Source organism: Schistocerca nitens, chromosome 9, assembly GCF_023898315.1.
Source record: "Schistocerca nitens isolate TAMUIC-IGC-003100 chromosome 9, iqSchNite1.1, whole genome shotgun sequence".
Lineage (NCBI taxonomy): Eukaryota > Metazoa > Arthropoda > Insecta > Orthoptera > Acrididae > Schistocerca > Schistocerca nitens.
The window spans coordinates 264,776,779-264,848,867 of NC_064622.1; positions in this window are offsets into that span (position 1 = coordinate 264,776,779).

A 72,089-nucleotide genomic window follows, 5' to 3' on the forward strand; every position below is an offset into this window, starting at 1 on the left:
TGTATGCTACCTTGAATGCGAGAATTTACTCTTGCGTTGCCTCTAGAGGGAGGTACGCTGTGTACTGGTGCGACTGTTCAGGCACCCTTCACTGTTTTTGTTTTTGTCTGAAATGTTACCGTATACTTCTACAGCGATGAACCCCCTGTCACATCACTTGTTAATAAAATAACCAAGTCCCTGTGGATATTGCATTCTTCCCTGCAATGAATGTTATTCAATTGTATTTCATTTTTCCGAACATCTAACTTCTGTGGTTTGAATAAACCTTGACTATGTACGTATTATTTGAGAGGAATACCTTTTAAAAATGTTGGTTTCAGTTATCTCCTTCTTTTAACATTTTGCTGTGGTAAAACATAATGTTTCGAGGTTTCGTTCATTTCTTCCTCGGTAAATGTACGTAATGTCTCATTCCCGTTGCAGACCACGCGTAGAGATGCCATTGTAAAATTTACTGGTATTTTTCTTAGAGTTAGTACTGGATTGGTAGATGTATTCTGAAAGTGCAGTTACAATTCCCCTCTTTACCGACAGTGAGTCCAATTATTCACTTCAATTTGTACTCTTATGGCCATTTCCTTTATACTGATTTTTTTATCTACAAACACCGTTTGTGTAAAAGAACTATAAATTCTCAAAAACACAAAAAAGCGGGCCTGACTAAGAACGAGAAAACATACCTCTGTAGGACAGAAAATTACCCAACTGTGGCGCTAATGACGTTGGGGTGTAAACAAAAATTATACAAGAAGAATAAAAAAAATTGAAATCTGCTATACTCTGTGCTGTATCAACAGTGACATTTCACTAGAAAAGCAGTCCACACAATAGTTATAGCAGGAAATAAATACACAAGCCCTAAATGTAAACAAACACTGGACAGTCAGATAAAGCCCCAACAATATTCTCTTTCTGACAAAAGCTCATGAAAAATAAACACTGAACTAAACTAAACACTGTGAACTAACTCAAATTGCTGGTGCTGAAGCTGCTGGACTCTCATCTCGCCTGAGTAGCTCACCCTAATATAAAGTAACAGTTATTATTCAAATGTAATATAAGGGTTGGCGTGGTGTTGAGTCAGAGATTTAAAAAAATATAATTATATAAATTGTGAACCATCTCCAACCTACACATCCTACTCAATAAAGAATAATTCAAAAATCGTAGTAAACCTTATAGCTAGCAAACAAATAACGTTTTCCTAAATTTGCTTTCTAACCTGCATCAAACTCGCCCGCCTTTAGTTTCCAAAATATTTTATCATTTAGACTCAAATGGCCTCATCAAAATTAGATATATGGAGCACGCTCCTTCCCATACCTTACTGAGGTACAATATACAAGCCCACTTTTAAGCCAGATAGGGTGGCCGAGCGGTTCTAGGCGCTACAGTCTGGAACCTCGTGACCGCTACGGTCGCAGGTTCGAATCCTGCCTCGGGCATGGATGTGTGTGATGTCCTTAGGTTAGTTAGGTTTAAGTAGTTCTAAGTTCTAGGGGACTGATGACCTCAGAAGTTAAGTCCCATAGTGCTCAGAGCCATTTGAACCCACTTTTTAATATACAACCTTGCCACCTTACTTCATGTGCAGGCTGAGGATTAAATCTCAGGAAAAATCAGACTTTGCCACTAGAATGTAGACACGAGCAGTGCTTCGATTCTTTGCCATAGTTATGACAATGAGAGCTTTTAATTTTAGCGGGAAGCTTACTTTTTATTTTGTCTTATTTTTTTGTTTGACGTCGAATTTCGCAAGTACTTGTGGTACATATTCTTGCTGTTCTCACTCAATGTCTCTCACATAGCCTCATATCTCTCATGAGCCGAAACGCACATGTCTCAAAACACTATAATCGCATTTAATATACTGCATTGGATGGGTGCCAGGAGGTGCTGTATGAAAACTCGGCGAGAACTTACCAAATGACTTATTGTTTTGAACTACAGTGTCCTCGTTCACCTCGGTGTGCGTCACTGGGCCCCGCAATGCTGAGGAAGCACCCCAGCGGCCTGTGCAACGCAATGCTGTGTCGTGCTGCAATGCTGGCCGGCCCGCTGAGTTCCGACGGTGTCAGCATAGCTGCGCCTGCAGCCGACTCAGCAGCCACCGTCCTCGTTCGCTCCGTGCTGCCCTACTGGGAGCCGTAGGCCGGCCCCGCTGCTGCTTCTTCCTTGCTGGCGTAGCTGAGATCGTGGTGGCAACACGCGCCGATGATCCAGCATCCGAATCTGTGACCGTCGCCTCAAGATGTCTCCGGCGTGTGTTGGGACTGAGACGACTGCCCACGGTAGCGAGCTGAAGAGTGGCCCGTCGCTGGCTGGCTGCGGACCCCGTGTCAGCCTCAGAGGGTCGAACCAATGACCCGCCGTGGATTGGGACGCTGGCGCCCTATCTGTTGCTGCATGTAGCCCGGTTTTATGACATGCCCCGCCATCCAGGAGAGCTGCCACACTTGAATGAATCTCGTTAGAAAACGGCACCTATTTATACTCGGCTGTGCATCTCTGCTGTGCTAACATGCTGCTCCGAGTCACGGGCGCACAACACCTGGGTTGTGTCAGTGGGCTCCTTCTGCCTGTAGCTTGCACCATGCAAACTGCTGTGTGCGCCCTCTCCAGCAGTTGTACGCCCCTGTGGCCTGTATTTGCCTTCGCAACTGCTGGTATGTGTAACCCAATGCAGTCTGGCCCGCACCTGGCTGTGCTCAGAATATCACACAGAGCTAACTTTCCCTATCCCAAACGGTGGTGCCGCTACAGTACCTTAAAATACGCAATTTCGTAATGTACACAATAGCCTTTGGAAAGATAGTCCATTTATGGTCAGGTAGCATCATTCAGCATCTCTCTACAGGATGTTTCATAGTTCATCTTATACAGTTCTAGAGGCTGTAAAGGGGCTTAGTAGATCACGTTTTACATAGTAACTCATGTCCCGAAACGTCATCCAACGACATTATAGAGCTTCATAGCTACAGGTGTCAACGCCTGTAAACGTATGTATGTACAGGGTGATTCCTTGATGATGTTACAAACTTTCAAGGATGATGGAGACGGATGAATGTATCAGTTTGAGGTAAAGACCCCCCAGTCGAAAGTTATTAGTGAAAACCATTCTGGTGTCTCTAACAGTGCGACACATGTACTGGTATTGTTGTTACTAAGAACATACGGTATGCAACTTTCAGAGTTGGTAGTGTGGAACAAAAAAAGAAAAAAATGGGCTCTAAAATGAGTACCTGAGGAACTATGAGCACTTGTTCATCTTCGCTACTGTGAAACACATCTCCTCTATTGAACAAGTGCTCATAGCTCTTGTTTTGATCCATACTACCATCTCTGAAAGTTGCGTACCCTACAATCTTACCAATGTTCCAGTATCAGAAGTTCAGAATGGTTTTCGCTTATAATTTTCGACTCATTCTTTTCTGGTACACGGGCCTTTACTTCAGATCGATATATTTATTTTTCTCCATCATCCCTGAAAGTTTGCAGCATCGTCACAGAATCACTCTGCATATACATCCACTTACAGGCGCCGGTGCCTCTTTACCGTCGCTGGAGGACGTTCCCGGGTATGGTTTCCTATGTAAAACTTTATCTAAAATCTCTAGAGGTGTGTAACATGAATTGTGAAACACCCTGTACACTTAGCCAGCCCGTTTCTTCGACAATGAGTTCGCATATCTTCCAATGATTGCGTCCGCAGTTTCCTGAACATCTCTCTCATACTTTCGCAATAGTTACAAGGACCATTTATAATCCTAGCATCGCGTCTCACTATTTCGTCCACTTCTGCAGTCAGTGAACCTATTACGTAGCAAATAATTTACCGGTAATTTACGAGGGCGTTCAAAAGAAAAGGCACGAAACAACACTTTGGGTATAATTGATGCCTGAGCACAGCTTTCACGAAGGATTCCTTGATGCCAGAATTCCTGTGGCTGTGACAGGAGTCGTCCATGCCCCCTCCGTGAGCATCTCAGGACGTTTGCTCTTGATGGACTTGGGTCACCTACGGACAGTCTCACAGTACACGTCGCTGTTAACGGTTTTCGCGTGCTCGAGGAATTCGATGAGTATTGGACCGCGGACGTCGAAAAAGTCGATCAGCATCATCTTCCTTTCTGAGGGGACATTTTTGAATTTTTTAGGGGGAAATGACGGCATTATGTCCGCATCCCTCAATTTCTCATTACATTATCGGACAGCGGTATATGCAAATTTCAACAGGTTTCGCTGCTACTACGTTTCATACCTTTTCATTTGAACACTCCTTCTATTATTGGTCGCAGTAATTCCCCTGAATCGTCAAGTCTGTCTTTCACGCGCCAACTGTACTGCAGATTGCAGGTCTTCGGTCCATTTCATAGCGCTTTGACATATTTTTATTGTTTTCCTTGAGTCATCAGTCTTCTGACTGGTTTCGTGCGACGCGCTTCTGTCTTGTGCCAACCTCTTTACCTCGCTTACTCTCACATTCCTCAATATTTGTTGCATAAATTCTTTTCTCTGACTTGCCCTATAGTTGTTACCCTCAACGGCACCCTCTAGTACCATGGAAGTTACTCCCTGATGCCTTAACAAGTGCCTTCTTCTTGTTATTGTTTTCCAAACGTTTCTTTCCTTATCGATTCTGTGGAGAACGTCTTCCCTTGTTGGAGTTTTAGAGTGAACAGATTGGTAACCTGGGTGTGATACCTACACTCCTGGAAATGGAAAAAAGAACACATTGACACCGGTGTGTCAGACCCACCATACTTGCTCCGGACACTGCGAGAGGGCTGTACAAGCAATGATCACACGCACGGCACAGCGGACACACCAGGAACCGCGGTGTTGGCCGTCGAATGGCGCTAGCTGCGCAGCATTTGTGCACCGCCGCCGTCAGTGTCAGCCAGTTTGCCGTGGCATACGGAGCTCCATCGCAGTCTTTAACACTGGTAGCATGCCGCGACAGCGTGGACGTGAACCGTATGTGCAGTTGACGGACTTTGAGCGAGGGCGTATAGTGGGCATGCGGGAGGCCGGGTGGACGTACCGCCGAATTGCTCAACACGTGGGGCGTGAGGTCTCCACAGTACATCGATGTTGTCGCCAGTGGTCGGCGGAAGGTGCACGTGCCCGTCGACCTGGGACCGGACCGCAGCGACGCACGGATGCACGCCAAGACCGTAGGATCCTACGCAGTGCCGTAGGGGACCGCACCGCCACTTCCCAGCAAATTAGGGACACTGTTGCTCCTGGGGTATCGGCGAGGACCATTCGCAACCGTCTCCATGAAGCTGGGCTACGGTCCCGCACACCGTTAGGCCGTCTTCCGCTCACGCCCCAACATCGTGCAGCCCGCCTCCAGTGGTGTCGCGACAGGCGTGAATGGAGGGACGAATGGAGACGTGTCGTCTTCAGCGATGAGAGTCGCTTCTGCCTTGGTGCCAATGATGGTCGTATGCGTGTTTGGCGCCGTGCAGGTGAGCGCCACAATCAGGACTGCATACGACCGAGGCACACAGGGCCAACACCCGGCATCATGGTGTGGGGAGCGATCTCCTACACTGGCCGTACACCACTGGTGATCGTCGAGGGGACACTGAATAGTGCACGGTACATCCAAACCGTCATCGAACCCATCGTTCTACCATTCCTAGACCGGCAAGGGAACTTGCTGTTCCAACAGGACAATGCACGTCTGCATGTATCCCGTGCCACCCAACGTGCTCTAGAAGGTGTAAGTCAACTACCCTGGCCAGCAAGATCTCCGGATCTGTCTCCCATTGAGCATGTTTGGGACTGGATGAAGCGTCGTCTCACGCGGTCTGCACGTCCAGCACGAACGCTGGTCCAACTGAGGCGCCAGGTGGAAATGGCATGGCAAGCCGTTCCACAGGACTACATCCAGCATCTGTACGATCGTCTCCATGGGAGAATAGCAGCCTGCATTGCTGCGAAAGGTGGATATACACTGTACTAGTGCCGACATTGTGCATGCTCTGTTGCCTGTGTCTATGTGCCTGTGGTTCTGTCAGTGTGATCATGTGATGTATCTGACCCCAGGAATGTGTCAATAAAGTTTCCCCTTCCTGGGACAATGAATTCACGGTGTTCTTATTTCAATTTCCAGGAGTGTATTTGCTTGCTTCACTGCGTCAACAGAGCACAGATCCTCGCGCTCCACCACCTCTTGAGTCCAAGCCTAGAACGTCAAGCGGTAGCTGCAGACGTTACAGATATTTTTCATCTTTGAGAGCGGAAAAACTGTTTACGCTGTAAAATAATCACTTATGTATTTAAAAATAATAATAGTGGTTTCCATATATTTATACCAACTCTATATTGAACAATGTTACTTCCCGTTTGCTTCCGTATTGGAACACGTATTTCAACTCGCATCCCACCCCAATACCTGGGAAAGACGTCATACGTGTTTGTCGGGTAAGATGGACATTCGTAATACCTTTTTTGTACATTTATTTGTTTGCAGGCGATGCTTATAAATTACGGAGAAACCTCCTGATGAAACCAACTTTTTTGGTGGATCTGGCCACTCAGAACCCAACATGAATCTGTAAGCTCAGAAATTGTCTCTAATGCAAAGTTGAGACTTACATATCTCGGGGAAAATTTAATTATAAGATATATAAGATCACCTGTGGTACACGACTTCCCCATTACGCTCAACGCTGGGTTGCTATTCCAATGCCGGGGAGCCCTGTCAGTAGTGACAATGTAGGGGTAAAGTAAGCTGAAGATATAAATTATAGAGTGCAGCAACCAGTCGTCCTTTTTTAGATTTTATTACGCAAATCCAGATTTCGGCTAGTAGCTAGCCACATAACAGTCGCTGAATGCACCCACTTTCCGAATGGAAGGTAACCTAATGAAGCTTGAAGACATGATTTATGTGTTGGGGAGGGCACTCAACAACCACAGTTCTGCAATAGTGAAATGGTTAGCATTTCTGCCTACTAAGCATCGGTCAGAGGGTTAGCTGCCCTCTATAATAAAAAAAAGCCTGAGTCAACAGCTCAACACTGAACTTGAACGCGTCTCATGGGACATCCGCACCGAACAAATGCAACGGACGATATCGAAAAAAATGAGGTCAAAGACAAAAAAAAGGAAGAAGACCACGGTTCGAGTCCCGACCGAGGCACAAATTTTACTTCATTTCTTCTGCTTCCATCATTATCTAACACAAGTGTTGCAGTCAAATCACGGACCTCCAAAGGAGATTGTACCGATACCAATTTTGGTAACAGCAGAGAAAATGAGCCAACGCCCTTGCCGCAGTGGTAACACCGGTTTCCGTCAGATCACCGATGTTAAGCGCGGTCGGGCTGGGCTACCATTTGGATGGGTGACCATCCGGTCTGCCGAGCGCTGTTGGCAAGCGGGGTGCACTCAGCCATTGTGAGGCAAACTGAGGAGCTACTAGACTGAGAAGTAGCGGCTCTGGTCTCGGAAACTGAGCTACGGCCGAGAGAGCGGTGTGCTGACCACATGTCCCTCCATATCCGCATCCAGTGATGCCTGTGGATGAGGATGACACGGCGGCCGGTCGGCACCGTTGGGCCTTCATGGCCTGTTCGGGACGAGAGAGAGAAAATGAGAGGCATCGGTGTTGACAGACCAGGCAAATTTGAAAGCAGCGCAACATAAGAGTCCTCCAATCACTAAGCGAAGGAGAAAAGTAAAATTCAGTACTGAAGACTGTGTTGTGTGTAAAAGCAACCATTACGAAATCCACGGACCGTCAGTGGACTGGATTCAGTGCATTCAGTGTAAGAAGTGGCTGCATAAATCATGCAGAGATGAAGCAGATATGTATAATGTCTGTGCTGTAAAGCGGTAAATGCCAACGGTGAAACGCTCGGTAATTGTAATATAATTGTGTTCCTTGACAATAAAATGTGTAATAAACCTGGTAATGGTATCAAATTTAAGTTTATCAGGAAAGCCACAAGTCACAATTAGTAAATTTTATTTTTTTCGGTTTCGCTGAAAAATTTTACAAGAGGACCATCAGAATCATTTTAAAATACAATATTTTGCTGATTGCGACTTGTGCCCGTCCTGATGAACCTAATTTCAACAGTCGCTGTTTCCCCTGCAGGCAATGCTCTTGTCGTATCAAATTTATTTTGCTAACTCACCCCAATCTTCATAGAAATCCACCCAGTAGTCAAACCCGTAAAGACAATTATTACGGGACAGAAGTTATGGTTTTGCCATACGCATCTGTTTTCAGTTTGAAGAAACATTGCCAAGTAAGTGTGGTTAATTTTATTTTGAAAATCCCAAGATTGACCGTCATAATTTCATGTACAAGCAAAAAGTATGGCATCTTCTCCTGACGTACTATATATTATCGCACGAACACTTGCATCTCCTTCTGTTTTGATTGTTACTCAAAAAATTTCGTCCTCAAATAAGGCCTTGTTTCAAACTAGAATAATTCTTTTCCTGTCCTAGTCTGCTTCTTATGTCCTTCTTGCTTCGACCTCATGCGTCATTTTGCTTCTAAGATAGCAGAGCTACTTCATTCCTTCACTTTGTAGTCCCCTATTTCGATGTTAAGTTCATCGGTAATCTCGTTTCTTAAACTCCTCCTAACTTCTGCCTCTGTTTGTTTTACTTTTATTTCGTATTCTGTGCTTACATGTGCAAGTCACCCTCCCAGTCTTAGTAGAGGTTGTTCGTTCCCGTGGTGCGTACTGACAAACAAGCCAAAATGCACCAACATTGGACAGCCAGTAAGAAACGATGGAGAGAGATCACGTACAGGCGCGGGCCATTGCTGCAGCGTTGGAAAGAGATGGCTCCAGTTTTCAGCTAACTATGACGTGGACCACATCCTCTCTCTCCTTATTTTGCGCTTCGTTCTGACACCCAAATTACGTCTTCCCATGCTGACGGAGTAACGGCCTCACAGACCGGCTCAGAGGCAACCAAACGTATTCTGTACCAGGGAATATATTAACTTGTTTGATATTAGCTGATTTATTTAAAAAGATATCCCTTGAGTTGTGGGGGTCTATCCTGGCGAGGACGCGCTCTAACTGACACGTGGAATAACGTGCATTCTGTTCTACAGGTCCTGTAATTCTTCCTCAGTTTCACTTGTTACACGACCGTCTTTCCGGAAACAGTCACATAATATACTCAAGTTCATATTGAAAGACCCTTTTGAACAACAGTACTAGTGATTGCCGATGGCTGATTGATGCAGCCATACTCTTCGTTTGCACTTGATTGAGATTTGCATGCCTTGGAGAAGTGAGAGAAAATTGTCACAACTCTAGCGATAGCAATAGCTCATTTACCATCGTCCATGATTTTGTTATCCCAATATGACGTAATTTGCTACAGGAACTATACATGCGTAATGGGGAAATACCTGGCATTGCAAGGCAACTCTCTGTAATCACATGTTCCACAGATGCAAAGGCAGCAATCGGTGTGGCAAATACACAGATATCAGCTACACCAATTACACAGCTGAACACAGATCACAAAGTAGCAACAGAAATCAAGCTACGCAGGGAACACTGGGTAATCTCTCCCATGAATGCTCAATATTCATTCGAACTAGAACAATTCACAAATAAAATAAGGGAGATAAAACAGTTCGACAGATGTAGACTCTTATTGACATACACACCGACATCAATGCACGCTCGACCCTCCGGCATTCCGACAGAACGGAAGCCAGAGAGCAGGTCGTTGTGGATATAATAAACGAACGTAACCTTTTCGTAAAGCAGGACAGCCAACGCCCTTCTGTGGATATGCAGGTGGTACCAGAAACATTGACATTACTCTCGCAAATGAAAAATCAGTTGCATACATTGTAAACTGGCATGGCTTAGATAAAGTCACGCATAATGATCATCAGCCTTCAAAAGACTAAGATCATGGCGCAGAGCACTCCCAACCTTCCATCCATTAGCATTGATGGCAATCCTCACCAGATAGTTGATGACTTTACCTACTTGGGATCCACAATATGTAGCAACTTGTCCATGGACACTGAACTTACTAACAGAATCGCAAAGGCATCATCTGTCATGGCTAGACTGAAAAACAGAGTATGGAACAACGGACTGCTTACCACAAAAACTAAATTAACAGTCTACAACGCTTGTGTTATAAGCACCCTTCTCTATAGCTGTGAGACATGGACAACTCTTTCTAGGCATGAATCTCGACTCAACAGCTTCCATCTCCGCTGTCTCCGGAAGATCCTTCAGATCTCTTGGAGAGATAGAGTACCCAACACCGAAGTCTTTCATCGTGCAAGCACAACCAGCATCTTTGCACTCCTGAGTCATCGACGTCTAAGATGGTTGGGACATGTCAGGCGCATGGATCCTGAGCGGATACCGAAACAGCTGCTGTACGGCGAACTTCAGGAAGGTGTGAGGCCAGTGGGACGACCGCATCTTCGTTTCAAGGATGTCTGCAAGAGAGACCTGACCAAGACCAGAATCAATCCAAGCCGCTGGGAAAGCATTGCAGATGACCGTGTCAAGTGGCGAGTAACTGTGCGCAACGGCGTCAAGCTCTCAGAGGACGAACGCACACAGGAACAAATCAGGAAGAGGACAAAGCGAAGAGACAGAGCGGCTTCAGTTCGAAGTCCCTCAAATTTCACATGTCCAAACTTCAGTAGGGACTGCCACTCTCGAGTGGGACTTTTTAGCCACAGCAGACGCTACAGACTGTGAACCAAGCATGCTACACCATGATCCCTCAAGGATGGACGGATGCCATTATATAATGATCACAACGTACAAGGGTAATCTCAAAAGTAAGGTCTCCTGATTTTTATAAGTACATAGACCTGTTTATTTCCACACTGGTTTACATCAGTTTACAGCTCAAACATTTAGCTATTTTTCGACATAATCACCATTTCTGTCGATGCATTTTTGTAGACGCTGTGGCAGTTTTTGTATGCCCATGACATACCACCTAACCGCCATTCTGTTCAGAGGGTTATGAACCTCTTTTTTTCACCTCGTTGTCGGAGCTGAATCGCTGGCACCACAATTAACGCTAACAGGTACTATGAAACTCTGAAAAAACTCAAACGGGCAGGAAAGGAATGTTGAGCAAGGGCGTACACATTCTCCATGACAACACTCGCCCACACATCGCTCGGCAAACCGTTCCTCTCCTACAACAGTTTCAGTGGAACACATAATCACCCACCCACCCTACAGTCCTGACTTGGCGCCCAGTGACTATCACCTGTTCCCTAGGTTAAAAGAGCATTTGGTCGGAAAGCGATTCAGCTTCGACGACTAGGTGAAACAAGAGGTTCATAACTTTCTGAACAGCATCACGGCGAGCTGGTATGACATGGGCATACAAAAACTGCCACAGTGTCTACAAAAATGCATCGACAGAAATAGTGATTATGTCTAAAAATACCTAAATGTTCAAGCTGTAAACTGATGTAAACCATTGTAGAAATAAGCAGGTCTATGCACTTATATAAAAAAAATAGAAGACCTTACTTTTGGGATTACCATCGTAATAGTAACAAACACAGTGACTACTACTGATATAAACACACATACAATGCAGCACCCACGGCTGCAAATCGGCAAGCTCTGCGAGAGGAGGTCAGTATTTCACGCATCTGTACTACAAACAATAGAACTGATTCCAGAGGTCACACACTGACACATATACTACAAAAAAGCCCAATCAGCTGCAATACCAATAGCAAACGAACAATGCAGACAGGGAATGCCAAGGTCCACGACGTTGACTAGACTCCGGAAAGACACGCGAGACAAAATACGACGCTATTAAAGATCAAAAACGGCACAAGAACGGGAAATTAGTACCCAGATCTATCACGACGCTTACGACAGGCATAAAACTGGTCTTAACAAGAGAGGGCAGGACCATTGGGACAACTTTGTGAGGACTCAGCTAGAAAATAGTACGTGAGGAGAACCATAAATCTGCAGACTGACAAAATCAAATCACTACTTGTCCTGTCCACAATGAGACGTCCAGACTGTTCCACTAAGACAGGCTGGAGAAGTTCTGCAGAATACCTTCCACAAAAGCTTCTTCCGGACGATTACCAAACTCACGACCAACAACATATAATTCTCCGCCAACTAATAGAAATTAACTGTGCTACTGACCATGTACTCATCCCCCTTCGCTCAAGTTTCCCGGGCATTAACGATCTCAGACCGAAATAACCCAGACCCGGACGAAATTCATCCGAAACTATTAGCAATACAGCATCACAGTTCATACCATCTCTGACTGAATTACTGAATGACGCCTTACAACAACACAAGATACCCACAACATGGAAATCTGCAGATGCGGTAATCATCAAGAAGACTGAGGCCAGAGACGCAATGGCTCCAAAGACATACAGATGAATTTGCTTGATAAACACATTGGCTAAGGTTCAGGAGATAGTGCTGTTCGACAAATTTCCCAGGCACACAGACAGGTCTTCGGCCTCAGACCCAACCAGCTCCGGTTCAGACAGCAGAAATCTATATATGACGCCATTAAAGGTGTAATGCAGACAAAACAAACGACACAAGACAAATATGTAGTTGCGGTCCTAACTGATATAACTGGCGCCATTGATAACCGCTGATGGCCTGCACTATTTGCAAGAGTTAGGGAAATGCAGATACCTACATCGTTGTATTGAAGTCTCCTAGACTATTGCAACAGTATTGTAGAATGGCGCACATGCTATCAGACGATCGTCAGAATAACGAAAGGCTGCCCACAGGGGTCTAAATGTGGTCCCGTATTCTAGGACATCACTGTAGAACTTATTTTAAACACTCTTGATGAAGACAACAGGGTGACAAGAGTTACTACGTATGCCGACTCTTAATGAAGACAACAGGGTGACAAGAGGTGTTACGTATGCAGACGACGTAATAGTAATTACATCGGCCATCTTGAGCAAATCTTGAACTAAAGGCAACACAGATACTGGGAAAGGTAAATAACTGGTGCAACAACAACAAAACTTCAAACAGCAGCCAACAAAACTTTGTACCTACTGTTGAAGGGAGCATTACAAAGAGACCCAACAATCAGAGTTGAAAATACCATGACACAACGAAAACTTACGTCAAGATACCTCGGAGTATATGTTAACAGAAAGCTTTCATTCAAAGACTTAGCGAAACTCGCTACTGACAAAGCGACGAAACTGATGCATAAACTAGCCAGAGGCAACAGCGCACAGTTTAGACTACCACTACATATGATACGAACCTACCATCTCACCTGGTTTGACTCCGTCTTGAGCTTTGTAGCCAGCACATGGGTCCATCGTCTCTGCCTCACATCACACAAAATCATAGTAAGACGTGGACAGAAAACTATCATTTTAAGAACGTCAGAAGCGTTTGGGACAACATCTATTGAGATATTATGCTTCGCCCTGGGGTGTATACCCAATAGACATTACTGTACATTTCAGAACTGCAGAATACTGAATGGAAAAGGGACGACAGGACGAAGAACAGGAAATTACAGGCCAACAAACAACTGACAAGAAACAATTTAGAGAATGGCGCAATGACGCCTGGTAGACCGGATGGGACACAACAGACAAAGGACGCATAATTTCATGTAGAAGCATCTTCCCCTGATGTACTATATATTATCGCACGAACGCTTCCATTTCCTTCTGTTTTGATTTTTACTCAAAAAAAAATCGTCCTTAAATAAGGCCTTGTTTGAAACTACACTCCTGGAAATTGAAATAAGAACACCGTGAATTCATTGTCCCAGGAAGGAGAAACTTTATTGACACATTCCTGGGGTCAGATACATCACATGATCACACTGACAGAACCACAGGCACATAGACACAGGCAACAGAGCATGCACAATGTCGGCACTAGTACAGTGTATATCCACCTTTCGCAGCAATGCAGGCTGCTATTCTCCCATGGAGACGATCGTAGAGATGCTGGATGTAGTCCTGTGGAACGGCTTGCCATGCCATTTCCACCTGGCGCCTCAGTTGGACCAGCGTTCGTGCTGGACGTGCAGACTGCGTGAGACGACGCTTCATCCAGTCCCAAACATGCTCAATGGGGGACAGATCCGGAGATCTTGCTGGCCAGGGTAGTTGACTTACACCTTCTAGAGCACGTTGGGTGGCACGGGATACATGCGGACGTGCATTGTCCTGTTGGAACAGCAAGTTCCCTTGCCGGTCTAGGAATGGTAGAACGATGGGTTCGATGACGGTTTGGATGTACCGTGCACTATTCAGTGTCCCCTCGACGATCACCAGTGGTGTACGGCCAGTGTAGGAGATCGCTCCCCACACCATGATGACCATGATGCCGGGTGTTGGCCCTGTGTGCCTCGGTCGTATGCAGTCCTGATTGTGGCGCTCACCTGCACGGCGCCAAACACGCATACGACCATCATTGGCACCAAGGCAGAAGCGACTCTCATCGCTGAAGACGACACGTCTCCATTCGTCCCTCCATTCACGCCTGTCGCGACACCACTGGAGGCGAGCTGCACGATGTTGGGGCGTGAGCGGAAGACGGCCTAACGGTGTGCGGGACCGTAGCCCAGCTTCATGGAGACGGTTGCGAGTGGTCCTCGCCGATACCCCAGGAGCAACAGTGTCCCTAATTTGCTGGGAAGTGGCGGTGCGGTCCCCTACGGCACTGCGTAGGATCCTACGGTCTTGGCGTGCATCCGTGCGTCGCTGCGGTCCGGTCCCAGGTCGACGGGCACGTGCACCTTCCGCCGACCACTGGCGACAACATCGATGTACTGTGGAGACCTCACGCCCCACGTGTTGAGCAATTCGGCGGTACGTCCACCCGGCCTCCCGCATGCCCACTATACGCCCTCGCTCAAAGTCCGTCAACTGCACATACGGTTCACGTCCACGCTGTCGCGGCATGCTACCAGTGTTAAAGACTGCGATGGAGCTCCGTATGCCACGGCAAACTGGCTGACACTGACGGCGGCGGTGCACAAATGCTGCGCAGCTAGCGCCATTCGACGGCCAACACCGCGGTTCCTGGTGTGTCCGCTGTGCCGTGCGTGTGATCATTGCTTGTACAGCCCTCTCGCAGTGTCCGGAGCAAGTATGGTGGGTCTGACACACCGGTGTCAATGTGTTCTTTTTTCCATTTCCAGGAGTGTAGAATAATTCTTTTTCTGTTCTAGTCTGCTTCTTACATCGTTCTTCTTTCGCCCTCATGCGACATTTTGCTTCGAAGATAGCAGAGCTGCTTCATTCCTTCACTTCGTAGTCCCCTTTCCCATGGTGCGTACCGACCAAAAAGCTACAGTGCACCATCATTGGACAGCCAATAAGGACCGATGGAGAAAGATCACGTACAGGTGCGGGCCATTGCTGCAGCGTTGGAATCAGATGGCTCCAGCTTTCAGCTAACTATGACGTGGACCACATCCTCTCTCTCCTTATTTCGCGCTTCGTTCTGACACCCAAATTACGTCTTACGTTGACGGGGAAATGGCCTCACAGACCAGCTCAGATGCAACCAAACGTATTCTGTACCAGGGAATACATTCACTTGTTTGATATTAGCTCATTTATTTAAAAAGATCTCCCTTCAGGTGTGGGTGTCTATCCTGGCGTGAACGCACTATAACTGATACGTGGAATACCCTCATTGTGTTCAACAGGTCCTATAATTCTTCCTCAGTTTCACTTCCCGAACATCAGAGAACAAATGAGGATAAAATACATCCAACACGTGGTATAGGCCACTTTCTTAGAGCGGCTGGACCGTACCCACAACATCTACATCGTGTTAGACTAAGTAACACAAACATAAGCAGATGTGGAGAAATCAGCACAGCGGAACACATCACATTACACTGCAAAATGTTGAGACACATACGACCACAACTGCACTACAGTGATATTCGATAAAGGCTAAGACAGCCGGATGATTGGTTAGAACTAAATACCACCACAGACAAAATTTCACAAGCACTCTACACAGGATTCAGACACGAACGGCTATACATGAGACGGAGAATATATAGAGAATCACCTACTACACAACACAATACATGGAACACAACTGCTAACTCTGATGCCTCAACAAAGTCAGAATAAGACAACGTGGATACAGAGAACAATTTAAAAGTAGTAATACAACAACGAAAAAAAATAAAAGTATATAGAGAACATTAGCCAGCGATAGAACAGTATAAGGATTTTAACTATAGATAAATAACATGTGAATAATAACGAAGTTTAATTTCATAATGGCTTGCGTTACAGAAACACACTGAACTAAAACTTCCCGGGGAGGCAAGACTCGACGACCTCCCGAGGCTCCCCTCCCACAGGAAAAACCACGTCGTTACCAATAATTATAGAAGAACGTCATACTACTGTCAAATGCCATCCAAGCTTTAAATTTACCATTGTAGATCATTTTTATAATGCATTACTAGAAATTACACTATAACAGTAAAATTAATGTGATAAATGTACACTAATTTATTACATATAATGAAAAATTTTGAATAACAGAATTCAGCACAATTTGAACTTATATCTAAGCAAACTGCTGCTCCATATGGGATTGACTTGAAGTTCTTCCGATGCCGTCCCACCTGCATAGGTCATGTAGTGGGAACCTTCGTCTATTAAAACCCACTCCTACGATCTACTAGATGCTTCTTAAATAAACAAATTGTTTCTGTTTTCTTTCCCTCAAATTACGTCTACTTTATACCAGTATTAAATCATTATTGTTACACTCATTCTGTTGCTCAAAATAAGTTATTTTAGAAATATGAAACAATGTACTGTAACATGTAAAATAGGCAGCAGGTTTTTAAAACATACAATAAATGAAACGAGAAGTCCCACGCTGAGACAACCAGTTTCGTTCTGAACGCACACAGATAGAATCTTCTGTGGTGCACATGTTGAATATATTTTCCTTCCTGGGAGTGGAGTGAAAAGGTTCGCTTTTTAGCAGGTGACACTATTGTGCCCAAATGCAGAAGGCTGACTGTTTCTCCAGAAAGCAATGGACGCCACAGATAAACATCTCGAAGACTGGTTGGGGTCCTGCAGTTTTGGGCTTTAGAAAACATGCGACACTGCTGAACGTACTGACTCTGCAAAAAACAAATTTTGACACGATCTAAGAACCGCCAGTATTTGTTAACGTAAATAAACTGAAGGTTAGAAAGAGAAATAGGATGGTTACGACGAAGATGACCTCATTGGTCACAGAGAGAAAGAGAGTAAGTAGAGTGTTTTTTTCTGTGGAAGATTGTAGGACGAAATCAGTCAGCTAGAGGGAGGGAACTAGCGTTTGTAAGAAGCATTTTTATCGGTTGACTCTCAGAGGATACAGAGCCTAGCCAATATGAATTTAGTAAGACATGCAAAGGTGGCAACGTGAGGTTTCCCTTCCACGCTGAGAGTCGACATCTGTTGCGCCAGTCCTCCACATCACATGACCTAATGATGTATAAGGTACGTGGAAAGATGTCGTGCTGATCTGCACTTAGCCGCTGACGAGGGTCGTTAGTTCCACCAGTGATTGGTTCTGCAGTCACTACAGCCTACACCTGAAATACGAGTAGTTGCAACTCGGTAATAGAGCTCCGTAAGAGATAGTGGTCACCTCCTATGTTTATTTCTCTGAGAAGTTACATTTTAACATCTATTTTCATTTATTAGATTCATTTTGCACCTAAACAATTTGCGATGAATCACAAGGACCAACATGCTATTAGGCAGCCGTTCTCATTTTCATGAGCTGTCATTGACATGACAGATACAACTAAATGGCGAGACCACTAAATAAGGCAAGCACTCTCACGTCTTTAATCGTAACTTATGGTGACTGTTAGCTGCTAACGAGAACCTATGTTCCTCCAGAGATGGATGGCATCTCCATCACTCGTTGTCGCCTGCATGGAACGGAAATTTTGCCTTTCATCATCAAGCATCACTGGTTACTCTGTTATTTCCAAGAGATGCACACCTCTCGATAGCGGCGTGGTTGATGTAATCACATCAGCATTCATCAGAAATTATTTAGAAATCTAGTAGAAACATCCCATGATTGAGTCGATCATTGCAGTTTATCTGTTGGACACTTATAAATGCAATGCTGTCCCAAACACTGCATCAACTTCTGTTTATAGAAATGATGGATGGGCTTTCTGGAGCTATTTAAGAAAATCACGGAAAACCTAGATCTTAATGGCCAGACATGGATTTTAACAGCTATCCTCCCAACTGCTAGTTCACTGTGCTAACCACTGCTCCACTCTGTTTGGTAGAGACTGTTAAGAAAAAAATGAGAGCTCACTCTGTGGAGTTTATAAATCTATAGTGAAATTGTTCAAGGACTCCCTCTAGTGGTTCTCAGACATGATTTAGAAATCTTGCAGGAAAATATGATGTCCTTATCTGACAGTTAGCTCATTGCTAGTGTGATTCTTCCAAATAGATCATTTTTTTCCTTTACTGACTTTCCGGCTGGCAGAAGCTTAGTACGCTGCTCTTCAGCCTACAGAATTTTGAAAATATAGTAAAAAAAGGAACAATAAAATGAGGTGATAAAACAGTGACTTAAATTGTAAAACAGCTGAAAGTTGTGGAAAGTTAAAACATAAAACAAAGGGTTGACGATACCAATAAAATACACAGGAAGCAGACAGGTAAAATAGTAGACAGACAATTAAAGAACATGGCAACAGACTGGTTTCTGTTCGGAAGAGGTATAAAAATCACACCCAGCGACAGTATGATTTCCTTTCGCAACACTTCAGAAAAGATGCACAACACTGAACATTCACTGGAAACCTGGAAACACTGCACTAAAAACTCAGCACGAAGATGACACACCACAGCCAAGGGCATATGAGGGGGGGGGGGGGGGGGGGTGTACCTGGACAGATGAGGGGAAAAAGGGGGAGGAGAGGAAAAACGAATGGGAGGGAACTGACGGGGGGAGAGGACTCATAAGGGGGTAGGGTAGACGCGAGAGGTAATGGAGAAAGGCAGAGGTGGGAAATGCAAAAGGACTCAGGGGAGGCGAGGAAAAAACAGGATGGAAGGGGGGGGGGACAGAGGAAGCGAGGGGGAGGTGAAGTTCAGAGTTGATACGGGGCATAAATGGAGTGAGAGAGGGCATCATCCGGGAGGGTGAGTCGACGGAAGCCACCTTGGGAAAGGAGACGAAGGATGTAGAGATGGAAGGTAGGGGGGACACAATACTGAAGGTATGGCAGAGGGCAGGGGTTGGGGAGGAGAGCGGTAACCAGGGGATGAGGGGGATCAAGGCGGCAGGAGGTGTAGAGTATGTGGATATGTCAAGGAATAGGAGCAGATGGGGGAAAGGAATCAGGTCATAGAGGATCCGCGTGGGGGACGGGAGGCGTATACTGAAGACGAGGCGGAGTGCATGGCGCTCAAGGAACTGGAGGGACTTACAGAATTTGTGGAGGGGGGATATCCAGGCGGGACTGACATAACAGAGGATGGGACAGATTAAGGATTTGTATGTGTGGAGGATGGCAGAGGGGTTCAACCCCCATGTCCAGGCAAAGAGGAGTTTGAGGAGTCAAAGGCGGTTGTGGGCTTTGGATTGGATAGAGCAGAGATGAGGAATCGGTGAGGTGACGGTCAATGGTGAGGCCAAGGTAGGTGTGGGTGGGGGAGAGGCGGACAGGACAGGCGCAGATGGTGTGGGAGAAATCAAGGAGCTGGAAGGAGCGAGTGGTATGACTGACGATGATTACTTGTCCAAATAGATATACTACACCACTATTTTTATCTGATGACAATCCTTTGATAGATGAGGAGAATTTGGTAGATGTAGAAACTGTTGTTTTGTATGAACTTTTTATTATTTTCTGAGAACTTTCATTGCAAGAAACAATGACAGGCTGTTACATCACGGCATTCTATTTCATACTTTACTGGGGTCTTAGCTACTACACGGTCTTAGGACTCAGGGCACCTTAAGGGACATATACGTTGACATAAGTAACAGCATGATGACACAAGAGGTGGACAGCCAGCAACCATGGTGTTCCATAGCATAAGCTGGAAGGGACTGGTCGGGTTCTGTGCTGTAAGTAATGACGTCCACCACAGCCGCTGGGTGACATTACTGAACCGTGATTTATTTTCAAAGAATATTCATAAGAATTTATTTTATTTACTAGCGATTCATCAAGAACATTAACAAATTTAATCACCCTATGTAAGCATGGAAGTAGTTGCCAGGCAGTAACTGATGAAATCATAACCAAAATCCTTTTAACAAATGGGAATTTTATCCACTTTAATAGTGCCTAAAAGCATTTTTTAAAAGAAACAGATTTAAAATTATAATCAGAAAGCACCCTCTAAATATCAAAGTTACAATTTATTCAGAGGCAGAAAGAAACAAATTTAGACTGTTCAAATGGGTTCAAATGGCTCTGAGCACTATGGGACTCAACTGCTGTGGTCATAAGTCCCCTAGAACTTAGAACTACTTAAACCTGACTAACCTAAGGACAGCACACAACACCCAGCCATCACGAGGCAGAGAAAATCCCTGACCCCGCCGGGAATCGAACCCGGGAACCCGGGCGAATTTAGACTGTATGAGCTATTGGGCAGAGAACCTTGCTGCTCCCTTTTGACACGGCTGAGTTACGTCTGCTCACAGCAGCTTCTGAAAGACTACACTGGTGCAAATCTGCAACACACCAGATAACTTTCAACTAAGAGTTTGGAACCGCGCTGCTGCTACGGTCGCAGATTCGAATCCTGCCTCGGGAATGGCTGTGTGTGATGTCCTTATGTTAGTTAGGTTTAAGTAGTTCTAAGTTCTAGGGGACTGATGACCTCAGAAGTTAAGTCCCATAGTGCTCAGAGCCATTTGAACCATTTTTTTTTACTTTGTTGTTGATCTTTTTGTGAAGTTAGCGGCGAAATTTAGAAGAATTTGTACCTACAATTTCCTTATGATCCATTTGTGCAGAGTCTCACACACACTAAACATCACACACAACTTGTTGTACACTTTTAAACATCCAAAACACTACACATAAACAAAATAGTTACACAGATGCTCCTACAAGTAGTCAACAGAGATGACCTTATAGGTCTTCCACAGAGTATGATATGCTTTTGTACAGAGGTTATTTACCTTAAAAATTTAGATTATAATTAAATTACGTCTATTTTATAATTGCGCAAGACTGTCGACTACTGGGATGTCCGTGGTGAGAGGGAACGCCTGAAATCTGGTACTCTCAGCACACTCTCGATTCTGCGGATTTCTAAATACTGAATTCACCAAACGATTTCCGAAACTGAATGCCCCATGTTTCTAGCTCCAACTACCATTCAGAGTCCATTAATTTCCGTCTTGCGGCCATATTCACTTCGGACACCTTTCAACCCGAATCGCCTGAGTATCAACGATAGCTCCGCCTTTGTACTGTCCTTTAATACCCTGTGTATGGGATACTGCCGCCATCTACATATGTGCATATCGCTATGCGATGACTCTGTCAGCCCAGTGTATATCATCAACAATCGATATTATCAGAGAAAAGACAATGGTCGATACTGCAAGCCACTTTCGACATGTTAAGTACAATAAAAAACAAATAAAAATCATTACACTGTGCTGTTGATATGTCTTGAGGTAAGAAAATAGTACGAGTATAGTAATATTCGTATTAATCACCAGTGTTACGCACAAAGTGAGGAAACTTTAGCAGGCAATAATGCACGTCTTTCCCTTGTGTGTTAAACGATGAAGGTGTGGTAAACAGTTCTCATAGTAGATGAGCTGACCGACGTCACTGCTGTTTGTGCAGGCGTCTGGAAAGTGACGGCCCCAGAGGCAGTCGCCTCGATTGCACGTGAGCGGCGTCTACGTGTGCGTCGGCGCCGACAACGCGTCTCGCCGCTACCTGGGTCGGCCGGCGTTCGCTGCGCCGCGGCCGTATGCAATATTCATGCCGCGCTAGCCCGCATATCGATCACCGCGGCCGACGCTACCGACGCCGCCGACGCCCCGTATTTAGCGGCGCGTCCGTCCTGCCGCAGGACCAGCGCCGCCTCGCAGTAAATTTCCTCAGACTAAAGGACTAGCAATCCTCGTACTCCCAGCACGCATTCGCCCTCAGAAGAAACTTAGATACTTGGTGATGCATGTCATCAAACGTCCTCTTCACCTGTAATTACACTGTCTGAAACAAAACTTAGTACTCAAGGGAAGACGACGGCGATTTTGGTCTGAGCCGTGTGCGGCTCGTGTTCATGCCGTTTATTGCTTGTCAACTTGTCTTTACGGTACTGCCGCCTGGTTTTCTATCCGATTTACTGGCGTTACTACATTGCTGGCCATTAAAATTGCTACACCAAGAAGAAGTGCAGATGATAAACAGGTATTCATTGGAAAAATATATTATACTAGAACTGACATGTGATCACATTTTCACGCAATTTGGGTGAATAGATCCTGAGAAATCGGTACCCAGAACAACCACCTCTGGCCGTAATAACGGCCTTGATACGCCTGGGCATTGAGTCAAACAGAACTTGGATGGCGTGTGCAGGTACAGCTGCCAATGCAGCTTCAACACGATACCACAGTTCATCAAGAGTAGTGACTGGCGTATTGTGACGAGCCAGTTGCTCGTCCACCATTGGCCAGACGGTTTCAATTGGTGAGAGATCTGGAGAATGTGCTGGCCACGGCAGCAGTCGAACATTTTCTGTATCCAGAAAGGCCCGTACAGGACCTGCAACGTGCGGTCGTGCAATATCCTGCTGAAATGTAGGGTTTTGCAGGTATCGAATGAAGGGTATAGCCACGGGTCGTAACACATCTGAAATGTAACGTCCACTGTCCAAAGTGCCGTCAATGCGAACAACAGGTGACCGAGACGTGTAACCAATGGCACCCCATACCATCACGCCGGGTGATACGCCAGTATGGCGATGACGAATACACGCTTCCAATGTGCGTTCACCGTGATGTCGCCAAACGCGGATGCGACCATCATGATGCTGTAAACAGAACCTGGATTCACCCTAAAGCCGGCCGGAGTGGCCGAGCGGTTATAGGCGCTACAGTCTGGAACCGCGCGACCATGCCTCGGGCATGGATGTGTGTGATGTCCTTAGGTTAGTTAGGTTTAAGTAGTTCTAGGGGACTGATGACCACAGCAGTTAAGTCCCATAGTGCTCAAAGCCATTTGAACCATTTCATCCTACAAAACTAACTGTTCGTGCATATGGTTGTTGTCTTGCAAACGTCCCCATCTGTTGACTCAGGGATCGAGACGTGGCTGCACGATCCGTTACAGCCATGCGAATAAGATGCCTGTCACCTCGACTGCTAGTATACGAGGCCGTTGGGATTCAGCACGGCGTTCGGTATTACCCTCCTGAACCCACCGATTCCATATTTGGTAACAGTCATTGGATCTCGACCAAGGCGAGCAGCAATGTCGCGATACGATAAACCGCAATCGCGATAGGGTACAATCCGACCTTTATCAAAGTCGGAAACGTGATGGTACACATTTCTCCTCCTTATACGAGGCATCACAACAACGTTTCATCAGGCAACGCCGGTCAACTGCTGTTTGTGTACGAGAAATCGGTTGGAAACTTTCCTTATGTCAGCACGTTGTAGGTGTCGCCACCGGCGCCAACCTTGTGTGAATGCTCTGAAAAGCTAATGATTTGCATATCACAGCTCCTTCTTCCTGCCGGTTAAATTTCGCGTCTGTATCACGTCATCTTCGTGGTGTAGCAAATTAATGGCCAGTAGTGTAAGTTGCTGGTTTGCTTGCCCGTGAGTGGCAGCAGCAGCTCTTATCGATAAGTGCACTGTCTTACTATCTCTGGAGCGACCGGTAGTATTTCCAGGTCGTCCTCAGTCGGCGTTCAGTCGGGATGGAGCTACAGTGAGGTCTGCACAACCAGTATTCGCCCGACCGCTGGGCACACACATGCACTGTCCGACGGAAGGAGACTGGAGCGGAAACGACCGTTGGTTGGTAGTTCGGTCGGTCGTCTCATCGGGCGACGTGTATTTGGTCTTTCTACTGTTTCTGGGCCTCGTCTGTTGGTCATCTTGCCGGACGTGGGTCGGTGCCTTCCTTGTGCAGAGGTGTCGGGTGGCAACGGGAAAGTGTTACCTCTGCATGGTTGGGTCCGGGCCAGTGTGCCCGGGTCGCCGTGTCTCAAGAGTTCCGAACGGACATGGAGTTGAGTCGGGATGGAGCTGCAGGGAGGTCGGGACAGCCAAGACTCGCCTGAGTGTTGCTGACACACATGGCTTGAGTGGGGACGACCTTGGTTGTTCGTTCGTCTTATCGGACGACGTATATTTCTTCGCCAACCGCTTCGGGTTCTCTGTGTGTATCGACTTATCATTCGTCCTGGTTGTTCCACAGTGATTGTTTTTACGATTGTTTGAGTTCTTGTGGAAGTGTGTCTAGCTTGTGTAATTTCGACTGAGCAGTTATGTTAATGCCGTCTGCGTACTGGAGTAGGCAGTCGGTCGGTTGGAACAGTGCAGTGAGGAAGTCTCCGCGCCGAGGGCATTAGCGTAGTGTTCCGCAGTGTGTTTTTCCTCGCCGTGTTGATGCTGTCCGTACCGCGTGTAGTTCGACAGCCTTTGGTGTTGTTCATACTTTTGAGACGTTATTGTGCCTTGACTGTTTTTAGATGCCAATTTTGAAGACATAGTGCTGCTGGTATCTTAGTCCTCGGCTGATATTTTGCGCCGGCCGCAGTAGCCGAGCAGTTCTAGGCGCTACAGTCTGCAACCGCGCGACCGCTACGGTCGCAGGTTCGAATCCTGCCTCGGGCATGGATGTGTGTGATGTCCTTAGGTTAGTTAGGTTTAAGTAGTTCTAAGTTCTAGGGGACTGGTGACCTCAGACGTTAAGTCCCATAGTGCTCAGAGCCATTTGAATCATTTGATATTTTGCGTTGTCGTGCCGTTGGTCGGCGCAGCGGAATTGATTTGGTTGTTGGTCGTTCCTTCAGCCGTCCCTGGGCTTGGTTCAAATGGCTCTGAGCACTATGGGACTTAGCTTCTGAGGTCATCAGTCCCCTAGAACTTAGAACTATTTAAACCTGACTAACGTAAGGACATCACACACAACTATGCACGAGGCAGGATTCGAACCTGCGACCGTAGCGGTCGTGCGGCTCCAGACTGTAGCGCGTAGAACCGCTCGGCCACCCCGGCCGGCCCGTCCCTGGGTTGGATTACCATCCGATTATTTAACCTAATTTTGTCTGCCTGTCTCACCTAACTTTACGTTAGAGTTACCTCCTCAGTCCCCACCCTTGGAACACTTCTGAGCACCATTGTTCTGTTGGTTTAAGATTGTGATTTTCTTTCAATATGAAGTATTGTGCGAGGCCTTCAGCTGTCTTAAATTAAAACTTTGAAGATACTTGTTTACACTGATTTCGTTTAGAAAAAGGAAAGAAGAATTTTCCTGTGTTGGAAAGGCCTTAAGCCTTGAGTTGTTTTATGTTCAGTATGTGGCCTTTAGCCGAGCTTTTACATGAAATATTTTTAAGTAAGGCCTTCAGCTACGTGTATTCCTTAAGTCAATTTTAATAACTTGTGTTCGGGCCTTCAGCCGTGTTGTTTTGAATGCTTTTAAGGGCATGCGTGATTAAGTGTGTTAGGAAAATAAAGTTTGTGTGTTTTTTGCAACTAACAGTAACTGATTTTGGCCCCTTTCCACAACCATATCCTGATCCGTTCTGTCCTGCGAAACCAGAGTTCAGGTCCGATGGCATCATATGCCACCTGGAGGATAGTTGATGTACTGATAATGGTTTCAGCATCGTCCGCCAATATATAGCATAGCAGCAAGCTACTAGAGCGGTGTCTGAGTCTAAACTTTAATAGGGAATGATCACAGCCAGGAGGCTTAGCGTGGTGCAAGCGCGTGAATCAAGCAGGCAACAATTCTACGGAGACATACTCGTGCTTCATACAGCCAACTGACCGAGTTTGAAAGGGGTCAAATTGTCGTCTTCTGAGACGCGGGATGGTCCTATTGGAGAATTGCCACACACGTTGGACGTGCTGCAACTATGCTGGTATCAGTAATCACCTGAGCATTCCCACATCCTTAGACGAGTTTCTGGACGACCACGCAGCACAGACGCCAGCCAGGATCGTCGTCCTGTTAGGGCTGCAGAGGCAGATCGTATAGCTAACACAGCACAGATAATAGTGCATGTGAGCCCAGGTGTGTCAACGCCAACTGTTGCCAACCGATTATTAGCAGTCGGACTACACGCACACGCACCTCTATCCCGTCTTCCACTGACGCCACAGCATCGACATGTACGGCTCTACTGATGCCGTAAAAGGATCACTTGGAAGATGGAATGGCGCGCATTTGTCTCCAGCCATGAAAGCAGCGTCAGCCCGCACGCAATTGACGGTTGTTTGCGTGTAGCAAGTACACTTGGTGGGTGCTGTCTTGCAGGCTGCATTCGACCAAGACACATTGGCTCCAAGCTAGACTTTATGGTCAAGGGGTGCGATAAGCTACAACTCTCATTCAACTATGATGTTTGTGGGGGACACGCTAACCAGAGCTCTTTAATTGCAGAATGTTCTTAGACCCATTCCTTTGCCGTTCTTGCAAGAGGAAGGTGATGTGTTGTTCCAAGAGAATAATGCTTTCTAACACTCTGCATGTGAAACTCAACGCTCTCTACAAGACGTGCAGCATTTTCCCTGGCCAGCACGATGTCTTCAATAGAGCATGTGCGGGATACGATCGGACGCGAAGTGACTCGTCAACCAACAACTCTTACATAACTACGTTACAAGTGGATCAGGGATGGCACAACGTATCCCTGGAGAATATTCGCTATCTGTACGATCGACTGGATGCCAAAGTCAGCGCTTCCATAGCAGCCCGTGGAGGCTACGCCACTTACCAATAGGGGTGTTTCAGCATGGGTCCATGCCTGGTACCTCAGTACGGCTTGTGCTATTGAATTGTAAATGCAATCATTTCATGTACTCCATATGGACTGTTCCAACAATAAATCTTGAGTGAATTGGAAACCTCTCTAACGATGTACTAATTTCTTTCCGGCAGTATATAAGAGATGATCAAAAAGTTTCGAAGGGCGTATAGTCCAGAAGCGGTAGGCTACTCACAAAATCGCCGTGAGCAATGAGATTCTGGTCGTATGTGAAATATGTTAGCGGCAAGAAACAATCAATGCCTTCTCTGCACGATAGCAATGGAGATACTATCGAAGACAGTGCTGCCAAAGCAGAGTTACTAAACACAGCCTTCCGAAATGCCTTCACAAAAGAAGACGAAGTAAATATTTCAGAATTCGAATCGAGAACAGCTGCCAACATGAGTACGGTAGAAGTAAATATCCTCGGAATACTGAAGCAACTCCAATCAATAAAAGCAAGTCTTCTGGTCCAGACTGTATAACGATTAGGTTCCTTTCGGACAATGCTGATGCATTAGCTCCATACTTAACAATCATATACAAACGTTCGCTCGACGAAAGATCAGTACGCAAAGACTGGAAAGTTGCACAGGTCACACCAATAGTCGAGAAAGGTAGTAGGAGTAATCCACTAAATTACAGGCGCATATCGTTAAGGTCGATATGGAGCAGGATTTTAGAGCGTATATTGTGTTCGAACATAATGAATTATCTCGAAGAAAACTGTCTATTGACACGCAATCAACTTGGGTTTAGAAAACATCGTTACTGTGCAACACAACTAGCTCTTTATTCGCATGAACTGCTGAGTGCTATTGTCAAGGGATTTCAAATCGATTCCGTATTTCTGGATTTTCGAAGGGCTTTTAATACTGTACCACACAAGCGGCTTGTAGTGAAATTGCGTGCTTATGGAATATGGTCTGACTTATGTGACTGGATTTGTGATTTCCTGTCAGAGAGGTCACTTTTCGTAGTAACTGACGGAAAGTCATCGAGTAAAACAGAAGTGATATCTGGCGTTCCCCAAGGTAGTGTTATAGGCCCTTTGCTGTTCGTTATCTGTATAAACGATTTTGGAGACAATCTGAGCAGCCGTCTTCGGTTCTTTGCAGATGACGCTGTCCTTTGTCGACTAATAAAGTCATCAGAAGATCAAAACAAACTGCAAAATGATTTAGAAGAAATATCGGAATGGTGCGAAAAGTGGCAGTTGACCCTAAATAACGAAAGGTGTGATGTCATCCACATGAGTGCTAAAAGGAACTCGTTAAACTTGGGTTACACGATAAATCAGTCGAATCTAAAAGCCGTTAATTCAACTAAATACCTAGCTATTACAATTACGAACAACTTAAATTGGAAGGAACACATAGAAAATGTTGTGGGGAAGGCTAACCAAATACTGCGTTTTATTGGCAGGACACTCAGAAAATGTAACAGATCTACTAAGGAGACTGCCTACACTACGCTTGTCCGTCCTCTTTTAGTACACTGCTGCGCGTTGTGAGATCCTTACCAGATAGGACTAACGGAGTACATCGAAAAAGTTCAAAGAAACGCAGCACTTTTTGTATTATCACGAAGTATGGGAGAGACTGTCACAGAAATGATACAGGATTTGGGATGGGCATCATTAAAAGAAAGGCGATTTTCGTTGCGACGGAATCTTCTCACGAAATTCCAATCACCAACTTTCTCCTCCGACGAATGCGAAAATATTTCGTTGACACCGATCTACATAGGGAGGAACGATCACCAAGATAAAATAAGGGAAATCAGAGCACGCTGTACGAGATTGGAATAATAGAGAATTGTGAAGGTGGTTCGATGTACCCTCTGCCAGGCATTTAAATGTGAATTGCAGAGTATCCATGTAGATGTAGATGCAGAGACAATGATTCGACCCACGCACCAGGCTGAAGATACCCTTTTGGTAAAACACCGCTTCCTGCTGCGTGAGGAAGCCCCTAACTGCCTGCTGCGCATCCTCGTACTACAGGAATCGTCGACCTTTTCAGGCCCTTTTTAAGTTACAATAGGTGTGATAATAGCGTGGGGAGAGATCAAGACTGTAGGGCGGGTGCTCCGATGTCTCTCACTTGAGTTGGCGTAACATCTGCATTACGACATTTGCGATAGGGGGACGTGCGTTATCATGAAGTAGCAGCACCCATTGTCACGCACCATTTCACGGTGGTCGTCGACAGACATGCTGCCCTGCTGCCCCATACACATTCTCCGTTCGCCGATAGATTTCTACCGGTGTTCGTTCTTCGACAGCCAAGAAACAAAAGTAGCACGTTGGTCCTGTTTGGACGCATTTAGTAATAATATCGCCATAGTTCGCGTTTCCGCATTTACCGCAAGCACATTGGAAAAATATGAATGTAACACTTACCCTTTGCCGGCCACTGTGGTAACACTTACCCTTTACCGGCCACTGTGGACGAGCGGTTCTAGGCGCTTCAGTCCGGAACCGCGCTGCTGCTACGGTCGCAAATTCGAATCCTGCCTCGGGCATGGATGTATGTGATGTCCTTCGGTTAGTTAGGTTTAAATAGTTCTAAGTCTAGGCGACTGATGACCTCATATGTTACGTCTCATAGTGCTTAGAGCCATTTTGAACACTAACCCTTTGCATAACATGTCGTTGTTTATACACCCGCATCGGTGCCGTGATACGTTGCATTTACGCTGCAGCAACATGCGTCTCCAACATCGTTGTTACAGGTAGTCTGCGGAAACCAATTCATAGATGTTGACCACTGACGGAATCGGGTATACAAATGGAGTTAACCCCCCCCCCCACCCTCCTTAGCGCCAGTTAAGACCTGTAGATGGTGTACAGAAGCACAGAAACTTGTAGCCATATCGTAAGGACGGCTGTAGATGTTCCATTTTATTACACTGCTCGTTTTATTACTCAAATCTGAACAGCATATTACTGACTCAGGTTGAAATGTCACAGAACAAAAAAGGAAAGTAACGAAAAGTTTACCCACACAAGGTGCTGTAAGCGCCTTAATGTAAACGGGGCTGGCTACAAACGCCAGATGAATCGCAATACGACGACATTACACCATCCGAATTGTTCAATGTGCGTGACTGCACAAGTTCGGCAGTCAATAGTTGTGATACTGTTAGTTAGGTAAGCGAAGCCTCCACGGCAAGGTCGTACCACATCGGATGGGAAAAATCAGTTTTTATTGTCCTGAGGATAAAAAGCAAAATGAAATAGATTTTTAAGTGTACTGGGGAAAAACTGCATAAAGAGCAAAATGACGACGATTTTGTAATGGTCCACCAGCTGGGACAAGTTGAAACCGAGAAACAGCATGTTTCACAACTGATTGAAGAAGTTCAAAAATGGTTCAAATGGCTCTGAGCACTATGGGACTTAACATCTGAGGTCATCAGTCCCCTAGAACTTAGAACTACTTAAACCTAACTAACGTAAGGACATCACACACATCCATGCCCGAGGCTGGATTCGAACCTGCGACCGTAGCAGTCGTGCGGTTCCGGACTGAAACGCCTAGAACCGCTCGGCCACCGCGGTCGGCGATCGATGAAGTGTCTCGGATTCACGTTTAGAATGCGTTGCACAATACATGCCTTCAATTCACCTACGTTCGTAATTGGAGCACTGAACACAAACGACATTTTTCAGATAACCCCACAACCAGAAATAACATGAATTTAGGTCAGGTGATCTGGACGGTCAGGCTGCAGGGAAATGACCGCTGATAATCCTAGAATTTCCGAAATGCCTCTGCAGCAGCCGCTTGACCGACTGTGCAATGTGCGGAGGAGCGCCACCTTGCATAAAAATGATCCTACCTGCACACATCCACGTTGGAGAAGGGTTGGAGTGGCACTGGTGTGGAAAAGGCTTTCTTAGCGGTTACTAATGACGGTACAGGTAACAGGACCTGCAGAACTTACCTGCTCGCAAAAATACTGCCCTACGATAAACCGAGCGAGGTGGCGCAGTGGTTAGCACACTGGACTCGCATTCGGGAGGACGACGGTTCAATCCCGTCTCCAGCCATCCTGATTTAGGTTTTCCGTGATTTCCCTAAATCGCTTCAGGCAAATGCCGGGATGGTTCCTTTGAAAGGGCACGGCCGATTTCCTTCCCAATCCTTCCATAACCCGAGCATGAGCTCCGTCTCTAATGACCTCGTTGTCGACGGGACGTTAAACACTAACCACCACCACCATCACCACCCTACGATAAAACATGCCGTCAACCCGCACCACACAGTCAGAAGCAGCACAAAGGCGGCGTCACCCCACTCTGCATTTTTTGCAAAATTTAATCACAATGGCGGTTCCAAGATGGGGGCGATAGATATGACTACGTCGCAACGACGTCATGGCGGGAAGTTCAAATTTTGGGGGGAAAACAGGTCAATTGGGCTACTTCCACAAACCTAACGCCCTCCCGTGCTCCCATCCCATCCCCCACTCCCCCAGAAAATGGCGCGAAGTTCAAATTTTGGCAGGAAAAAGGTCACTTGGGCTACCTTCACTAACCTAAGAAAATGGCGAAAAAAATAGGTCACTTTGGCCACCTCCACTAATCTAAGTCGTCCGACCTCCAACGTCTCAGTTGAGTAAATTATAAGGATGACTTGGAATCTGTTATATCACCGACATCGGTATTCGTGAGTGGAAATATCACTAGCCTCAATTTTTGTCAAGGCTTCACATAAAAGTCTTTACAGACGAGATAACTTTGTACTTACTTAAGGGTTTACAGAACACTGCATCTAACTAACGTTTCAGGTTTGTAGGGAAATAATTTCCAGTCTATGTCTTCAGAATTACACTGCGCAAGGGGTACTGCTATACTAGCGATATTGCTATGTGCTTGGTATCGAGAAGTCTCTCGAAAATGGTATGATATTCTGGCAAACCATGTGAAATTACATATGTTCTTGCAATCCCAGAGTCTGGAGATGGGTGTAGAAAAAAAACAAGCAAGCAAGCACGTTTGGGCCACAAACGGTAACGCCTCTGTGCTGTGGGGAACTGACCCCGACTTTGTATAACAATTCTCAGCGTTCCTTTGGTCCACTGACGGTAATCTTGTCATGCATTGGGGGAGGATGACCGTCGGCTGTGGTGGATGACCACCTGACCTTGCAGGAAATATCTAGTGCTGCGAGGAGTATATATGGTGCATGTGCTTATACTGTATGTCTTTGCATTATATCTATGAATGTCTGACAATCGATAGCTACATGCATGATGCAAAAGGAGCGATTTTGTATGGCACAGGTTACGAATTGTAAGTTTACTACAGCGACAATGTATGCAGGTTGGAGATCGGTTTCACGCTGAAATATTCAAGCTTCTGTCCCCAGTGGCAGAGCAGTGTAACACAGCAAGAGTTTTTCCGTACTTGACGATCTGTAGGCAACTTTTGCAGGGTTTAACTGTCAATGCAATATGGCGATCTGTACAAAGTAGTTTTGCTGCTGGAAGTCTTGTCTGCAGAAAGAAAAAGTTACACAGTGCTTCCACACTGGCAGCATCAGCGATTTGGCAGGTAAGTTCAGTATGAACCAATCAGAATGATCCACTTATTCACAATACATCCTTTCTGCTGGGACATAGGAGCCTCTCCATAGCGGTGAGAATGTTTGCATTTTAGAGATGTTTGTTGAAAGGAGCATTTAGCGATTTCCAGGAAGTATAACACATGACAGACGGGGTGCCACCTTAGGACCATAAGTAAGAATGCAATCAGTGTTATTCTGGGCTATTTTCGTGATCAGGTCATGTCAAGACAAAAATTTCCATGCAGACAAGCTGAGACATCACGAAAGCTCCTAAAAATTCGAACATTAACTATTTCTGTGACACTTTATGATTTCCCTGAGGGGCTGATATGTGATGGACGGGCTCTGCCGTTAGGGGAATCAGGAAGAATGCAATCAGTGTTATTCTGGACTTATTTCGTTATTGTTCAAATGGTTCTGAGCACTATGGGACTCAACTTCTGAGGTCATCAGTCCCCTAGAACTTAAAACTCCTTAAACCTAACTAACCTAAGGACATCACACACATCCATGCCTGAGGCAGGATTCGAACATGCGACCGTAGCGGTCGCGCGGTTCCAGACTGTAGCGCCTAGAACCGCTCGGCCACCCTGGCCGGCGATTTCGTTATGTTTCTGAAAGTATTACAGAAGATTTCTATATTTGGTCCAGTGGCGGGAGGGGGGGGGCAGGGCGCCGGGGGAAGGGGGGGGCGGCGCTTGGCTGTTATTTGATAGACATGAGACATCAGTATAACACTGACAGCCTGTGCAGGTGAGTCGCTACGCAGATATCTCTCTCTTGGCAATTACATCTGCACTGGATCGGCAGGTACGCTTCAGCCACAGTAAACACGTTCACAGTTAGACACATCTCGCATGTCCTATTAGGACTGCTAGGAACAATGCACCCTGAGCTATTCTGGGTAACTATTGCAACAGATTTCTAAAGCGCGACCTGTGAAGTCAGTATAACATTGCCAGCCTTTTATCTGCACCTATGATGGTGAGTCACTCGGAAATTACGTCTTCACTGGACCGCAGGTAGAAAGACATCGCGCCAGCAACGGTAAATAAGTGTGTGCGGCCCAGATGAGTCTCGCGTATGGGGTCAGCGCGAGCGCGCCACTCAGCATGCATACCTTGGGGCGCAGTAGGGAAGAGTTTGCTGATACGTTGCGATTGACGATAGTTCAATGGTTCAAATGGCTCTGAGCACTATGGGACTCAACTGCTGTGGTCATCAGTCCTGACGATAGTTCGAAAGTGTTTTTATGTGTAATGAGTGTTTACACACTTCATCATTTTCAGCTGTTTAAGTGTTGGAGCGTGTTTTCATAGTGTTACATACACATTATTTTTTGACAATTTACAAGTTGTTTTCGTGTCTGTTGCATTATTTTGTGAACATGTCTGTGTGCTGTGCCATGCTTCATTTCGACGGTTTATAATTAGCAAACGTGTCTGCAGAGCGTTTTACATGCCATATTTTGACAATTTACCAGCTGTATTCGTGTCTGCACATCAGTGAACTGCATTATTTCAGTGATATATGTACAGTTTGCAGGTCTGTAGGCTGTGCAATTCATTATTTTGACACTTTACAACTAGCAAGCCTATCTTCAGAGCGTTTTACATGCATTATTTCGGTGATGCCGGCCGGTGTGGCCGTGCGGTTCTAGGCGCGTCAGTCTGGAGCCGCGTGACCGCTACGGTCGCAGGTTCGAATCCTGCCTCGGCCATGGATGTGTGTGATGTCCTTAGGTTAGTTAGGTTTAAGTAGTTCTAAGTTCTAGGGGACTGATGACCACAGATGTTTAGTCCCATAGTGCTCAGAGCCATTTGAACCATTTCGGTTTGCAGGTTTGTGGGGTGTGAAATGCATTTTTTCGGTAATTTACGAGTTTTTTGCGTGTCTGAACATCAGTGTACTTCATTATTTCGGTGATTTACGAGTAGTTTGCAGGTCTGTAGACTATTTACTGTGATTCAAGCATGTCAGGCAAGTGTTTTTTTATCATTGTAGTTAAATAAACTATATGAAATCCGCCCCTAAATAAATTTTGCCAAAGTAAAGTACATCCTTTCCCGCCCCCTTCCCAGCAGCTGGACACAGACTGAGTCCTTTTCCCGCCATTTTCCCCCAGACCGCCATTGGACAACAGTGCACTCTGGTGACAGTACTGTGTACTAGGTCAGCTGGACTCTGGACCACATGGTGAACACACCAGATGGAGCTACTGCCTCAAATTGTTTAAGTAAACACTGCGTGTAAAATAAAGACTTACGTCCATCCTATCCAGCAGCCCATCACAGGCTGAGACCTCTCCCCACCAATTCCAGGGAAGAGGTGGCAGTCGGACGACTTAGATTAGTGGAGGTATCCCAAGTTACCTATTTTCCCGCCATTTTCTTAGGTTAGTGAAGGTAGCCCAAGTGATCTTTCTTCTGTCAAAATTTGAACTTACCACCATTTTCTGGGGGAGTGGGGGGAGGGGAGGGGGGGGAGGGCGTTATGAAAGTGGAGATAGTCCAATTGACCAATTTTCCCACCAAAATTTGAACTTCCCACCACGATGTCATTGCGACTTTTGCCATATCTATCGCCCCCATCTTGGATCCGCCATCTTAAATAAATCTGACAACAATGCAGAGTGGGGTGACGTTGCTTTTGTGCTACTACTACAGTCACGTCTGCAGTATGAAGTGGTGCTGGTCGATGTGCGTGCGGATTTTCCTTTGCTCATATTCTCCATGTTGAGCATTGACATCTCCTTGGAGTGCAAATGGGCTTCGCCTATCCACAGAGCGCTCCATGGCCATTTATTGTCCACTTCCATGCGAGCAAGAAATTACAGATGGTGGGCAGATCAGCAGGGAGCGGCCCCTGAACATGGCTGATTTTGTGTGGACAGCAGTGATGGATGTTTTCTATGATTTATGCACCGTGCTCACAGGTGTGTCCAACGTTCGGGCAATTGCCCATGCACTGCACGTTAGCAGACTACCGCTCGGCCCCTCCTTAAATGCTGAGACCACATATTCGATAGATGTCGTATCGTCTGCATCCCCCCCCCTCCCTCCGCCACATTGATATATAAAAAAACATGAGTTTCAGGTTTTTATAATCATTTTCTCCAGGCGCTTAGCAGGCATCGGACGAACGCACTTTTTTCATACTCCATTTTTCATAGTCTTGATCATCTGTAGGGCTACTGGTGCAAAGTCACCGTTCTTGCGTGCTTGTAAAATAGCTTTACCAATGACGGCAGCGTGTGATCCTTTGTGGATACAGTCATGTAATGTTAAGGAAAAGCCATGTGCCACACCTGTGTTATATTCTGATGCTTACAGCGACATCTATTCATCAAAGCTATTTTTTCCATGAACTTCTCCCCTACATCAATAATATGGTGTTCATTTCTGATGCCACTCAGAGTATTGGTTTTTCTAAAGCATCTTGAAACAGGAACTTCAATCATGGGCAAGCTGTATAACATTCATACTTTCTGTTTGCTGTGCCGCATCATTCGTCGATGACTACCGATCAAATCGCATATTATAAGAAGCTATAGACAACAGCCGAGGTCCGGTTTCTCCAGCAAAGGAAAACAATCTACCAATAACGTCTCACACGTGCCGCTCTGGAAGACAAATGGCTTTAAAATCATGCTTAGTAGAGGAGTCAGGGCGAAATATAATAGGTCCTGGACAACAAAACACACCAGTACATCCGCGACCGAAATGTCGGTATGATTCACTGATAGCAATTTTACAATAGGACGCGTCATTATACCCAGAAAACGTTTATGCTTTGCTCGCAGATACATTGGCAATTAAATTTTTAGTACATACTGCAGCTAGTTAACCGTTGATACTGACTGTAAATGGTTCATTCCAGTGTAATTTTGTGTAATTGGAAAATATCATTGACACAAAAGGGCACAGAATCACTTCGTTATGGGTCTGTGTACAAATATGCGCAATGAATAGCGGAGCGGTAATCCCAGTACCTCTCAATAGACGGAGAGGAAACAACGGTCTGATCGATGACTGACGGTTGGTAGTCTGGCTTATGAATTTTCCTGTGTTTGATGCATCAATATTTTGACAATTTCCACATAAATTCGTAAGGTGGTTATCGAAAACTGTTCCCAGCTAACACAGTGAGCAAAGTGTTCCGGCGTATCGACAAGCTCCGGCACGAAGACGAAGATCGCAAGAGCGAAGAAGGCGGTGAGACGACGGCAGCCAATAGCCTGCTGACAAGGACCGAACCACGACAGGAGCGCCCTCTAACCCAAGAGAATATAAACACCACTCCTGTCATCCTCGGCCGGACAGTATTCGGGCAGTTAGCAGACCAGCACAGTATTCGGACAGTATCAGCATTAGGGGGTACTAGCGGAGAGCACTACGGTAGCAGCGACGTGTGACCCATATCAGTTTGCTTACATGGACCTTGTATACAACAAACGTCTCTGATTTATATTGCATGTCGCCCATCGCTTGCGACACCGTTGTAAATTCAAAGTGAAGTATTGTCAATCTTCTATCGTGTAATAAAAACTTTGCTTGAATTGTTGTATAGCACTCCGAGAACGCAGCGTCCTTTAGGCACCCTATACGAGGCGAGTGTACAGGACGCAATACAAACGTCAAGCGGCCGAGCGTTTATGTACGGCTACGAACAACTCGAACAAGAGATGTTTTCTGACACTGTCAAGTGCGAATGCACGTGGATATTCTGTAACAATACAGAACCAAAACCACAGTAAATGCCGTACTGCCATTCGAACGAAAAATTCAGGTAGTCCTCTTGCTCGAATCGAAAAATGATGGCTACGTAATCGAAAGAGGGGAGTTTAAATTTTTGACAGGACGGACACTTTCAGGTTCAAAAACGGTTCAAATGGCTCTAAGCACTATGGGACTTAACATCTGAGGCCATCAGTCCCCTAGACGTAGAACTACTTAAACCTAACTAACCTAAGGACATCACACACATCCATGCCCGAGGCAGGATTCGAACCTGCGACCGTAGCAGCAGCGCGGTTCCGGATTCCGGACTGAAGCGCCTAGAACCGCTCGGCCACAGCGGCCGGCTACACATTCAAGTTTTCCGTGATTTTTCCGGTATTAACTTTACATTAATACAAGAAACATTTATGTTAATGGACCCAGACTGGATTCCTTAACCATCCGGATCTAATACATATTCTCCGTCTCTAATTGCTTCAGTTTCAATAGAACGTTACACCATAATCTTGATTCAGTCACTATTTTACTTTTTACTTTTGTTGTTTTAAGGTGCTCATTTAAGAGAGTATTTGAGAGAAACGGAAGGTTGAGTCTGACAATTATTTGTCCACAAAAATCGGTATTAAAAGCTTTCTCTGCCACTTTGAAGTAGCCTTGTAAGTCGAAACAGTAGAGGAACCAAAACCTGTAAGAAAAGTTGCATATTTACGTCAAACGAGCCAGCGTATAAGAAAAAGTACAAGACAAGGAACTTTTATTACATCCACCGGACTAAGTCGTAGTTTTTCAAATAACCTCGTTAACAAATTCCGAGCAGCAGTTAAGCGAGTTTACGCTTCTAGTTTACATTGCACTTGCTACGCTGCCCGTAATAATTAGTGGAGAGCACAGTGTCCATTAAGCGGTAGAGTCTACTCTTGCTGTACAAATCTTGTGCTGTATCTTACCTGCACAGCGCACAACGTTGCCCTAGATAAATAATTACGCTCTCTTTGCAACTCATATTCCTTCTTCCTCCAATTTTTACCTTTCCTCAAGTGTTTATTGCGCAGGTCACTTCTATAATGAACAGTTTTCCGCATCAGGTACCGGTACTGAAATGTGTACGCAAAATCAAAACGTGGTACGTCATAACAGTCTGAAGCACAGCACGAAGTATTATTGGTCTTAAATGCATTTACTTGTACTCCGTTCTCAGACATTTGAGCTATGGTTGCGCAAACGAAGTAAAAACAGTCAATGTTTGATGTCTGCTGACCCCTGGATACTAAGTTAATTACTTTTTACGGGTATTCATTCAACGGAAAGTACTAGAAGCGAGTGATTTTGCGACATAGTTAACAGATAAAATGCTTTTGTAGGAAGATAGATTTTTAAATCCCACGCAGTGGCCATTATGTGGGTTTTCCTTTATTATTGAATGACATGAAAAAAACGTAAATTAGTTACAAGCTACGGCGAGCATACACTTTATTCAACATGTAAACATCACTGCAGTTATTGGGAATTGGGTTATGACATGTTCAGTACGCCTGCCACCATTGGTTATGTGGCTCAGACGAGTAGCGAAATTCTGTATGACGAGCTGAAATGTCGGAACATCGATGCTGTCGGTAACGTCCTGAATGGCTCAGCTCAAAAAATGTTTCGGGGTTATTACTGTACACTTTGTCTCTAATATAGACTGTCATGACCGGTCCCCTAACTCGTCACGCTTAGAGTATATCTGGGGTGCGATGGGAATTATAATTTGATAACAGCCCCCCATCAACCATGGACCTTGCCGTTGGTGAGGAGGCTTGCGTGCCTCAACGATACAGATTGCCGTACCGTAGGTGCAACCACAACGGAGGGGTATCTGTTGAGAGGCCAGACAAACATGTGGTTCCTGAAGAGGGGCAGCAGCCTTTTCAGTAGTTGCAGGGGCAACAGTCTGGATGATTGACTGATCTGGCCTTGTAACATTAACCAAAACGGTCTTGCTGTGCTGGTACTGCGAACGGTTTTTCCCGAGGGCATGCAGCTTTACTGTATGATTAAATGATGATGGCGTCCTCTTGGGTAAAATATTCCGGAGGTAAAATAGTCCCCCATTCGGATCTCCGGGAGGGACTACTCAAGAGGACGTCGTTATCAGGAGAAAGAAAACTGGCGTTCTACGGATCGGAGCGTGGAATGTCAGATCCCTTAATCGGGCAGGTAGGTTAGGAAATTTAAAAAGGGAAATGGATAGGTTAAAGTTAGATATAGTGGGAATTAGTGAAGTTCGGTGGCAGGAGGAACAAGACTTTTGGTCAGGTGATTACAGGGTTTTAAATACAAAATCAAATAGGTGTAATGCAGGAGTAGGTTTAATAATGAATAAAAAAATAGGAGTGCGGGTTAGCTACTACAAACAGCATAGTGAACGCATTATTGTGGCCAAGATAGACACAAAGCCCATGTCTACTACAGTAGTACAAGTTGATATGCCAACTAGCTCTGCAGATGATGAAGAAATTGATGAAATGTATGACGAGATAAAAGAAATTATTCAGGTAGTGAAGGGAGACGAAAATTTAATAGTCATGGGTGACTGGAATTCGTCAGTAGGAAAAGGGAGAGAAGGAAACGTAGTAGGTGAATATGGATTGGGGGGAAGAAATGAAAGAGGAAGCCGCCTTGTAGAATTTTGCACAGAGCATAACTGAATCATAGCTAACACTTGGTTCATGAATCATAAAAGAAGGTTGTATACCTGGAAGAATCCTGGAGATACTAAAAGGTATCAGATAGATTATATAATGGTAAGACAGAGATTTAGGAACCAGGTTTTAAATTGTAAGACATTTCCAGGGGCAGATATGGATTCTGACCACAATCTCTTGGTTATGAACTGCAGATTGAAACTGAAGAAACTGCAAAAAGGTGGGAATTTAAGGAGATGGGACCTGGATAAACTGAAAGAACCAGAGGTTGTAGAGAGTTTCAGGGAGAGCATAAGGGAACAATTGACAGGAATGGGGGAAAGAAATACAGTAGAAGAAGAATGGGTAGCTCTGAGGGATGAAGTAGTGAAAGCAGCAGCGGATCAAGTAGGTAAAAAGACGAGGGCTAGTAGAAATCCTTGGGTAACAGAAGAAATATTGAATTTAATTGATGAAAGGAGAAAATATAAAAATGCAGTAAATGAAGCAGGCAAAAAGGAATACAAACGTCTCAAAAATGAGATCGACAGGAAGTGCAACATGGCTAAGCAGGGATGGCTAGAGGACAAATGTAAGGATGTAGAGCCTTGTCTCACTAGGGGTAAGATACATACTGGCTACAGGAAAATTAAAGAGACCTTTGGAGAGAAGAGAACCACTTGTATGAATATCAAGAGCTCAGATGGAAACCCAGTTCTAAGCAAAGAAGGGAAGGCAGAAAGGTGGAAGGAGTATATAGAGGGTTTATACAAGGGCGATGTACTTGAGGACAATATTATGGAAATGGAAGAGGATGTAGATGAAGAGGAAATGGGAGATACGATACTGCGTGAAGAGTTTGACAGAACACTGAAAGACCTGAGTCGAAACAAGACCCCGGGAGTAGACGACATTCCATTAGAACTACTGATGGCCTTGGGAGAGCCAGTCCTGACAAAACTCTACCATCTGGTGAGCAAGATGTATGAGACAGGTGAAATACCCTCAGACTTCAAGAAGAATATAATAATTCCAATCCCAAAGAAAGCAGGTGTTGAGAGATGTGAAAATTACCGAACTATCAGTTTAATAAGTCACAGCTGCAAAATACTAACGCGAATTCTTTACAGACGAATGGAAAAACTGGTAGAAGCGGACCTCGGGGAAGATCAGTTTGGATTCCGTAGAAATGTTGGAACACGTGAGGCAATACTAACCTTACGACTTATCTTAGAAGAAAGATTAAGAAAAGGCAAACCTACGTTTCTAGCATTTGTAGACTTAGAGAAAGCTTTTGACAATGTTAACTGGAATACTCTCTTTCAAATTCTGAATGTGGCAGGGGTAAAATACAGGGAGCGAAAGGCTATTTATAATTTGTACAGAAACCAGATGGCAGTTATAAGAGTCGAGGGGCATGAAAGGGAAGCAGTGGTTGGGAAAGGAGTGAGACAGGGTTGTAGCCTCTCCCCGATGTTATTCAATCTGTATATTGAGCAAGCAGTAAAGGAAACAAAAGAAAAATTCGGTGTAGGTATTAAAATTCATGGAGAAGAAGTAAAAACTTTGAGGTTCGCCGATGACATTGTAATTCTGTCAGAGACAGCAAAGGACTTGGAAGAGCAGTTGAACGGAATGGACAGTGTCTTGAAAGGAGGATATAAGATGAACATCAACAAAAGTAAAACGAGGATAATTGAATGTAGTCATATTAAATCGGGTGATGCTGAGGGAATTAGATTAGGAAATGAGACACTTAAAGTAGTAAAGGAGTTTTGCTATTTAGGGAGTAAAATAACTGATGATGGTCGAAGTAGAGAGGGGATCACAAATTTAGCATTGGAGGGCAGCGTGGAGGGTAAAAATCGTAGAGGGAGACCAAGAGATGAATACACTAAGCAGATTCAGAAGGATATAGGTTGCAGTAGGTACTGGGAGATGAAGAAGCTTGCACAGGATATAGCATGGAGAGCTGCATCAAACCAGTCTCAGGACTGAAGACCACAACAACAACAACAACAACAACAGCCTCTAGGCAGCTGGTTTGCATGAAGGTTCTGCACTATAGCATTCGGAGGCTGTTTGCTTCCATGCCACAACGAATACAAGAGTGTGGTCGTAGCCGTATTATTTCCCACCCCCTACTGACGATGATGTACGTGATTTCAGAAAGACAGGAAAGATAAGTCATTCAATGGAAGGTTCTAGTGTAGAGACACGAAAACGGGTAATGTTCAGCATTTATGTTTCGTACAATGATTGTTTTTATCAAAATGGGGGTTCTCCAACTTTATTACACATACATTCACGTATGAAACAATATTTTATCTCATAATAGTTTAAAAGTGGCGAATGCAGGCCTTCTAAATATATGCATCTCGCTGGGCATTGTGGTTTCAACGAAACGTTGTACAGACTCATGGCTGTTTCTGAAACTCATAAAAATAGAAAAGTTTTAAATCAGAATAAAGCTTGGAAGGAGGGGAGGATCAATATGGGGTTTTGAAAAATACCTCTAGAAACAGAACTGGCAACTGTCTGAAAGACATGTCAATTTTTTGGATTGTTTTGTGAGTTCAGGTGTTAAAAATAGGTTAAGAATTCTAATAATAAAAGCTCTTGCCAATACTCCCTAGATTTAATTGTTTTTCATAAAAAAATGAATCGGTTAATCCGCAGAGGCTCTAGAGCGCTTCGCACGCTGAAAATACTGCATCGAGAAAAATGCGCTCAAATTTGGAATAGCATAAAGACGATATTTAAACGGTTAATCTGCGATCCCAGGACTACAGAGACATCCTTCCCCTTCTCAAACGTACTCTGGTTCTGAATTAGATGCTGTATTTCTTCAGTTCGGGCTGAGACATACCTGCAGCTATGTATGCTGTTATTTCAACAGTTTTTGCCCCACAATCAAATTTTCCTGCAACAGTTTCGACGCGTTGAAGCTCTAGTTATCATTTTACGTATTGGCACCGGTGCTTCTTTCAAGCAAATATTCTTTGCACAGAAATCTATATATCGGTCGAATCTTTTCTTGAACTCATTCGTCGAGGACCCACAACTGCAAATATTTTGGCCAGTGAACGATCCCATTCAACAAGCTGTAATAATTTAAGAAATGCTGCCACAATAAAAAAGCCTGCCGCTGTGGCCGAGTGGTTCTAGCGCTTCAGTCCGGAACCGCGCTGCTGCTACGGTCGCAGGTTCGAATCCTACCTTGGACATGGATGTGTGTGATGTCCTTAGGTTAGTTAGGTTTAAGTAGTTCTAAGTCAAGGGGACTGATGACCTCTGATGTTAAGTCCCTAAGTGCTTAGAGCCATTTGAATCATCTTGAACAGTAAAAAACAAACACTTTTGCAGGCATAATCTATATACTTCACGGGTACAAATTATATAAAAAACCCATTTCTTCATCTGAGTCGACCAGACTCTCTCCTTATTACTCATTACGTGATCAATCTCTGTACAAAATTTGATAAACACTCTGAGGTGACAACAGTCATGGGATACCTTATAATATGGTGCAACAACTCGACGCGTTATGAACTCAACAAGTCGTTCATCTTCATCTACATCTACATCTACATAATTACTCTGCAATTCACATTTAAGTGCTTGGCAGAGGGTTCGTCGAACCATAATCATACTATCTCTCTACCATTCCACTCCCGAACAGCGCGCGGGAAAAACGAACACCTAAACCTTTCTGTTCGAGCTCTGATTTCTCTTATTTTATTTTGATGATCATTCCTACCTATGTAGGTTGGGCTCAACAAAATATTTTCGTATTCGGAAGAGAAAGTTGGTGACTGAAATTTCGTAAATAGATCTCACCGCGACGAAAAACGTCTTTGCTGTAATGACTTCCATCCCAATTCGCGTATCATATCTGTCACACTCTCTCCCCTATTACGTGATAATACAAAACGAGCTGCCCTTTTTTGCACCCTTTCGATGTCCTCCGTCAATCCCACCTGGTAAGGATCCCACACCGCGCAACAATATTCTAACAGAGGACGAACGAGTGTAGTGTAAGCTGTCTCTTTAGTGGACTTGTTGCATCTTCTAAGTGTCCTGCCAATGAAACGCAAGCTTTGGCTCGTCTTCCCCACAATATTATCTATGTGGTCTTTCCAACTGAAGTTGTTCGTAATTTTAACACCCACGTACTTAGTTGAATTGACAGTCTTGAGAATTGTACTATTTATCGAGTAATCGAATTCCAACGGATTTCTTTTGGAAGTCATGTGGATCACCTCACACTTTTCGTTATTTAGCGTCAACTGCCACCTGCCACACCATACAGCAATCTTTTCCAAATCGCTTTGCAACTGATACTGGTCTTCGGATGACCTTACTAGACGGTAAATTACAGCATCATCTGCGAACAACCTAAGAGAACTGCTCAGATTGTCACCCAGGTCATTTATATAGATCAGGAACAGCAGAGGTCCCAGGACGCTTCCCTGGGGAACACCTGATATCACTTCAGTTTTACTCGATGATTTGCCGTCTATTACTACGAACTGCGACCTTCCTGACAGGAAATCACGAATCCAGTCGCACAACTGAGACGATACCCCATAGGCCCGCAGCTTGATTAGAAGTCGCGTGTGAGAAACGGTGTGAAAAGCTTTCCGGAAGTCTAGAAATACGGAATCAACTTGAGATCCCCTGTCGATAGCGGCCATTACTTCGTGCGAATAAAGAGCTTGCTGCGTTGCACAAGAACGATGTTTTCTGAAACCATGCTGATTACGTATCAATAGATCGTTCCCTTCGAGGTGATTCATAATGTCTGAATCCAGTATATGCTCCAAAACCCTACTGCAAACCGACGTCAATGATATAGGTCTGTAGTTAGATGGATTACTCCTACTACCCTTCTTAAACACTGATGCGACCTGCGCAATTTTCCAATCTGTAGGTACAGATCTATCGGTGAGCGAGCGGTTGTATACGAGTGCTAAGTAGGGAGCTATTGTATCAGCGTAATCTGAAAGGAACCTAATCGATATACAATCTGGACCTGAAGACTTGCCCGTATCAAGCGATTTGAGTTGCTTCGCAACCCCTAAGGTATCTACTTCTAAGAAACTCATGCTAGCAGCTGTTCGTGTTTCAAATTCTGGAATATTTCATTCATCTTCCCTGGTGAAGGAATTTCGGAAAACTGCGTTCAATAACTCCACTTTAGCGGCACAGTCGTCGTTAACAGTACCATCGGCACTGCGCAGCGAAGGTATTGACTGCGTCTTGCCGCTTGTGTACTTTACATACGACCAGAATTTCTTCGGATTTTCTACCAAATTTCGAGACCATGTTTCGTTGTGGAACCTATTAAAGGCATCTCGCATTGAAGTCCGTGCCAATTTTCGCGCGTCTGTAAATTTTAGCCAATCTTCGGGATTTCGCGTTCTTCTGAACTTCGCATGCTTTTTCCGTTGCCTCTGCAACAGAGTTCGCACCTGTTTTGTGTACTACGGGGGATCAGTTCCATCTCTTACCAGTTTATGAAGTATGAATCTCTCAATTGCTGTTGCTACTATATCTTTGAATTTGAGCCACATCTCGTCTACATTTGCATAGTCAGCTCGGAAGGAATGGAGATTGTCTCTGAGGAAGGCTTCTAGTGACACTTTATCCGCTTTCTTAAATAAAATTATTTTGCGTTTGTTTCTGGTGGATTTGGAAGAAACGGTATTGAGCCTAGCTACAACGACCTTGTGATCACTAATCCCTGTATCAGTCATGATGCTCTCTATCAGCTCTGGATTGTTTGTGGCTAAGAGGTCAAGTGTGTTTTCGCAACCATTTACAATTCGCGTGGGTTCGTGGACTAACTGCTCGAAATAATTTTCGGATAAAGCATTTAGGACAATCTCGGAAGATGTTTTCTGCCTACCACCGGTTTTGAACAAGTATTTTTGCCAACATATCGAGGGAAGGTTGAAGTCCCCACCAACTATAACCGTATGAGTGGGGTATTTATTTGTTACGAGACTCAAATTTTCTCTGAACTGTTCCGCAGCTATATCATCGGAGTCTGGGGGTCGGTAGAAGGAGCCAATTATTAACTTAGTTTGGCTGTTAAGTATAACTTCCACCCATACCAATTCGCACGGAGTATCTACTTCGACTTCACTACAAGATAAACCACTACTGACAGACACAAACACTCCATCACCAATTCTGCCTAATCTATCTTTCCTCAACACCGTCTGAGACTTCGTAAAAATTTCTGCAGAACTTATTTCAGGCTTTAGCCAGCTTTCTGTACCTATAACAATTTCAGCTTCTATGCTTTCTATGAGCGCTTGAAGCTCAGGGACTTTCCCAGCACAACTACAACAATTTACAACTACAATTCCGACTGTTCCTTGATCCAAGCACGTCCTGTATTTGCCATGCACCCTTTGAGATTGCAGCCCACCCCGTACTTTCCCGAGGCCTTCTAACCTAAAAAACCGCCCAGTCCACGACACACAGCCTCCGCTACCCGTGTAGCCGCCAGCTGAGCGTAGTGAACTCCTGACCTATTCAGCGGAACCCGAAACCCCACCACCCTATGGCGCAAGTCAAGGAATCTGCAGCCAACACGGTCGCAAAACCGTCTGAGCCTCTGATTCTGACCCTCCACCCGGCTGTGCACCAAAGGTCCGCAGTCGGTTCTGTCAACGATGCTGCAGATGGTGAGCTCTGCCTTCATCTCGTAAGCAAGACCGGCAGCCTTCACCAAATCAGATAGCCGCTGGAATCCAGAGAGTGTTTCCTCAGATCCAAAGCGACACACGTCATTAGTGCCGACATGTGCCACCACCTGCAGCTGGCTGCACCCTGTGCTCTTCATGGCATCCGGAAGGACCCTTTCCACATCAAGAATGACTCCACCCGGAATGCACACGGAGTGCACACTGGATTTCTTCCCCTCCTTAGCCGCCATATCCCTAAGGGGCCCCATTACGCGCCTAACATTGGAGCTCCCAACTACCAATAAGCCCACCCTCTGTGATTGCCCGGACCTTGAAGACTGAGAATCATCCTCTGAAACAGGGCAGGCAGCTGCATCTGGCTCAGCCAGAGACAGTGCCTGAAACCTGTTTGTCAGACGCACCGGGTAGGCTTTCTGATCAGCCTCCGGAGTCGTCTTTCGCTGCCTGCCACGCCTTGGAACGACCTCCCAATCAACCACAGGCGAGGGCTCAGCCCCACTGCAGGCAGCAACCGGGGCAACCACAGCGGCAGACCGATCTGGGGACAGACAGGACGAGGTTGATATCCCCGTGATACCCAAGTCCGGCTCCCCACAGTGGTGCCCATTGGCAACAGCCTCAAGCTGCGCGACCGAAGTCAGCGCCGCTTGCAGCTGTGAGCAAAGGGATGCCAACTCAGCCCTCATCCGAACACAGCAATCACAGTCCCTGTCCATTCTAATCGATGTTGAACAACAGTTACTGAAACACGAGTCAGTGCCTAGATAACGCAAGGGAAACACGCAAAGAATGTATTAACTAACCTGTACAAATGCCTAACGACTGCGCTACGATCTGCCTGAATTTACGATTACAGTAACTAAAACTCGAAATTACACCCCCTATACGAAACTCACACGCAATTTAAGTAATAATCTACGAAGTAAACACTAAAGCGCGATGCTACAACTCTCAAATATTATAATACGCCCGAAATGTATGAATTAAACAATGCAAGTACCCAAAAACACGCAAAGAAATTAAGAATTAAACTATGCAACAAATAAGTAAGCTAGGGGTATACGACTTGCTGCTGCAGCTGCTTATCCAACGGCGGCAGGGAGCACACTGGCTGTTACCAACCGACACTGACCGTTCAAAACAAAAACAGAGGACAGACGACTACGCGAATTTACACTATTCAGGTTCTAAAGCGCGATGCTACAACTCTCAAATACTATAATACGCCCGAAATTTATGAATGAAACAATGCAAGTACCCAAAAACACGCAAAGAAATTAAGAATTTAACTATGTAACAAATAAGTAAGCTAGGGGTATACGACTTGCTGCTGCAGCTGCTTATCCAACGGCGGCAGGGAGCACACTCGTTCGAAGTCTCATTCAGAAATATTGAGTCATGCTGCCTCTATCGCCGTCCGTAATTGCCGAAGTGTTGTCTGTGCAGGATTTTGTGCACAAACTGACCTCTTGATTGTGTGCATAAATGTTCGGTGGGATTCAGGTCAGGCGATGTGGATTGCCAAATCATTTGCTCGAACTATCCAGAATACTCTTCAAACCAATTACGAACAACTGTTGTCCGGTGACATGGCACATTGCCATCCATAAGAATTCCATTGTTATGTGGGAACATGAACCCCATGAATTGGTCTCTAAGGAGCTGAACACAGCCATTTCCAGTCAATCATCGGTTGAGTTGAACCACAGGGCCCAATCCATTCCACGCAAACACAGCCCACACCATTATGGAGCCACCACCAGTTTCCACAGTGCCGTGTTGACAACCTGGGTCAATGGCTGGTTTACAAATCACTTGTCAATGTGGACGGCACTCTAGGTGCTTCGACATCTTCTGCAAAGGGTAAAAAGAATGAAACTAGAGGAGTTGGTAAAACTACTCAATTTGTTCTTCTTAATGGACCTACTTTATTTTGTGGTGCGAGGTTAAATTTTTCTTTAATGAAAGTATCTTCTTCCTCTAGTTTGGGTAACGGATGGCTGACTGTAGCTTTCGTTGCTTGTAACAATGCAGGTAGAGCAGGTTTGGAATCCTTTGAAACTAGGGAAATCTTAGCATACCGTACTATACCTGTTTCTGAGATTATTATTGCTAGTGAGGGTTCCTACCTACTTCCGCACGGGAGTTTGTCTTTGTCTTGTCGTAGACGTTGTAAGATAAATTCTGATTGTAGCGTTCACTTATGGGTGAAGGCGAGTGGTCCTTCTTCTTTGGAAGATTGTCGCATTGTGGGTGACTGTACTCTATATAATCATTGAAAGCAGTTGTCATTAATCGGCCCTTTTAAGGGCCACAATTACTACAAACTTTGATCTTGCCAAAAGCCGAGAAGCGATTCTTCTTGGTGTTGTAGCTCCCTGGGGCACTCTGGGATGCTCTCTGGGGCTCTGGGAAGCTCTATAGATGTCGAGCACAGTTTCCTATTGGTTGATGTGTTTTGGCGCGCGATTCAAATTGTTGGTTTTGTTCCACACTCGAACCCTACTATCTATCACCTCTGCCAACTGAAATCGGGACTCATCTGATGAGGCCACTGTTTTCTGGTCATCTGGGATCCAACCGATGCGGTCACGATCCCAGGCGATGTCGTGCTGTTAGTAAAGGCACTCGCATCGGTCGTCTGTTGCCACAGCCCATTAACGTCAAACTGATACGTTCGTTGTACGTACCACATTCATTTTTGCAGTTTTTCATGGTGTTGCTTGTCTGTTAGCACTGACAACTCTACACGCACGACGCTGCTTTGAGTCGTTAAGCGAAGGCCGTCGGCCACTGCTTTGGCCGTCGTGAAAGGTAATTCCTGAAATTTGGTATTCTCGGCACACTCTTGCCCCTATGGGCCTCGTAATATTGAATTCCCTAACGATATCCGAAATCGAATGTCCCAAGAGTCTAGCTCCAACTACCATTCCGCTTTCAGAGACTTTTAATTCCCGACGGCTGTCACAAACACATCGGAAACTTTTGCCAATGAATCACCTGAGTTCAAACGACAGTTCTGCCAATGCGCTGTCCTTTTGTACCTCACGTAAGAGATACTACCACCAGCTGTATATATGCATATCGCTATTCCATGATTTTTGTCACATATGTGTATTGCGCTAGTGCTTCGCGCTGTATGACTCTCCCATTTCCAAAAGTGTATTTTACTGTAAAGTTCCTTTTTTTAGTGGCGTTTTTATTTTCATATTTCATCCGATAGCACATCTACATCTACATCTACATTTATACTCCGCAAGCCACTCAACGGTGTGTGGCGGAGGGCACTTTACGTGCCACTGTCATTACCTCCCTTTCCTGTTCCACTCGCGTATGGTTCGCGGGAAGAACGACTGCCGGAAAGCCTCCGTGCGCGCTCGAATCTCTCTAATTTTACATTCGTGATCTCCTCGAGAGGTATAAGTAGGGGGAAGCAATATATTCGATACTTCATCCAGAAACGCACCCTCTCGAAACCTGGACAGCAAGCTACACCGCTATGCGGAGCGCCTCTCTTGCCGAGTCTGCCACTTGAGTTTGCTAAACATCTCCTTCACGCTTACCAAATAACCCTGTGACGAAACGCGCCGCTCTTTTTTGGATCTTCTCTATCTCCTCTGTCAACCCGACCTGTTGCAGATCCCACACTGATGAGCAATACTCAAGTATAGGCCGAACGAGTGTTTTGTAAGCCACCTCCTTTGTTGATGGACTACATTTTCTAAGAACTCTCCCAATGAATCTCAACCTGGCACCCGCCTTACCAACAATTAATTTTATATGATCATTCCACTTCAAATCGTTCCGTACGCATACTCCCATAATCATACAATAAAGGATCCTTCTTTCTATGCACTCGCAGTACATTACATTTGTCAGTTGCCACTCCCTGCACCAAGTGCCTATCCGCTGCAGATCTTCCTGCATTTCGCTGCAATTTTCTAATGCTGCAACTTCTCTGTATACTACAGCATCATCCGCGAAAAGCCGCATGGAACTTCCGGAATCATTCCATGTAGTTTCCAGCTCTGTGGTGTTGTTTTCAGTTCTGTGGTATTGTTCCATGGATCCGCATGTCCAGTTAAATATAAATCACTAAACAGGAACGCACACCAACAATAACTTGTCAAAATCTAGCTGAGGTCATATATATGACCCATTTCACACTAGTTTAAGACAACTAGGTACGTTGCCAAAATATTGTGCAGCCAATAGAAACGTCAACAAGACTAACAGTCTAATACGTGTAGTTTTCCGCAGTGTTGTTCATCTGAATAAAAAAAATGATACCATCATTAGGTAGCTTCAAGGAAGATTAGTGTTTCAAGTCCCATCAACGACGGGTTCATTACAGAGGGAGCGCAAATTCGTATTGGGATTGGGAAAGAAAGGGTGCCGGCTGGAGTGGTCGAGCGGTTCTAGGCGCTACAGTTTGGAACCGCGCGACCGCTACAGTCGCAAGTTCGAATCCTGCCTCGGGCATGGATGTTTGTGATGTCCTTAGGTTAATTAGGTTTAAGAAGTTCCAAGTTCTAGGCGACTGATGACCTCAGGTGTTAACTCCCATAGTGCTCAGAGCCATTTGAACCATTTTTTTAAAAGAAAGGGGAAGTAAATAGGCCGTGCCCTTTTCAGAAGAAACTATCAAACGTCTCTGGATTTCCCCAAAATATTTATGCAATTATAGAGGATGTTACTGCACCATGTAGATTTTCCTCTGTAGTCCGTCCTCAGAACACACTCTTGCACCATTTTCAGAAATGCTTCCACTCCAAACGTAGTTCACACCTGCTTCGTCACACTGCAACACGACCTGACGCTTCATATTGCTATCCCCTTCGCATTTTTTTTTTTTTTTGTTACTGACAGCTTTTGATACCAGATATTACTGTACCAAATAATTTTATCCTCCCTCCACCAAAGCTTTGTCTTTCTTTTTATTTCCTTTCTGTATCACTATAGTGTGTCGGCCGTTCACTCGTTTATCGAGAACGTTGTGGAGCTAAATTACTTCGAATAGCCGATATCAGATACCATTATGAAAATCTCTTATTACGTTGCGGAACAAGGGTATCGCTTTTTGAAATTTTATTGCGTTACATTAGCCACTCTCCCGCCCCCCTCTTGCCGTCCTCCCATGCCCTCCCCCGCTTCCGACTGGGTCTTTGTCACACAGGACGCTCCCGCGTACCGTTGGTTATGAAAACGAATAACGCTTTCATTTAAATCGTATCGCTTGCAAAGTTATTAAAAATGTGATGGTCCAAGGATCCGATGAATACCGGCTTTGTAAATCAGAAGTTCTGAAAAATAAGAAGGGAATAAAACTGATTCAATTTCTTCTTTGTGTTTTAATCCTGTGATGTTCATCCGATCGAAAGTCGCATCTACCGATTTTTTTTTATACTTGTCACCTGTTTGGAGCGTTTTGAGTGGAGCAGCATCACTTCACTGGAGGAACGCTCCAAGCGAATAAAACAGAAGAGAGCTCAAATGTCTGTGTTAGATTTTTTTCATTACAGTTGATGCCGTACATTTTATATACAATACAGCAAAGTAGCAATTGTTCGTTATCTTTGGACTACGCAGCGTGAAATATCAACAGAAAACTCAAAGTATCGATTTTGACTGTATGTCAAGAGTTAGGTCTCGAGACGTCATCATTGCAATTCGAGGCGAATGTACAAGGAGCGATGAATAAGTAATGCACCAAATTTTTTTTTGTTCTGAAACCAGGTTGATTTTTATCCAGAATTCCAATACACCATATTATTCCCCACTATTTTGGCTACAAAACTCTATTTTGTAACTGCCTTATTCCACCTCATTGGGAGGGCCTCCATGCCCTCAAGGCACCACTGTACGTGTCGACGTCGGAGCCAATGTCTTTCTCCATCAATAATCTCCCCAATATTTAAGTACTGCTTGACGTGGACCAAAAAGATGGAAGCCGAAAGGAGCGAGATCAGGGCTATAGGGTCGATGAGGAAGAACAGTCCAATGAAGATGTGTGAGCTTCTCTCATGTGCGCAGACTTGCGTGAGGTTTCACGTTGTCATGGAGAAGGAGAAGGAGGATAGTAAGGAGAAGGATCATTTCGACTGAGAGTGTCCGCACGTCCCAACATTGCAGGAATCACAGCTGTGTGCGGTCGGTCAGTATGCGGGAGATCGGACAAGTTTGCGCCACCTTGTTGCCATGAAGACAGACGCCTTGCCCAACCACTCATAATGTTTTTGGCACTGCCAAGTGTCCGTAGACATTCCAAAAATGCCTATGAATATCTAGGATGCCCTTGTTTTCCGCCAAAATAAACTCAGTAACAGTTCTCTGCTTGGAACGCACCTCCATTTCTGACTCCATTTTGGAGGCTACGTGTCGCGCTGTCCTCTATTGGAATTTCATTAAATTTTAGGGGCCGAAGCGGGAATATTCCACGACGTCCCACAACAAATTCCGCGTGTTTTCAACCAGATTCTACCGAAAAAAGTATATGTTGCTCTACTTATTGAACGCCTTTCGTTAATAGAACGAGCGAGTAAAAGTAGAATTCACTGGAGAACGACGAAATTAGCAATTATTACACTGCACCAAGGAGTTTCGCAAGACGCCTCAGATGCTTATAAATTATTTTCCACTACGATAAAATCAGTTACGCTTACAGATCGCAGTGGCGTTGGGCAGTATTGCCAGTGTTTAGGCTCTCCATGTACCTAGAAAGTAGGCAACACAGTGAGCACGTGACGTAGAGGACTAACTAGGTTTGGCTGGCCACACCTAATCACTCGACTCGGTGATACGACAGTCTCAAAGCAGTTTAAATTTAAATATACTATTGGTTTTTGGTCTTCTCTCTGCACAGTGTCTAGTGGCGTTGAATCTAAAAATTATGCACTCTCTCATATTTAAGTATCTTCGACTTACTGAAGATGAGCTGTTTAGTGTGGTTATGGTAACCCAAAATGACTCATCAATGATTTACAGCCGTACGAACCCTCTAACGCTATTACTGGCGGGCGGTCCTATAACTCGACTCGTTTGAAACGTCAGTCACGACGCTATTTTGGTTTAGTTTTTAAAGGATATCGTAGTCGGCGTTGACTGTAGAAATTATTTGTTTCACAATTTCAGATTCGGCCTTAAGCCATTATCAGAGTCTCGAAGTTTTGAAAGTGGGCAATGTGCATATTTCCATAATTAATAAAATATATTCGACATACTGTAGACTGGCTGTATGTATACAGCTGTGGTAACTTAAAATGACTGACCGGTGGTTTACAGTGCTACCAACCCTCTAACGGAGTAAGTATCAATTTCACGATCTGTGTCACTCTCTGTCCTTGACGACAGACTACCTCTCGTGCATCCACAGTCAGTTTATTTAAGAAGTTTCTCGTTGGTAATAACAAGTTACTTTTAAATTTAGACTAGTACAGTTGTAAAATTGTCTAATTAAGTGTCTGAACTCAATAATAACCTAGAAATTTTACCAAATTTTAAAACGATGTGAAAAAGTTATTTAAACTGACCCATGACAAAAGCAGCATGTCAAATTACACATTATTTAATTTACCTTTAAATATATTAAGCGAAATACTGCAGAGATAAAATGCACGAAAATAATAAATTACAACATTTCAGGAGCTCTTTTCCATTTAATGTAGTCAAAATAAAATCATAATAAATAATATTCAAATTCATGTGACAATTACTAACTGTTGCAGTTGCTAATGTGAATTTAATGTTATTTATGGTATCCTTTTATAATGAGACTCATCAACACTGTTAAATTGATCGTTTTAAAGTGTACAGTTTTACAGTACATTTGAGTTGCACTTCTGGGATGCGTCAGATCTCATTTAAGCCTTCTGTCTCTATCTGGTACCTGTGCCATTTGCTACTAACGAAGATAGTAATAATTTCAATATGAATTCATAGACTATGTGTTATTTCTATGGTAACAACTTCTGCAGTTAACAAATATTAAAAAGAAAACAGTTCTGATAAATGTGTTTGTGCGAACAAGACTATTCAATTTTTATTAAATATGGTTCGTATATCGCTGCTTTTCCATCTATGAGTACAAAATTAATGACCTGTGTATTGTTTTGAGTTTTTAAATTTTATACATATTTATAGTATTTTTTGACTTGACAATCTTCATTACAACTTAAAGTAAGGAGCATGCCATCGACAGAACAAATAACAAATCGATTTCTGTACAAACAGAATCAATCTATCGGGATCTCAACAAACTGTAACGAATGTGGTAAGATGTTCAGTATTAATTTTGAAAGATTCCGCTTTTCTTTAGACGAAGACATCATGCTTGATATTGGAACTCGCCAGGTATTCAAAAACTAAGTGAAACTATGCTTTTTTACCCAGTGTATAATTCACACAGTATTTGGACTCTATGATGTAGTATTTGGTCAACAATAATGTTCATATGAATTATGCTCTTGCCTCTTCCTTTATGCGGGAAGCTTACAGCGCTCTCTGAAGTCAGTTATGCTCGTGTTTCCGTCTTTTAAATATTTCATCCATCTCTTAACACTGGTAGCGCCCATTCAGACATCTCCAAAGGCACGCTGAAGTTTGTGGTGAATTTCAGCAGCACATTTTCCGACTTTAACGGGGAATTCAGAAACAGCATGCGGTCGAAACGAAATTATATTGACGTCGTTCATTCTGGACGCACTACCTGACTTCATGTGATAAAAGCTAATGACTTCGCAATACGGCAAAATGTGGCGTAGAGTCTGTAGGTTACAACCCCGAAAAAGTTTTTGTTTCATTGAAGGAATTGGATTTTAACAAAGTTTCGCTCACAACTTTTAGTATGACCATCGTATGAAGGCCCTCGTTAGTGACGGGATTTACGGAACACGCTGTGTGTGTGTGTGTGTGTGTGTGTGTGTGTGTGTGTGTGTGTGTGTGTGTGTGTGTGAATAAATAGCATCATTATGATTTTCACTACAAAATTACAGCTATTTACAGTGACTACTCAAATAGTTTTCTGTTTCTTTTTCCAACTATGGTTAACAAATGAATGCTAATACATTGGGATAATACTACATATTCCTCGCGCTGGATGCTCAAACTGGAGTGCGGTCTTCTCACAAAGCTGATTTCCAGGAATAAAAAAGGCTTCCAGATGTCTGCAATGTTAACGTTTAGGGCGGCCATCTGCGTTCCGGAGCTTCTCCAGTAAAGCAAACCTCTCATTTCCGTGGGACGTGTTGCGCTCCAGACGCTCTCAGATAGCCGCTTCAGAGATCCCCGCCACTTAAACGACGCTTCCACCCCGTAAGCCGCTCCTATTTCTGGTGCTTTAAACGTGCATGGTCTCGGCCATACTTACTGCAGCAAGCTTAGTTCCCGGGCTGAGAATTCTCGACCATTCCAAGAAGTCCCAGCACTGCGTGCAAAAAAGCAAAGAATTACTTGGGCACAGCGCCTTCTTTTATCTCGATCTCTAGTACTACGGACACACTCCAACAGAATACGTCAGTACTTTCAGCAGAGGCAATGCCCATCGTGCATGCTCTCTAGTTCGTTAGAGCGCTAGGACTGAACTGCGCTAAGCTCCTGATTAACGACGAACACAAACCAAAATTAAAAGAACACAATATCCTCAAGACTGGTAAAGTTTTACAGAAAGTCGAAATTTAATGTAAGCGCGAGATAAACCTATGCAAATTTGACCTGCTAGTACATTAATAACCTCCGGCCGCTGTGGACGAGCTGTTCTAGGCGTGACCGCTACCGTCGCAGGTTCGAAACCTGCCTGCGGCATGGATGTGTGTGATGTCCTTAGGTTAGTTAGGTTTAAGAAGTTCTAAGCTCTAGGGGACTGATTACCTCAGATGTTAAGTCCCATAGTGCTCAGAGCCATTTGAACCATTCTGAACATTAATAACCCATTTAACCGGCAGAATTTTGAAAGCAAGCATGCAAACGGTCATCGAGCAGGACAAGACAGTAAGTCGACACTGTAGAGCATGTTGGATTACAACAGTGGTATGTGAGCGAGCGTTATCCTGTTGGAAAACTCTCCCTGGAATGCTGTTAATCAATGGCAGCACAACAGGTCGAATCGCCAGATTGACTTAGAAATTTGCAGCCATGGTGCGTGGAATAACCTCAAAAGTGCTCATGCTATCATACGAAATCGCATGCAGAAAATAACTACAGGAAAAGTTCCAATGTCTCTAGGCAGCAGTCAGGTCGGTTACAGGTGCTCACCTGTCTTCCTTCTAGCCAACATACAGCCATACTGGCTACAAAGCAGAAGCAGCTTTCATCAGAAAACACAACAAACCTCCACCTTGCCCTGCGACGGCTTCTCGCTGAATTAAAGCTGTGAGGACGGGGCGTGAGTCGTGCTTGGGTAGCTCAGTTGGCAGAGCACTTGCCCGTGAAAGGAAAAGGTCCCGAGTTCGAGTTTCGGTTCAAATGGTTCAAATGGCTCTGAGCACTATGGGACTTAACTTCTAAGGTCATCAGTCCCCTAGAACTTAGAACTACTTAAACCTAACTAACCTAAGGACATCAAACACATCCATGCCCGAGGCAGGATTCGAACCTGCGACCGTAGCGGTCGCGTAGTTCCAGACTGTAGCGCCTAGAACCGCTCGGCCACCCCGGCCGGCTCGAGTCTCGGTCCGGCACACAGTTTTAATCTGCCAGGAAGTTTCATATAACTCGGCATGCTTTCCCGGCGAGAGCTTGACATGTGGAATAATCGGGTCTACTGCCGGATTTTTGTGTCGCTCTGGTACAGTACAATATTTCGGCCACGTAACTCGTTGCCTTCTTCAGGTGCTACCTGAGACTGCCGTATTGGAGGTTTTTTGCACTTTTCATTCTCTTCTCAGATGGAGAATGGCGGCCTGTTTTAGAGCGTGCATATTGCTCTTATCAGTCATTGGGTGAAGTTTGTTCTGTTGGGTCACTGTTTATTTTTCTTGCAAGGGGTGCAAAAAAAGGGGGGGGGGTTCTCCCAATTGGGAATTTATTTGCAGGAGTTTGTTGGGGACAGTTCCGGTATTTACCTTAGCGGCCAAGGAAAACCTGCGAAACCCGGCCAGAACTGCTTGTCTTGTCTTCTCTTTATTTGCCCGAGTCGAGTTGTGGCCCCAGCGCGCGGTTCAGTGTAGCACGCGGCGCCGGCCTCTGTGGGAAAGTTGACTGTGGAGACCGCACTGCGCGCGGGGTGGCAAATTGTCGTGTGCTGTTGTAACAGCAAGGAAGCAAATTGTCGAAACCCTAGCGCGCGGTATGGTGAAGATGAGTAGCATAAGACGCGATGCCACGAGAGGCGGCAACTCGGTGGCAGAAGAAGAAGTTTCCCCCGCTCCCGCCCTGTACATCAAGTGCAGGGAGGTCGAGTGGGTGGAAATCTTTGATAAGATGGGGCAGAGATGCGCCAAGGAGGTCGTCGTCGAGTCAGCCGACTCCGACGCCACCATAAAGCTCCAGGCAGCAAACTGGAGGTCTTGTGGCCGCGCATTTATTTGCCGTCCTGCCTGGCGCTGCCTGCTGCGAGCGGAACGCCCGACACAAGACGAGCCTCAGACAGCTGCCACAGATGGGGACCAAGTCAGGCGTGGACGTCCGAGGGAGCACCGGGAAAGAGAAAACACATCACAGGCAGCGCCAGGCGGGCGCGGACGGCAGAGAGAGCACCCAGCGCCCTCTGGGCATAAATACGGGACAAGATCCTCCAATACGGCAGTCTCAGGTAGCACCTGAAGAAGGCAACGAGTTACGTGGCCGAAATATTGTGCCAGAGTGACACAAACATCCGGCAGTAGACACGATTATTCCACATTTCAGGAAGTTTCATATCAGCGCACAGTCCGCTGTAGAGTGAAAATTTCATTCTAAGCTACAGGGTGTCTGGCTCGGACCTGTCCTTTAAGTAACCAATTACCAACACTTCTCTGTGTCACTGTGGTGTCAATTACTCTTCAAAATGCTGCTGCAGTTGCAGTACGATTCGCCATATCCACACGCCGAACAATATGGTGTTCCTTGTCGGTAGTGCCACGTGGCCGTCCCGACCCGGTCGTCATCTGACCTTACGTTCTCGTGACCACCGCTGCCGGCAATCAGGTACAGTGGCTACATTTCCGCCAGTCTTTCTACAATGTCGCAGAAGAAAGATTCAGTTTCTCGTATACATATCACACAACCTCGTGAGGCGTAGAAAATGGTGTCTTTGTATTGCTGAGCGGGTGGGATCCGTATCAGATAGGATTGATGGAGGCCATCGAAGGAATTCAAAGAAGTGCAGGTCGTTTTGTATTACCGCGAAATAAGGGAGAGCGTGACACGGATATGATACGCGAATTGGGCCGGCAATCACTAAAACAAAGGTGTATTTCTTTGCGGCAGGATCTTCACACGAAATTTCAACCACCTACATTCTCCTCATAGTATCAAAATACACTCCTGGAAATGGAAAAAAGAACACATTGACACCGGTGTGTCAGACCCACCATACTTGCTCCGGACACTGCGAGAGGGCTGTACAAGCAATGATCACACGCACGGCACAGCGGACACACCAGGAACCGCGGTGTTGGCCGTCGAATGGCGCTAGCTGCGCAGCATTTGTGCACCGCCGCCGTCAGTGTCAGCCAGTTTGCCGTGGCATACGGAGCTCCATCGCAGTCTTTAACACTGGTAGCATGCCGCGACAGCGTGGACGTGAACCGTATGTGCAGTTGACGGACTTTGAGCGAGGGCGTATAGTGGGCATGCGGGAGGCCGGGTGGACGTACCGCCGAATTGCTCAACACGTGGGGCGTGAGGTCTCCACAGTACATCGATGTTGTCGCCAGTGGTCGGCGGAAGGTGCACGTGCCCGTCGACCTGCGACCGGACCGCAGCGACGCACGGATGCACGCCAAGACCGTAGGATCCTACGCAGTGCCGTAGGGGACCGCACCGCCACTTCCCAGCAAATTAGGGACACTGTTGCTCCTGGGGTATCGGCGAGGACCATTCGCAACCGTCTCCATGAAGCTGGGCTACGGTCCCGCACACCGTTAGGCCGTCTTCCGCTCACGCCCCAACATCGTGCAGCCCGCCTCCAGTGGTGTCGCGACAGGCGTGAATGGAGGGACGAATGGAGACGTGTCGTCTTCAGCGATGAGAGTCGCTTCTGCCTTGGTGCCAATGATGGTCGTATGCGTGTTTGGCGCCGTGCAGGTGAGCGCCACAATCAGGACTGCATACGACCGAGGCACACAGGGCCAACACCCGGCATCATGGTGTGGGGAGCGATCTCCTACACTGGCCGTACACCACTGGTGATCGTCGAGGGGACACTGAATAGTGCACGGTACATCGAAACCGTCATCGAACCCATCGTTCTACCATTCCTAGACCGGCAAGGGAACTTGCTGTTCCAACAGGACAATGCACGTCCGCATGTATCCCGTGCCACCCAACGTGCTCTAGAAGGTGTAAGTCAACTACCCTGGCCAGCAAGATCTCCGGATCTGTCCCCCATTGAGCATGTTTGGGACTGGATGAAGCGTCGTCTCACGCGGTCTGCACGTCCAGCACGAACGCTGGTCCAACTGAGGCGCCAGGTGGAAATGGCATGGCAAGCCGTTCCACAGGACTACATCCAGCATCTCTACGATCGTCTCCATGGGAGAATAGCAGCCTGCATTGCTGCGAAAGGTGGATATACACTGTACTAGTGCCGACATTGTGCATGCTCTGTTGCCTGTGTCTATGTGCCTGTGGTTCTGTCAGTGTGATCATGTGATGTATCTGACCCCAGGAATGTGTCAATAAAGTTTCCCCTTCCTGGGACAATGAATTCACGGTGTTCTTATTTCAATTTCCAGGAGTGTATTTTATTGGCGTCCACTAGATACGGATAAATGATCGTCATCATTAAATTATAGAAATGAGAGTTGGCACGAAAACATTAAAGTACTCGTTTTTTATGCCCTTTTTTCGAGAGTGGAAAGCCAAAGAAATTGCTTGAAGGTGGATCGACGAAACCTCTGCCATGCACTAAAATGTGAATTGCAGGATAATGATGTAGGAGTACATTATTCGGCTGCGGATGATCCGCCTTCCCGATTATACATGCATAGTTTTGCGGTATTTGAAAAAATAATAAACCACGCGTGAAGTATCCTGTTGTAATTATAACAAACATTTTCGTTTGTATGTCACATTCATAGTCGCGAACACGTCGTAGTGAAAACACCCGGCCGGCCGGTGTGGCCGAGCGGTTCTAGGCGCTTCAGTCTGTAACCGCGTGACCGCTACGGTCGCAGGTTCGAATCCTGCTTCGGGCTTGGATGTGTGTGCTGTCTTTAGGTTAGTTAGGTTTAAGTAGTTCTAAGTTCTAGGGGACTGATGACCTCAGATGTTAAGTCCTATAGTGCTCAGAGCCATTTGAACCATTTTTGAAAACACCCCCCGATTGTTTAAATAGCGATGCGATTGAAGCGGTACTTGGGCAGCTGAGTGACGCAAATACAGTGAACAAAGGTTGTTCACTATAGAAAGAGACTGAAGACGAGGCGACTGAGAAGATAATGCACATATAGGCATTGGAATACGACGGTGAGCCAAATATCTATGAATACTTGCTTATGAGCGTTTTACTCCACCTTTGGAACACAATACAGCACTAGTTATCCCTGACATGGGTCCCTAAGCTCTCGGTAGGCTTCCAGAGGTTTTTGGAACCAGATATCTACGCAGAGTTGGCGTCTGTTAGCGTCACATATGTGCTCCATTGCGGTCAGATCAGACGTGTTTGGTGGCCAAGACCTCAACGTTATTTCACACTATCAAGCTCGGTCACAGTACGGGTACCAATGGTAAGCAATATTCGGCGTAGATATTGTGCTACGTGGTTATAGAAGATCGTGAGACGTGTTTTTTTTATAGCGATCGTACTGAGATCATTGACGCTGCAAGCATATCTAAAGTTATTTTAACGTAAATTTGTGTTTGTGCTACTGCCGTTATGAGTGGTTTCGTAATGAAACCACTGGAGCAGTAGGTACATTTGATATAAATTTATTACATTGTAGGTCCATTTTACTTGTTATTTAGGGTATAAATCTTCTGTTAATTTTTTTTTACTGTGAACGATGTTGCTGGTGCGTTACCCCTGGTTTCCCCTTCCAGTCCACAGCCCTTGTGTTGGCCTTTACCTTCACCCTGGTCACCGACTTATAATCAAACTGTATGCCTATGGAGTATCGTCTCAGTTGTGCGACTGGAATTGTGATTACCTGTCTGAAAGGTCACAGTTAGTTTTAAATATTGGAAAGTCATGGAGTCAAACAAAAGTGATCTCTGCTGTACCCCTAGGAAGTGTTACAGGCCTTCTCCTGATCCTTCTGTATAAACTATTTAGGAGACAATCTGAGCAGCTCTCTTACATTGCTTGCAGATGATACTGTCATTTACGTCTTATAATGTCATCAGATGATCAAAAACACATGCAACATGATTTAGACAAGGTATGTGTGTGATAATAAGAGTGGCAATCAGCTCTAAGTAATGAAAAGTGTGAAGCCATCCACATGATTATTAAAAGGGATCCGCTAAGTGTCATTTACTCGGTAAATCAGACAAATATAAAGGCTGTACATTAAAATACAATGAAGCACCAAAGAAACTGGTATAGCCATGCATATTCAAATACAGGGATACGTAAACAGGCAGAATGTGGCGCTTCGGTCTATACGTGTAAAGACAACAAGTATCTGGCGCAGTTGTTAGATCGGTTACTGCTGCTACAATGGCAGGTTATCAAGATTTAAGTGAGTTTGAACGTGGTGCTAAAGTTGGCGCCAAGCGATGCAACACAACATCTCCGAGGTCGCGATGAAGTGGGAATTTCACGAGTGTACCGTGAATATCAGGGATTCGATAAAACATCAAATCTTCGACGTCACTGAGGCCGGGAAAAGATCCTGCAAGAACGGGACCAACGACGACTGAAGAGAATCGTTCAGCTAGACAGAAGTGCAAACCTTCCGCAAATTGCTGCAGATTTCAATGCTGGACCATCAACAAGTGCCAGCGTGCGATTCATTCAACGAAACGTCATCGATATGGGCTTTCGGAGCCGAAGGTCCACTCGTGCACCCTTGATGACTGCACGACACTAAGCCTTACGAATCACCTGGGCCCATCGACACCGACATTGGACTGTTGGTGACTGGAAAAATATTGCCCGGTCGGACGAGTCTCGTTTCAAATTCTATTGAGCGGATGGACGTGTACGGGTTTGGAGACAACCTCACGAAACCACGGAACCTTGCATCTCAGCAGAGGACTGTTCAAGCTGGTGGAGTCTCTGTAATGATGTGGGGCGTGTGCAGTTGGAGTTATATGGGACCCCTGATACGTCTAGATACGACTCTGGCAGGTAACACTTACGTAAGCATCCTGTCAGATCACCTGTATCCATTCATGTCTATTGTGCATTCCGATGGAATAGGACAATTCCAGCAGGACAATGCGACACCCCATACGTCCAGAATTGCTACAGAGTAGTGGCCACCAGACTCTCCAGAAATGAACATTATTGAGCACATCTGGGATGTCTTGTAACGTCCTGTTCAGAAGAGATCTCCATCCCCTCTTACTCTAAGTGATATATGAGCAGCCCTGCAGGATTCATGTTGTCAGTTCACTCCAGCACTACATCAGACATTAGTTGAGTCCATGACACGTTGTGCTGCGGCAATTATGCATGCTTGCAGAGGCGCTACATGACATTAGGCAGGTGTACCAATTTATGTGGCTGTTCAGTGTAAATGCTTAGAGATTGCAGTCACGAAAAACTTAAGTAGAAAATAGATAATGTTATAGGGAAAGCGAACCGACTACTGCGATTTTTTTTGGCAAAACAGCCAGAAAATGAAAAGATACTGGGGACTGTTCACAATTAGCTTGTCCGCCAACTTCTGGAGTATTGCTGTGCGACGTGGGATCCGCATCAGACAGAAATGAAGCGAGACATCGAAAAAGTTCAGCTTGTTTTCTGCGGGGACTCCTCGGAAAGTAAGGTCCGATGGGTCGCTAAATAGAAACGACGCTGGAAATCCAATGAAGCACAGATGTGTTGGTCAGTGTCTCCAGTAAGTCTGTTGGTCGCGTCACGTCGCTCTTTTACTTTTTGAGCGTACAGTGAGCACTTAAAAGATGGCTAGAACAACGTGTCTCCCGCCAAGTACGGGCGTCCGCTGCGAGGTTTCGCCTGATGTCATGCAACCTCACATAACGTACCTGTCATGCATTTCCTTCTTCGTGACAATTCTCACCGCACACTGCAGGGACAGTGAAGTCGCTCTTGCAGAATTTCCGATGGTAAGTGTATGGTCACCCACCGTACAGCCCGGATCTGTCTCCCTCTGATTTTCACTCCTGCCCACATGAACCGCTGGCAATGAAGACAACAGTTTGGCACAGACAATGAACTGCGGACGAGAGTAGAGAATTGGCGGAAAGCACAAGTGGCTATCTTCTACGATGAGGGTATTGGAACGTCGGTACAACGCTACGACAGATTTCTAAGTAGGGGTGGCGACTATGCAGAGAAGTAGCGGGTAGGTGTAGCAAACTGTTGCAAATAAAGTATTTCTGGGGTTTCTATTTCACAACCAATCTAACCTTACTTTCCAAATAGTCCTCGTATTATCGCGGAATAGGGAACAGAGTACCACAATATGAAGATGGTATCTTCATGTCCGAAAGAACAGATACCATCGGTGACCGTGCAGCTCTCTAGAATGAAATGATAATTAAATCAAAACCCTAAGCTGTCGGCAGGCGTTGATATGCATCAACGGGGACCGTTGAAAATGTGTGCCCCGACCGGGACTCGAACTCGAGATCTCCTGCTTACATGGCAGACGCTCCATCCGTCTGAGCCACCGAGGGCACACAGGACAGTGCGACTACAGGGATTTATCCCTTGCATGCTCCCCGTGAGACCCACATTCCCAACTTACTTAAAGTCCACACACAACATTCGTAGTGCCCCTGCCCATTACACTCATTACTCGCGGCAGACAACCTTACCGAGTCCCATGGATGTATATCAACGCCTGTCGACAGCTTAGGGTCTTGATTTAATTATCATTTCATTCTAGAGAGCTGCACGGTCACCGATGGTATCTGTTCTTTCGGAAATGTCCAAAAGAACAGACACCATCTACATATAGTTAAGGCTAACCGGCCATTGACCTTCTTCTTCTGTGCGGATGCACATTTACTGCCCTAACTCTTACGGGACTCGGTAAGGTTGTCTGCCGCGAGTAATGAGTGTACTGGGCAGGGGCACTTCGAAAGTGGTGTGTGGACATTAAGTTGGGAATGTAGGTCTCACGGGGAGCGAGCAAGGGATAAATCCCTGCAGTCGCACAATTCTGTGTGATCTGTAACAAAAAACTGTGTGAATGTATCAACAAAGAACTTAAACGGGTATCATGGGATGTCCGCCACGAACAAGTTCAACGAACAATATAGAAAAAATGTGACTGAAAAAAAAGATGGATAGAAGCTTCTGCCATACAAGCAGGAAATGACGGGTTCGAGTCCCGGTGGGGACACACATTTTCAACTGTCTCCGTTCCTGTATATCAACGCCTGACGAAGCTTAGGGTATTGATTTAATTATTATTTCAGAGTACCACACGTTTCATACGCGAATTCGGGTGGCAATCATTAAAACAAACGCGTCTTTTGCTGCGGCAGGATCTTCCAATGAAATTTCACTCACAAAATTTCTCCTCAGAGTGTGAAAATGTTTTGTTGGCGCCCATCTACAGAGGGACAAACCATCATCAGAATAACAGAAATCAGTGCTCGCCCTTGCGATAGTCGAGAATGGAATGGTAGAGAAACAGATTGAAGATGGGTCGATGAACCCTCTGTCAGACAATTGTGAATTGAAGTGTAAAGATGTAGCTGTAGATGTGAGAAAGAATTGGATGACGTCTTCCATGGTTGTTCTCTTTACGCCTGTGTGTGTGTGTGTGTGTGTGTGTGTGTGTGTGTGTGTGTGTGTGTGTGTGTGCACGTCATTGGCTGCGGCCTGAGACTGACAGGCAGATTCAGGTCCACGGACAGAGCGAGGCATGCAGACCGTGCAGTCGCCTCGCTTCCAGGCATTTTGCAGACCGGGCGTTTGCGGGTTCGAGCCCCGGCGGTCACTGCCCGCCGCCGCACTATTTGACTACTGGAGGGGATTACCCACGCGCCACTGGGCTTTGCTTTAATTCAATATCAGCCGCACAGCGCCACGGCACAGGCTGTGCCGACAGCGCGTGCCGCGCGGCAAAGGGCCGAGGTACAGGGCGACCCGCCAGTCGCCACCGAGCCGCGCAGGCCTTTGATGTCCGGCGACCGCACGCCGCAAATTAACATGACCGGGCCCGGACATGTCCCGGCCGCGGGCTAAACAGTCACTCGCTGTCCTCGGCTCGTGGACGGCCCTCCAGCCGTATTATAACTGTCACTCATCACACCGAAGGCTCTAGCGTCGGACGTGTCTGATGGAGCGGCCGCAAATGGGCTCGCATTGAATTAACAACGGGACGCGGTTTTAGCAGAGACTGCAGTATGCTACTTCATTTCCCTCAGGCGGCTCAGCTCGTGCATCAACATAAATTCGCGATGTGGTTGGCAGCTTTCGAAGTGTTTGAAATGCAATGATCTCAGTTAAGCTGGTGTCTGATCGGAAAATTTCTCCCATTTTTAGAAGACGAAAATTTGTGTATACAGGGTGGTCCATTGATAGTGACCGGGCCAAATATCTCACGAAATAAGCATCAAACGAAAAAACTACAAAGAACGAAATTCGTCTAGCTTGAAGGAGGAGACCAGATGGCGCTATGGTGGGCCCGCTAGGTGGCGCTACCATAGGTCAAACGGATATCAACTGCGTTTTTTTTTTTAAAAATAGGAAACCCCATTTTTATTACATATTCGTGTAGTACGTAAAGGAATATGAATGTTTTACTTGGACCACTTTTTTCGCTTTGTGATATATGGCGCTGTAATAGTCACAAACGTATAAGTACGTCGTATCACGTAACATTCCGCCAGTGCTGACGGTATTTGCTTCGCGATACGTTACCCGTGTTAACATGGCCCGTTTACCAGTTGCGGAAAAGGTCGATATCGTGTTGATGTATGGCTATTGTGATCAAAATGTCCAAGGGGCGTCTGCTACGTATGCTGCCCGGTATCCTGGACGACATCACCCAAGTGTCCGGACCGTTCGTCGGATAGTTACTTTAAGGAAACAGTAAGTGTTCAGCCACATCCTCAATACGTCGCTGATGTTCCACATGTCGCAGCCATAGTGGATTTTCCGATGCCCAATAGTGCATATTATGCCGGTTTACGTTACCGCTGTTGATGTATGACGCTTCGTCGCTAAATAGAACGCGTTCAAAAAAGATGTCATCGTCCCGTAATTTCTCTTGTGCCCAGTGGCAGAACTGTACACGACGTTCAAAGTCGTCGCCATGCAATTCCTGGTGCATAGAAAACGATGTTGATGTAGCATTCTCAACACCGTCGTTTTTGAGATTCCCGAGTCTCACGCAATTTGTCTGCTACTGATGTGCGGATTAGCTGCGACAGCAGCTAAAATACCTACTTGGGCATCATCATTTGTTGCAGGTCGTGGTTGACGTTTCACATGTGGCTGAACACTTCCTGTTTACTTAAATAACCTAACTATCTGGCGAACGGTCCGGACACTTGGATGATGTCGTCCAGGATACCGAACAGCATACATAGCACACGCCCGTCGGGCATTTTGATCACAATAGCCATACATCAACACGATATCGACCTTTTCCGCAACTGTTAAACGGTCCATTTTAACACGTGTAATGTTGATGCTTTAAGTTGTTCTGTAAGCGGTGCTGGTATTCAAGACCATATAAGTGGGTTAAAAGCTGTGAGCTATCTGAGGAAGTTAACCTTGCATTACTGCGCAACTGTTTCACCAGGTATCCAGTCTAGCTTACCAAATTCCCAACCAGACTAACATTAATTATAATCTTCTAGTACTCATCTTACGATAACCGGTGATATATATATATATATATATATATATATATATATATATATATATATATATATATGAAGACAATTTAAATAAAAAGAAATAATTCAGTTTATATTTAGACATTTATTTTAACATTGATCATTGTTCCGTTAAAATTTCTGCATATCAAACTTGATTCATAACTAAACTGGTGCCTTATTTAGGATTGTGTAAATGTGAGTTTGTAATCTTACGGAACACATCAAATAGGGAGTCAAGATTGGGAGACTACATACAACACTGCATTCATAAAATAACACACGAAGAACGTTGAAACATATGCAAGAGGAAATTAACCACAACCAAGCGATTCAATTTTCACCCAAAGAAGTTACGTTCGTAGCGCAATCCTGTTCGTCATGAAATTACCACACACTGGTATACTAAATTCATACTAACTCTCTGTGAAATCTTCCCGAAATGAATAGCTGAGGGCTACTTTGATGCTTACACCACATGCTTCACGTGGTCAACTTGGTTTACACAAATAGTGTAACTCCACAATAATTTTGATAATTAAAATAAATTACATCGAAACGCAATTTACAAAAGAAAAACCTCGAACTGGTTACTATCGGCCTACTGTTAACCTGATGGGTCAAACAATTGTATAAGCACGTGGTACTGGTCTCACAAAGTACACCCCACGTGGGTTGAACATAACGAAAAATTGCTAATTGAAAAATATTGTCAAGACGAGACGTTATAATCTCACGCACATTCGCATTAAAGATTGATAATCTTAGTTAGAGTTACTTATCAACACGTGGTTCCACTTTGCTCACAAAGTAGTGACAAAGCAACTACCGGAAGATATTCTGAACTTCACACTCGAATTACACTGCGTTGCAATTTAAGATAACATTAGATATTTTAGAACTAAACCTGAAATAAAGGTGATTAAATTTTCAGTTAGGCTGAACTTAAGAAATCCATTTTCCTACGGACTTAGCAGAGACGCGTTTAGCCGGAGATCTTACCACTTCAGACGCTCGCCGCGGACAGACTGACCTGGGCCCCTACCGAGCATGCTTAACAGATGCAAAAGGAAGTGACCAGAGAGGCAGCTTCCTATAGCAACATGACAAGGGATGGACAGGACCATACTAAGAATAGAAACCTCTCTGCTTTTAGAAAGCATAGCTACCTGTGCCGACGTTGGTCCTACTGTTCTCTAGCAGACAGGCTTGTCTGCTACCATCAAGCATGCAACTAGAAATACATTTGCTCATTCATCCTCTCACACAGAAGGGAAGGGGGATGACACTATCTTATCATATACAGTATATAAAAGAAAGCGGATGTAGGTTCCGTATGAGACTGTGCGACATGAATTACATATAAACTGTGCTTTAAAGTGTAGTAGTGTGACAGATCGTTCTTGTTTATGTGTAAAAGTAACACGTTTCACTGCTCAGTCTCCTCCCAGACAGTCAGAAACACCACAGTAAATTTAGAAGAGGAATTTATGCCGTAAGTGACAACAGATTTAAGAAATTAACATGAAAGGAATCCAACAGAGACCTTTCATAACCCCAACGCTCCGGGAAACGACTGTGCAGAGAATTTTCTGGCCATGCTAGGACATTCCCAAGCAAGCTTCTCACACCCAACTTAAACCAAAAATGTAAAGAAAAGGCAAAAGGTCACCAGCTACTTGCTAAAACACAATAATTTCAACACATCCTTAGAATCTACAAATTTCAAAGAGAAAAAAACAATCTGTGACACCTACACTCCTGGAAATTGAAATAAGAACACCGTGAATTCATTGTCCCAGGAAGGGGAAACTTTATTGACACATTCCTGGGGTCAGATACATCACATGATCACACTGACAGAACCACAGGCACATAGACACAGGCAACAGAGCATGCACAATGTCGGCACTAGTACAGTGTATATCCACCTTTCGCAGCAATGCAGGCTGCTATTCTCCCATGGAGACGATCGTAGAGATGCTGGATGTAGTCCTGTGGAACGGCTTGCCATGCCATTTCCACCTGGCGCCTCAGTTGGACCAGCGTTCGTGCTGGACGTGCAGACCGCATGAGACGACGCTTCATCCAGTCCCAAACATGCTCAATGGGGGACAGATCCGGAGATCTTGCTGGCCAGGGTAGTTGACTTACACCTTCTAGAGCATGTTGGGTGGCACGGGATACATGCGGACGTGCATTGTCCTGTTGGAACAGCAAGTTCCCTTGCCGGTCTAGGAATGGTAGAACGATGGGTTCGATGACGGTTTGGATGTACCGTGCACTATTCAGTGTCCCCTCGACGATCACCAGTGGTGTACGGCCAGTGTAGGAGATCGCTCCCCACACCATGATGCCGGGTGTTGGCCCTGTGTGCCTCGGTCGTATGCAGTCCTGATTGTGGCGCTCACCTGCACGGCGCCAAACACGCATACGACCATCATTGGCACCAAGGCAGAAGCGACGCTCATCGCTGAAGACGACACGTCTCCATTCGTCCCTCCATTCACGCCTGTCGCGACACCACTGGAGGCGGGCTGCACGATGTTGGGGCGTGAGCGGAAGACGGCCTAACGGTGTGCGGGACCGTAACCCAGCTTCATGGAGACGGTTGCGAATGGTCCTCGCCGATACCCCAGGAGCAACAGTGTCCCTAATTTGCTGGGAAGTGGCGGTGCGGTCCCCTACGGCACTGCGTAGGATCCTACGGTCTTGGCGTGCATCCGTGCGTCGCTGCGGTCCGGTCCCAGGTCGACGGGCACGTGCACCTTCCGCCGACCACTGGCGACAACATCAATGTACTGTGGAGACCTCACGCCCCACGTGTTGAGCAATTCGGCGGTACGTCCACCCGGCCTCCCGCATGCCCACTATACGCCCTCGCTCAAAGTCCGTCAGCTGCACATACGGTTCACGTCCACGCTGTCGCGGCATGCTACCAGTGTTAAAGACTGCGATGGAGCTCCGTATGCCACGGCAAACTGGCTGACACTGACGGCGGCGGTGCACAAATGCTGCGCAGCTAGCGCCATTCGACCGCCAACACTGCGGTTCCTGGTGTGTCCGCTGTGCCGTGCGTGTGATCATTGCTTGTACAGCCCTCTCGCAGAATCCGGAGCAAGTATGGTGGGTCTGACACACCGGTGTCAATGTGTTCTTTTTTCCATTTCCAGGAGTCTATTTAAAAGATAGTGTAGACCTAATTCGGTCAGCAAGTAAAAACAATGGTCCCTGTGTCATTAATATGAAAACTATTTCTGGTTGTTACCCTTATGGAGTTCACCAGTATTTGCTCATTGCAAGAGCCAACCGATCACAGGAAAATTTATGACTATTTATTAACAAGTAAAATTTATGAAAATAGCAAAGGTGCCACAGCAATTTAAAAAAAATATGAAAATAACGTCAGTATTATAAAGCATTGTAATAATGCATAATCTGCAAAAGCAAAAAAAAAAAAAAAAAAATGGTAAGAGAAAATAACATGTTTTACAAAGTGGTTATCGCAAAAAAATTCTATATCTTATAAAACTAATAATTTGTAGAATTAAAATAACTTTGTGGCACTAATTTAATCACTCTACTATCAGTTAGTTAGCAAACAATGATCACTGTGTCATTATACTGAAACTACAATTAATTATGTGATTGTTACCCTTAAGGGGTTCCTCACTATAAATATGCCCCATGCAAAGGCTAATCGATCACAGTCCAATGAGAATGAATAGCTATCTGACTGATAAACGAAGCAATGCCACCGGATTGAATTTACGAAACAAAATATCACAAATCTAATACATCGCAGAAAAACAAACATTGAGAAATAAAACAGCTCTGAATGTAGAGTAGTCAACGTCTAAAAAAAAATACCAATAAATAAAACACCTGCAAAATACAAGATTCAGTCTAGTAAAAAAAAACACCAACAAATCGAACCCCTGCAAAATACACGATCAAAGTTTCTCTGAAAGAACACAAGTATATGCATTGGACTAAGAACCGTATAATCACTGTTCACTGGCACACTCATTAGTTCCACTGTTCCGAGGCACAATATAAGAGGGGGGGGGGGGTTCGTCGCCGCAGCTGTCAGTACGGATTTTTGTCCATCTGTTGCGTGCAATCCCGCCGTCTCTGCCCTCTCATGAAGTTTCTCTTGGTGGCCCGTGTCACGTACATCTCGATTTGGTTCCATGTTTGTGTTGTCGAATTCGTGCGGTATCCTCGTTTGACACGCC